The sequence below is a fragment of the Coregonus clupeaformis genome, chromosome 30, assembly GCF_020615455.1.
Source record: "Coregonus clupeaformis isolate EN_2021a chromosome 30, ASM2061545v1, whole genome shotgun sequence".
In the NCBI taxonomy this organism is placed as follows: domain Eukaryota; kingdom Metazoa; phylum Chordata; class Actinopteri; order Salmoniformes; family Salmonidae; genus Coregonus; species Coregonus clupeaformis.
In genome coordinates this window covers 54010026-54082114 of record NC_059221.1, presented here as the reverse complement: position 1 = coordinate 54082114, position 72089 = coordinate 54010026, and the positions used below count along the sequence as shown (strand labels likewise).

At 43.5% G+C, this 72089-nt stretch overlaps 1 protein-coding gene across 2 annotated transcripts; it reads left to right on the top strand.

Annotated features, from left to right (window-relative positions):
* The first annotated feature begins 22721 nt into the window (after nt 1-22721).
* Nucleotides 22722-65216, top strand: LOC123481255. 2 transcript variants are annotated; one of them, XM_045209683.1, is made up of 25 exons: nt 22722-22858; nt 33229-33337; nt 34070-34225; nt 34373-34510; nt 37390-37541; nt 38343-38446; nt 38599-38782; nt 38998-39129; nt 39218-39361; nt 39587-39722; nt 42227-42377; nt 42467-42603; nt 45229-45340; nt 45523-45586; nt 47318-47524; nt 47849-47994; nt 48167-48285; nt 50710-50834; nt 53415-53512; nt 53747-53883; nt 54331-54455; nt 54948-55093; nt 55258-55360; nt 63963-64105; nt 64482-65216. In XM_045209683.1, the coding sequence occupies exons 2-25, from the start codon at nt 33229-33231 to the stop codon at nt 64600-64602; spliced, it is 3189 nt and encodes a 1062-aa protein (XP_045065618.1). In that variant the 5' UTR covers nt 22722-22858; the 3' UTR covers nt 64603-65216. The 2 variants fall into 2 exon arrangements, with proteins under 2 accessions (XP_045065618.1, XP_045065617.1); XM_045209682.1 differs by having other exon boundaries at nt 33229-33358.
* The last annotated feature ends 6873 nt before the right edge of the window (nt 65217-72089 follow it).

The window sequence follows — 72089 nt, the reverse complement described above, 5'->3', positions numbered from 1 at the left end:
TTGGTTCCAACCACCGTGTCTTTGTGAGACGCATGTGATCTCCGCATGTGTAGTTCCCACCGTAAAGCATGGAGGAGGAGGCGTTATGGTGTGGGGGTGCTTTGCTGGTGACACTGTCTGTGATTTATTTAGAATTCAAGGTACACTTAACCAGCATGGCTACCACAGCATTCTGCAGCGATACGCCATCCCATCTGGTTTGGGCTTAGTGGGACTATCATTTGTTTTTCAACAGGACAATGACCCAACACACCTCCAGGCTGTGTAAGGGCTATTTTACCAAGAAGGAGAGTAATGGAGTGCCGCATCAGATGACCTGACCTCAATCAGATGACCTGACCTCAACCCAATTGAGATGGTTTGGGATGAGTCGGACCGCAGAGTGAAAGAAAAGCAGGCAACAAGTGCTCAGCATATGTGGGAACTCCTTCAAGACTGTTGGAAAAGCATTCCAGGTGAAGCTGGTTGAGAGAATGCCAAGAGTGTGCAAAGCTGTCATCAAGGCAATGGGTGGATATTTGAAGACTCTCAAATATAAAATATATTTTGATTTGTTTAACACTTTTTGGGTTACTACATGATTCCATATGTGTTATTTCATAGTTTTGATGTCTTCACTATTATACTACAGTGTAGAAAATAGTAAAAATAAAGGAAAACCCTTGAATGAGTAGGTGTGTCCAAACTTTTGACTGGTACTGTATATACAGTGCCTTGCAAAAGTATTCATACCCCTTGGATTTCTTCACATTTTCTTGTGTTACAACGTGGGATTAAAATGGATTTAATTGTACTTTTTTTGTCAACAATCTACACACATTTTCTATATTTAAAAAAAAGATTGATAGAAATTAAATAACTAAAATATAGTAATTGCATAAGTATTCAGCTCCCTGAGTCAATATATGTACAGTGAGGGAAAGAAGTATTTGATCCCCTGCTGATTTTGTACGTTTGCCCACTGACAAAGACATTATCTGTCTATAATTTTATTGGTAGGTTTATTTGAACAGTGAGAGACAGAATAACAACAAAAAAATCCAAAAAAACGCATGTCAAAAAAGTTATAAATTGATTTGCATTTTAATGAGGGAAATAAGTATTTGACCCCCTCTCAATCAGAAAGACTTCTGGCTCCCAGGTGTCTTTTATACAGGTAACGAGCTGAGATTAGGAGCTCAGATTAGGGAGTGCTCCTAATCTCAGTTTGTTACCTGTATAAAAGACACCTGTCCACAGAAGCAATCAATCAGTCCGATTCCAAACTCTCCACCATGGCCAAGACCAAAGAGCTCTCCAAGGATATCAGGGACAATATTGTAGACCTACACAAGGCTGGAATGGGCTACAAGACCATCGCCAAGCAGCTTGGTGAGAAGGTGACAACAGTTGGTGCGATTATTTGCAAATGGAAGAAACACAAAAGAACTGTCAATCTCCCTCGGCCTGGGGCTCCATGCAAGATCTCACCTCGTAGAGTTGCAATGATCATGAGAACGGTGAGGAATCAGCCCAGAACTACACGGTAGGATCTTGTCAATGATCTCAAGGCAGCTGGGACCATAGTCAAACAATTGGTAACACACTACGCCGTGAAGGACTGAAATCCTGCAGCGCCCGCAAGGTCCCCCTGCTCAAGAAAGCACATATACAGGCCCGTCTGAAGTTTGCCAATGAACATCTGAATGATTCAGAGGAGAACTGGGTGAAAGTGTTGTGGTCAGATGAGACCGGAATCGAGCTCTTTGGCATCAACTCAACTCGCCGTGTTTGGAGGAGGAGGAATGCTGCCTATGACCCCAAGAACACCATCCCCACCGTCAAACATGGAGGTGGAAACATTATGCTTTGGGGGTGTTTTTCTGCTAAGGGGACAGGACAACTTCACCGCATCAAAGGGACGATGGATGGTGTCATGTACCATAAAATCTTGAGTGAGAACCTCCTTCCCTCAGCCAGGGTATTGAAAATGGGTCGTGGATGGGTATTTCAGCATGACAATGACCCAAAACACACGGCCAAGGCAACAAAGGAGTGGCTCAAGAAGAGGCACATTAAGGTCCTGGAGTGGCCTCGCCAGGGACAAAATCCCTCCTGAGATGTGTGCAAACCTGGTGGCCAACTACAAGAAACGTCTGACCTCTGTGATTGCCAACAAGGGTTTTGCTACCAAGTACTAAGTCATGTTTTGCAGAGGGGTCAAATACTTATTTCCCTCATTAAAATGCAAATCAATTTATAACATTTTTGACATGTGTTTTTCTGGATTTTTGTTGTTGTTATTCTGTCTCTCACTGTTCAAATAAACCTACCATTAAAATTATAGATTGATCATGTCTTTGTCAGTGGGCAAACGTACAAAATCAGCAGGGGATCAAATACTTTTTTCCCTCACTGTCTATATATGAAACATTTACATTTTTACATTTTAGTCATTGAGCATACATTTTTCATACTGTTCCCCCGTGGGAAACAAACCCACAACTCTTGTGTTGCAAGCGCCATGCTCTACCAACTGAGCTACAGGAGGGCCAATACACCTTTGGAAGCGATTACAGCTTTTTTCTTCTCACAATACCCCATAATGACAAAGTGAAACATGCTTTGATTTTGCTGTGCAACTGTATTGAAAATGAAATACAGAAATATCTCATCTACATAAGCATTCACACCCCTGAGTCAATACTTTGTAGAAGCACCTTTGGCAGTGATTACAGCTGTGAGTCTTTTTGGGTAAGTCTCTATGAGCTTTACACACCTGGATTGTGCAATATTATCCCATTATTCTTTTCCTAATTCTTCTTCAAGCTATCAAGATGTTGGGGATCATGGCTAGACAGCAATTTTCAAGTCTTGCCATAGATTTTCAAGCAGATTTAAGTCAAAACTGTAACTTGGCCACTCAGGAACATTCACTGTCTTCTTGGTAAGCAACTCCAGTGTAGATTTGGCCCTGTGAAATTCCTCTCCCAGTGTCTGGTGTAAAGCAGACTGAAGCAGGTTTTCCTGTAGGATTTTGCCTGTGCTTAGCTCCATCCCGTTTCTTTTTATCCTGAAAAACATCCCAGTATTTGCTGATGACACGTATACCCATACCATGATGCAGCCACCACCATGCTTGAAAATAAGGAGGCAGTGATGTGTTGTGTTGGATTTGCCCCAAACATAAAGCTTTGCATTTAAGCCAAAAAGTGTATTCCTTTGCCTTGTTTTTTTTTTTGCAGTATTACTTTAGTGCCTTGTTGAATACAAGATGCACGTTTTTGAGTATTTTTATTCTGTATACTTATATTCTTCTTTTCACTCTGTCATTTAGGTCATTATTGTGGAGTCACTACAATGTTGTTGATTCATCCTCAGTTTTCTCCCATCACAGCCATTGAACTCTGTAACTGTTTTAAAATCACCAATTGCATCATGGTAACAGCCCTGAGCAGTTCCATTCCTATCCTGCAGCTCAGTTTAGAAGGACGACTGTATCTTTGATGTGTCTGGGTGGTTTAATACATAACCCACAGCATAATTATTAACTTGACCATGCTTAAAGAGATATCTAATGTCTGATTTGTTATTGTCACCCATCTACCAATCACTGCCCTTCTTTATGAGGTTTTCTAAAAGATCTTTGTAGTTGAATCTGTGCTCCAAATGTAATACTTGATTTAGGGACCTTACAGAGGTTGAACGTATGGGGGACAGAGGAAGGGTTGGTCATTCAGAAATCATGTCAACCCCTATTATTTCACACAGAGTGAGTCCATGTAACTTATGATGTGATATGTGAAGCCAAATTCGACTCCTGAATGAATTTAGGCTTGCCTTCCACTACATTACAGAGTATTTTGAGTAGATTGTTGACCAAAAAAATGCAATTAAATACATTTTAATCCCACTTTGTAACACAATAAAATGTAAAGAAATCCAAGGGGTCTGAATACTTTTGCAAGGCACTGTATATATAAATATATATATTACTCAAACCCCCCGTGGGCCGGATGTTTGACACACCTGGTCCAACAGCTGTTTGAAGAAATGCTAAGTTTAATGAATTTAAACACTGCACATTACCTTTATTGAACTGTGTATTTGTATTTCATTTATTGCAAATGTACCATATGGAAAATTCCTATTATTTGTCCATATACCTTTAGACATTTACACCAAACCCTGACTGACAGTGTGGCCCAATGACATCATACTGTGTCATTACAGAAAAGTGGTAGTGATATAAAAAGGAAAGAACGTTGGTGCTATAAACGTCAACATCTGACACCACTATAGCTACCTGTCTGCCTCCAGCCAGCTCCAAGGCTATAATCAACATCCATCAGGTGATCCAGCCTCTCTGGCCCTAGTGGGCATTGCCTATATTTACCTAGGGTACATCCCAAATGGCATCCTATTCCCTATATAGCGCACTACTCTTGCACAGGCCCTGGTCAGAAGTAGTGCACTACATAGGGAATAGGGTGCCATTTGGGACAAACATTATACACCTAGCCATTACTGGCAGAGGTAGAGGAGGAGATCGAAGTGAAGGTCACACCGGTTCTCTCTGACGAGTGCCTCGGCTCCTTGGCCTCACTGCCGCTAATCACAAACAAAGCCAGAATTCTTTCAAACATGGGAGAGTTGGAGGGATGTATGGATCTGGCCTGGTGACGAGAGAGAGAGGGGAATTGTTAACACTTTTATGCCTGGCGGAGTGTGTGTGTGTTTGTGTGTGTGTGTGTGTGTGTGTTTGTGTGTGTGTGTCTGTAGGCCAACTCAAGCTGAGAGACAGATGCCTCTTACTCACCCCCCCCCTCTCTCTCCCTCACTCTCCATTCCTCTCTCTCACGCTCCCTCTTTCTCTCTCTGGCTGCGATCGATAGCTCTCACTCAGGGTTTTAATTAGGTAATCAGTAGAACATGGGCTTTTAAGCGTGGCGAAAAAGCTCCCCTTAAAACCTGACGCGTCAATACCAATTAAAATGGCCATCTGAGCTGGGGCTAGGGGAGAGGCCATAGTCTTTTATGGCTTTCTAAGCAGCCTAATGTTGTAAGGAAACTCAATGAATAGCTATTGAAATGATGAGTTAAACAAGAGGAGCGCGGGACTGGCATTAACCCCCTGCAGGGTGTATGATGGACAGATAGGTAGGCTAGGCAGGCAGACAGACAAACAGACAAACAAATAGACAGGCAGACAGACAGACAGACAGACTGGCCACACAGAGAGAGTATCAAGGCTGTGCCACCCTCAGAAATACATGTAAAGTTGGGCATATACTTTTTGTATGGTTTACTCCTACCTGTTATAAATACTGGTGCCATAACAAGCTAGACAGTGACAAGTAGACATAGACAGCTTAGGTATTCAGCATATAATTTGCCATGTTTTTACAGTATGCTTACGTATGTTTTTATCGGGGGAGTGGGTGCGTTTGCTTTGTGTCCTCATGCATATTTACTTACTCGTGTTTGTGTGTGTGCGTGTGTGTGGGTGTGTTTTTCTGTGCGTGTGTTTACCTTGAGCTATAACTGGAAAAGGTGCTTTGGTGGTGACAGTATACAGTTGAAGTCGGAAGTTTACACACACCTTAGTCAAATACATTTAAACTCAGTTTTTCACAATTCCTGACATTTAATCCTAGTAAAAATTCCCTGTCTTAGGTCAGTTAGGATCACCACTTTATTTTAAGAATGTAAAATGTCAGAATAATAGTAGAGAGAATTATTTATTTCAGCTTTTATTTCTTTCATCACATTCCCAGTGCGTCAGAAGTGTACATACACTCAATTAGTATTTGGTAGTATTGCCTTTAAATTGTTTAACTTGGGTCAAATGTTTCCTGTACCATTCCACAAGCTTCCCACAATAAGTTAGGTGAATTTTGGCCCATTCCTCCTGACAGAGCTGGTGTAACTGAGACAGGTTTGTAGGCCTCCTTGATCGCACACGCTTTTTCAGTTCTGCCCACAAACTTTCTATAGGATTGAGGTCAGGGCTTTGTGATGGCCACTCCAATACCTTGACTTTGTTGTCCTTAAGCCATTTTGCCACAACTTTGGAAGTACGCTTGGGGTCATTGTCCATTTGGAAGACCCATTTGCGACCAAGCTTTAACTTCCTGACTGATGTCTCGAGATGTTGCTTCAATATATCCACATAATTTTCCTTTCTCATGATGCCATCTATTTTGTGAAGTGCACTAGTCCATCCTGCAGCAAAGCACCCCCACAGCATGATGCCGCCACTCCCGTGCTTCACGGTTGGGATGGTGTTCTTCGGCTTGCAAGCGCCCCTTTTTCCTCCAAAAATAACAATGGTCATTATGGCCAAACAGTTCTATTTTTGTTTCATCAGACCAGAGGACATTTCTCCAAAAAGTAAGATCTTTGTCCCCATGTGCAGTTGCAAACCGTAGTCTGGCTTTTTTATGGCGGTTTTGGAACAGTGGCTTCTTCCTTGCTGAGCGGCCTTTCAGGTTATGTCGATATAGGACTCGTTTTACTGTGGATATAGATACTTTTGTACCTGTTTCCTCCAGCATCTTCACAAGGTCCTTTGCTGTTGTTCTGGGATTGATTTGCACTTTTTGCACCAAAGTACGTTCATCTCTAGGGGACAGAACGCGTCTCCTTCCTGAGCGGTATGACGGATGCGTGGTCCCATGGTGTTTATACTTGTGTACTATTGATGTACAGATGAACGTGGTACCTTCAGGCTTTGGAAATTGCTCCCAAGGATGAACCAGACTTGTGGAGGTCTACAATTTCTTTTCTAAGGTCTTGGCTGATTTATTTTGATTTTCCCATGATGTCAAGCAAAGAGGCACTGTGTATGTAAACTTCTGACCCACTGGAATTGTGATACAGTGAATTTTAAGTGAAATAATCTGCCTGTAAACAATTGTTGGAAAAATTACTTGTCATGCACAAAGTAGATGTCCTAACCAACTTGCCAAAACTATAGTTTGTTAACAAGAAATTTGTGGAGTGGTTGAAAAACGAGTTTTAATGACTCCAACCTATGTAAACTTCCGACTTCAACTGTAAGTGGTTCCCGGTATTGCATCAGTGTAGTCAACAGTTTACCTCCACGCCAGGGGCCTCTGGATGAAATCTAGCCCCCTCTCCAAGCACTGTGGTGGGGATACAGATGCAGACCATGCTTCTATTGCTGGGTCATGTGAAAGTAGGCCAGAGTCCATTGCAGCCTATATACCTGACAGACGGGAAAAGACAGAAAGAAAAATAAACATTGTAATGTCATACTTCCTTTCTTTTTTTCATGGTCTGACAAACTTTAGGCCAATATGAATAACTATCAACTGACTTAATTAAAGTAAGTGATACAGAACAGTATGACGTAAGGTAAGGTAAACAAGCTTTATAGGACAAGCTGTGAAACACAGGACGTTCTTCCACCACGGACCAAGACTAAACATTGCCTGAACATACAGTATAAAGTCATGGCCTCATGCAAGTTCAAAGCTGCCATGTTGTTTGAAACATGAAATGAACACCTTCAAAAAGTATATTTAAAGCAGCAACATTTTATGAGTTTGTATCAACCATTTGACAAAGCGCCAGAGATGGGCAAAGATACATAAAAATTAATCTTGTTACAAAATACTCCCCAAACAAATTATCAAAATAAACTACAAAATACAAAAGTATTTTAAAATACAGAAAACACAAAATACAAAAGTTGATTTCACCTCCCCTTTTTGTACCAGATTTGCTATCCTCGCTCTGGAAGGCACCCGTCTTTCAACTTTCTTGTCAGCTCCTCCACTTGTTCATCAACACAACTCTTGCTGTGGCATTTGGCTTGTTACAAGTTCTCCTTGGGTGTAAATATGACATAAAACTTGTAACCGGGTGGATATTCCCTGTTACAGTTAGAGTTCGTCTGGGCGCAAGCAGTGGTGGAAAAAGTACCCAATTGTCATACTTGAGTAAAAGTATAGATCTCTTAATAGAAAATTACTCAAGTAAAAGTGAAAGTCACCAAGTAAAATACTACTTGAGTAAAAGTCTAAAAGTATTTGTTTCTAAATATACTTAAGTATCAAAAGTAATAGTAAAATGTCATATTCAGTTTTACAAATCTCCAGATAGCCAGGGGCACACTTCAACAGTCAGACATAATTTACAAACGAAGCATTTGTGTTTAGTGAATCTCCCAGATCAGAGGCAGTAGGGATGACCAGGGATGTTCTCTTGATAAGTACGTGAATTAGACAATTTTTCTGTCCTGCTAAGCATTCAACATGTAACTAGCACTTTTGGGTGTCAGGGAAAATTTATGGAGTAAAAAGTACATTAATTTCTTTAGGAATGTAGTGAAGTCAAAGTCAAAGTTGTCAAAAATATAAATAGTAAAGTAAAGTACAGATACCCCCCAAAAAACTACTTAAGTAGTACTTTAAAGTACTTTACACCACTGGGCGCAAACCAGATCAGGGAGAGGAGAGGTAGCTGCTGGACTCCAACCATGCCATTGCCGTAAGGTTGTTTTTTTGGTGTATTGTTGATGACCATCGGTAAGCTATATTCAAGTAAAATATTGTTTGTTTCTAGAAGTGGCATCTTGGAGCCCAGCGAGGTGAAGTGCAAACCTTTCATTGAACTGTTTGTATTTTAATATGTCTTGAAGGGGACTCCAAGATGGCGTAGTAGTGCGGTCGTGTTTTCTGTAGTGTCCTTGTGTAAATAGGCAGTTTTTTTGGTCTATTTTGTATATATTTCTCAATTTTACTTTTCATTCCTTAACTAAATATACTTTCATGCAACCCGCCTCAGCCAACGTGAAAAGGATTCTATTATTTATTTATAACTTTTATCAATAACCTTAAGCTGAAACTAGTCTAGCTGCAACTGAATGGCTGTGGTAGCCAGCTAGCTAGCTACTTGCTATTAGCCACCGTTAGCGGTCTAAACCATTGTCCGTGGCCTGCACTACCCACCAGCCAGCTCTAGATCTAGCCTGGACAATTTGTTGGCCAGTCTGCACAGCGTGCTATCGACCCAGAGCATATCGGATTTTCTGCCGGAATCACTGGACCCTAGCGCCGGATCATCGCAACTAGTTAGCTGCAACCGAATGGCTGTTGTAGCCAGCTAGCTAGCTACTTGCTATTAGCCACCGTTAGCGGTCTAAACCATTGTCCGTGGCCTGCACTACCCACCAGCCAGCTCTAGATCTAGCCTGGACAATTTGTTGGCCAGTCTGCACAGCGTGCTATCGACCCAGAGCATATCGGATTTTCTGCCAAAATCACTGGACCCTAGCGCCGGATCATCGCAACTAGCTAGCTGCAACCAAATGGCTGTTGTCGTTGGCTAATTACCATTGCCACTTAGCAAGCACCAGTTAGCCTTGAGCTAGCCTCGAGCCAGGCCCATCTCCCGGCTATCTACCTCTCTGTCAACCGGACGGGACCTCCTAGTGTTGACACGGAGCCCCGCCGATCCAACACGACTGGTCTACCGACAAAATCGTCTGATGTGGTTTCAACAGCTTCCCGTTACGATGTCGACCACGAAGATCCATCTGCTAGCCCCGGCCCATTAGCACACGCAAGCCGTTGCCTCTTGCTCGCCAGTGCTGTAGCAGCCCCCGAACTACCTCCGAACTCTCCTATTGCAGTTCACCGGACCTTATGATAACTCAGCTATACAGCTGATGCCTGCTGGACTGTTCCTTTATACGGTACCGCATCCTCTTTATGTTTAGCCTCAGCCCAAACTTTGTCGCCATTACCAGCTGTTGTCTTAGCTCTCTCGAATAACACCTGTGATTGCTTTATGCCTCTCTCCCATGTCAATATGCCTTGCTTATTGCTGTTTCAGTTATTTCTTATTGTACTATTTCACTGTAGATCCCACAGCCCAGCTCAACCTGCCTTAGATAGCTCCTTTGTCCCAGCCCCATACACGCGGAGACCGACTCAATCGGTGCCTCCAGTGATGCTATCTCTTTCATCGTTACCCAACGCCTAGGTTTACCTCCACTGTACTCATATCCTTCCATATCCTTGTCTGTACATAATGCCCTGAATCTATTCTACAACGCCTGGAAATCTGCCCCTTTTTTTCTCTGTACCCAACGCACTAGAAGACCAGTTCTTAAAGCCTTTAGCCATATCCTTATTCTACTCCTCCTCTGTTCCTCTGGTGATGTAGAGGTTAACCCAGGCCCTGTAGCCCCCAATATCACTCCTACTCCCCAGGTGTTATCATTTGTTGATTTCTGTAACCGTAAAAGCCTTGGTTTCTTGCACGTTAACATCCAAAGCCTCCTCCCTAAGTTTGAGTTATTCACTGCGTTAGCACACTCCGCCAACCCTGATGTTCTAGCAGTGTCTGAATCCTGGCTTAGGAAGGCCACCAAAACTTCCATACCCAACTACAACATTTTCCGTCTTGATAGAACTGCCAAAGGGGGTGGGGTTGCAATCTACTGTAGAGATAGCCTGCAGAGCTCTATCATACTATCCAGGTCTGTGCCCAAACAGTTTGAGCTTCTACTTCTAAAAATCCACCTTTCCAGAAAAAGTCTCTCACTGTTGCCGCTTGCTACCAGCCCCCCCTCAGCCCCGAGCTGTGCCCTGGACACCATATGTGAACTGATTGCCCCCATCTATCCTCAGAGTTCGTACTGCTTGGTGACCTAAACTGGGATATGCTTAACACCCCGGCCAACCTACAATCTAAACTAGATGCCCTCAATCTCACACAAATTATCAACGAACCTACCAGGTACAACCCTAAATCTGTAAACATGGGCACCCTCATAGATATCATCCTGACAAATTTACCCTCTAAATACACCTCCGCTGTCTTCAACCAGGATCTCAGCGATCACCGTCGTCCGTAATGGTCCGCGGTCAAACGACCACCCCTCATCACTGTCAAACGCTCCCTAAAACACTTTAGCGAGCAGGCCTTTCTAATTGACCTGGCCCGGGTATCCTGGATGGATATTGACCTCATTCCGTCAGTAGAGGATGCCTGGTTGTTCTTTAAAAGTGCTTTCCTCTCAATCTTAAATAAGCATGCCCCATTCAAAAAATTCAGAACTGAGAACAGATATAGCCCCTGGTTCTCCTCAGACTTGACTGCCCTTGACCAGCACAAAAACATCCTGTGGCGTACTGCATTAGCATCAAATAGCCCCCGCGATATGCAACCCCCCCCCCCCCCCCACCGCTTCTCCTTCACACAAATTCAGACAGCTGATGTTCTGAAAGAGCTGAAAAATATGGACCGCTACAAATCAGCTGGGCTAGACAATCTGGACCCTTTCTTTCTAAAATTAGCCGCCGAAATTGTCGCAACCCCTATTACTAGCCTGTTCAATCTCTCTTTCGTAACGTCTGAGATCCCCAGAGATTGGAAAGCTGCCGCGGTCATCCCCCTCCACTCTAGATCCAAACTGTAACAGATCTATATCCATCCTGCCCTGCCTTTCAAAAGTATTTGAAAGCCAAGTTAACAAACAGATCACCGACCATTTCGAATCCCACCGTACCTTCTCCGCTATGCAATCCGGTTTCCGAGCTGGTCATGGGTGCACCTCAGCCACGCTCAAGGTCCTAAACGATATTATAACCGCGATCGATAAAATACAGTACTGCACAGCCGTCTTCATCGACCTGGCCAAGGCTTTCGACTCTGTCAACCACCGCATTCTTATTTGGCAGACTAAATAGCCTTGGTTTCTCAAATGACTGCCTCGCCTGGTTCACCAACTACTTCTCAGATAGAGTTCAATGTGTCAAATCGGAGGTCCTGTTGTCTGAACCTCTGGCAGTCTCTATGGGGGTGCCACAGGGTTCAATTCTCGGGACGACTCTATTCTCTGTGTATATTAATGATGTCGCTCTTGCTGCTGGTGACGCTCGGATCCACCTCTATGCGGACGACACCATTTTGTCTACATCTGGCCCTTCATTGGACACTGTGTTAACAAACCTCCAAACAAGCTTCAACGCCATACAACACTCCTTCCGTAGCCTCCAACTGCTCTTAAAAACTAGTAAAACTAAATGCATGCTCTTCAACCGAACGCTGCTTGCACCCACCCACCCGACTAGAATCACTACTCTCGGCGTGTCTGACCTAGATTATGTGGACAACTACAAATACCTAGATGTCTGGTTAGACTGTAAACTCTCCTTCCAGACTCACATTAAGCATCTCCAATCAAAAGTTACATCTAGAATCAGCTTCCTATTTCGCAACAAAGCCTTGTTCACTCATGCTGCCAAACATGCCCTCGTAAAACTGACTATCCTACCGATCCTTGACTTCGGCGATGTCATTTACAAAATAGCCTCCAACACTACTCAGCAAATTGGATGTAGTCTATCACAGTGCCATCCGTTTTGTCACCAAAGCCCCATATACTACCCACCATTGTGACCTGTACGCTCTTGTTGGCTGGCCCTCACTACATATTCGTCGCCAAACCCACTGGCTCCAGGTCATCTATAAATCACTGCTAGGCAAATCCCTGTCTTATCTTAGCTCACTGGTCACCATAGCAACACCCACCTGTAGTCTGCGCTCCAGCAGGTATATCTCACTGGTCATCCCCAAAGCCAACACCTCCTTTGGCCGCCATTCCAGTTCTCTGCTGCTAATGACTGGAACGAACTGCAAAAATCTCTGAAGCTGGAGACTCTTATCTCCCTCACTAACTTTAAGCGTCAGTTGTCAGAGCAGCTTACCGATCACTGCACCTGTACACAGCCATTCTGAAATTAGCCCACCCAACTACCTCATCCCCATATTGTTATTTATTTTGCTAATTTGCACCCCAGTATCTCTATTTGCACATCATCTTTGGCACATCTATCATTCCAGTGTTAATACGAAATTTTAACTATTTTGCACTATGGCCTATTTATTGCCTTACCTCCATAACTTACTATATTCGCACACACTGTATATTTTCTTGTATATGTTTTTCTGTATATGTTTTCTGTATATGTTTTGTTTACCCCATATGTAACTCTGTGTTGTTTTTATCGCACTGCTTTGCTTTATCTTGGCCAGGTCGCAGTTGTAAATGAGAACTTGTTCTCAACAGGCTTACCTGGTTAAATAAAGGTGAAAAAAAGAAAAAGTTGTACATTGCTTGGAGCCTCAGTCAATGTGTAGCCTCACTTGTAGCTAGCTCTCTTATAGTAATTAACCCAGCTTTTTGTGACTCCTCACTGTTTGTTGTGCTGCGTACAAACGAACAATCTAAGTGCAGAGATATCGCACATATTTTCAAATCAAATCAAAATTGTATTTGCCACATGCGCCGAATACAACCGGGTGTAGACCTTACAGTGAAATGCTTACTTACAAGCCCTTAAACAACAATGCAGTTAAAAAAAAGTTACGTAAAAATAGGTAAGTAAAAAATACAAATAACAAATAATTAAAGAGCAGCAGTAAAATAAAATAACAGTAGGGAGGCTATATACAGGGGGTAGCGGTACAAAGTCATTGTGCGGGGACACCGGTTAGTCGAGGTAATTGAGGTAATATGTACATGTGGGTAGAGTTAAAGTGACTATGCATAGATAATAAACAGAGTAGCAGCGTAAAAGAGGGAGGGGGGGGACAATGCAAATAGTCCGGGTAGCCATGATTAGCTGTTCAGGAGTCTTATGGCTTGGGGGTAGAAGCTGTTAAGAAGCCTTTTGGACCTAGACTTGGCGCTCTGGTACCGCTTGCCGTGCGGTAGCAGAGAGAACAATCTATGACTAGGGTGGCTGGAGTCTTTGACAATTTTTAGGGCCTTCCTCTGACACCGCCTGGTATAAAGGTCCTGGATGGCAGGAAGCTTGGCCCCAGTGATGTACTGGGCCTTACGCACTACCCTCTGTAGTGCCTTGCGGTCAGAGGCCGAGCAGTTGCCATACCAGGCGGTGATGCAACCAGTCAGGATGCTCTCGAAGGTGCAGCTGTATATCTTTTTGAGGATCTGAGGACCCATGCCAAATCTTTTCAGTCTCCTGAGGGGGAATTGGCTTTGTTGTGCCCTCTTCATGACTGTCTTGGTGTGTTTGGACCATGATAGTTTGTTGGTGATGTGGACACCAAGAAACTTGAAGCTCTCAACCTGTTCCTCTACAGACCTGTCGATGAGAATGGGGGTGTGCTCAGTCCTCTTTTTTTTCATGTAGTCCACAATCATCTCCTTTGTCTTGATCACGTTGAGGGAGAGGTTGTTATCCTCGCATCACACGACCAGGTCTCTGACCTCCTCCCTATAGGCTGTCTCATCATTGTCGGTGATCAGGCCTACCACTGTTGTGTCGTTGGCAAACTTAATGATGGTGTTGGAGTCGTGCCTGGCCATGCAGTCATGGGTGAACAGGGAGTACAGGAGGGGACTGAGCACGCACCCCTGAGGGGCCCCCGTGTTGAGTATCAGCGTGGCAGATGTGATGTTACCTATCCTTACCACCTGGGGGCGGCCCATCAGGAAGTCCAGGATCAGTTGCAGAGGGAGGTGTTTAGTCCCAGGGTTCTTAGCTCAGTGATGAGCTTTGAGGGCACTATGGTATTGAACGCTGACTGTAGTCAATGAATAGCATTCTCACGTAGGTGTTCCTCTTGTCCAAGTGGGAAAGGGCAGTGTGGAGTGCAATAGAGATTGCATCATCTGTGGATCTGTTGGGGCGGTATGCAAATTGGAGTGGGTCTAGGGTTTCTGGGATAATGGTGTTGATGTGAGCCATGACCAGCCTTTCAAAGCACTTCATGGGTACAGACGTGAGTGTTACGGGTTGGTAGTCATTTAGGCAGGTTATTTTAGTGTTCTTGGGCAGAGGGACTATGGTGGTCTGCTTGAAACATGTTGGTATTACAGACTCAGTCAGGGACATGTTGAAAATGTCAGTGAAGACACTTACCAGTTGGTCAATGCATGCTCGGAGTACACATCCTGGTAATCCATCTGGTCCTGCGGCCTTTTGAATGTTGACCTGCTTAAAAGTCTTACTCACACCGGCTACGGAGAGCGTGATCACATAGTCATCCGGAACAGCTGATGCTCTCATGCATGCTTCAGTGTTGCTTGCCTCGAAGCGAGCATAGAAGTGATTTAGGTCGTCTGGTAGGCTTGTGTCACTGGGCAGCTCACGGCTGTGCTTCCCTTTGTAGTCTGTAATAGTTTGCAAGCCCTGCCACATCCGACGAGTGTCTGAGCCGGTGTAGTACGATTCAATCTTAGTCCTGTATTGACTTTTTACCTGTTTGATGGTTCGTCGGAGGGCATAGCGCGATTTCTTATAAGCGTCTGGGTTAGAGTCCCGCTCCTTGAAAGCGGAAGCTCTACCCTTTAGCTCAGTGCGGATGTTGCCTGTAATCCATGGCTTCTGGTTGGGGTATGTACATACTGTCACTGTGGGTACGACGTCATCGATGCACTTATTGATGAAGCCAGTGACTGATGTGGTGTACTCCTCAATGCCAGTCTGTGCTAGCAAAACAGTCCTGTAGCTTAGCATCTGCGTCATCTGACCACTTCCTTATTAACCGAGCCACTGGTGCTTCCTGTTTTAGTTTGTGCTTATAAGCAGGAATCAGGAGGATATAATTATGGTCAGATTTGCCAAATGGAGGGCGGGGGAGAGCTTTATACGCATCTCTGTGTGTGGAGTAAATGTGGTCTAGAGTTTTTTTTCCTCTGGTTGCACATTTAACATGCTGGTAGAAATGAGGTAGAACGGATGTAAGTTTTCCTGCATTAAAGTCCCCGGCCACTAGGAGCGCTGCCTCTGGATGTGCATTTTCCTGTTTGCTTATGGCCTTATACAGCTCATTGAGTGCAATCTTAGTGCCATTATTGGTTTGTGGTGGTAAATAGACAGCTACGAAAAATATAGAAGAAAACTCTCTTGGTAAATAGTGTGGTCTACAGCTTATCATGAGATACTCTACCTCAGGCGAGCAATACCTAGAGACTTCCTTAGTATTAGATTTCATGCACCAGTTGTTATTTACAAATATACACAGACCGCCACCCCTTGTCTTACCGGAGTCAGCCGTTCTGTCCTGCCGATGTAGCGTATATCCCGCCAGCTGTATGTAATCCAAGTCGTCGTTCAGCCATGACTCGGTGAAACATAAGATATTACAGTTTTTAATGCCCCGTTGGTAGGATATCCTTGATCTTAGGTAGTCAATTTTGTTTTCCAATGATTGTTCATTGGCTAATAGGATTGATGGAAGAGGCAGATTACTTGCTCGCCGTTCGGATCCTTACAAGGCACACCGACAAGGCAATCCTTACGTCCACGATATCTCTGTGTCAGGAATAGCTGAATGTGGATGTGGTGCAGGAATCAGGCGCAGGACACAGAAGCTTCGTCCAACACACTTTAGTAGACGATCAAGCAAATCAAACGGGTCTCAAAAGAGCCCGGAGGCGAGCGATTACACACACCGTGCGTAAACACCGAAAATACAAAATAAGTGCGCACACAAGTGCGAAACTCTCCAAAACACTGGAGCCAAACGATACAGCACCTGCTGACAGGCGGACAATTACACACAACACACGACTAACAAAACGAGAACTTATAGGACACATAATAAACACTAAACGGAAACAGGTGTACAACTAAGACAAAACCAAACAAACATCGATAACATACAACGGTGGCAGCTAGTACTCCGGGGACGACGACCGCCGAAGCCTGCCCGAACAAGGAGGAGGAGCAGCCTCGGCCGAAACCGTGACACTCTGTCTCTTTCTCATGCGAATGACAGGGATTTGGGCCTTGTCGGGTGTCTGTAGAATATCCTTTGTGTCCGACTCGTTGAAGAAAAAATCTTAGTCCAATACGAGGTGAGTAATCGCTGTCCTGATATCCAGAAGTTCTTTTTGGTCATAAGAGAGTGGCAGAAACATTATGTACAGAATAAATTACAAATAACGCGAAAAAACACACATATTAGCACAATTGGTTAGAGGGCCGTAAAACGGCAGCCATCTCCTCCGGTGCCATCATTGACTTTTGGTGCGTATTTAATCTGCAACTTCACTTCTTTAAGTAAGCTATTGTTGTAGTCAATCAAATTTCAATCAAATGTATTTATAAAGCCCTTTTTACATCAGCAGATGTCACAAAGTGCTATACAGAAACCCAGCCTAAAACCACAAACAGCAAGCAATGTAGATGTAGAAGCACGGTGGCTAGGAAAAACTCCCTAGAAAGGCAGGAACCTAGGAAGAAACCTAGAGAGGAACCAGGCTCTGAGGGGTGGACAGTCCTCTTCTGGCTGTGCCGGGTGGAGATTATAAGAGTACATGGCCATTTAAGGCCAGATTGTTCTTCAAGATGTTCAAACGTTCAAATAATAATCACAGTGGTTGTAGAGGGTGCAACAGGTCAGTACCTCAGAGTAATCTATTGAGCTGGTGCAAGAAGCAAAGATTTGCAACCATATTATTGCATGCTAATCCCCTTGTTTCATTGGAATTTTATACAACTGTGTAATAAAATATATATTTTTTAAAATTCTGTCTAGCGTGATCTGTTTCCATGGCCTTGTACCCAGGCGTAGTCCTTGTTGACTCTGCCCTATCCGCCAAGAATCTGTTTGTTACAAGCGCACTTCCATTTTCAATGTGCCTGTCTTTCATAAAGCCTAAAATGGTTGAAAAGATAAGATGCTTGTCAACACAAGGGATCTTCCATGACATTTTCCCTCAAATTATATTGTAGTAAATTACAATTGCCACTCCTTTCCAATGAACGTAACTTCTACACAGTACATATCCTGTAACAGGCAAAGATAATGTGTAGCCCTGTATTTGTATCTAAAATGTACTTTGTAACTGCATGTACCTACATAGTATAAAGGAATTGTATAATTCACAAGAATATTCATAAATGTGAATTCGTTTTTGTCATGAGCCCTCTCACTCCACCGGGTTACCACCTTAATTGGTTTCCACTATCTTCCACTCTGCTCACCTCCCTCTCTCTACTCAGCCTAACTAGCTCCACCTGTCCCTGCTCTGCTCGGCTCTAATTACTCTGCCAGCTGCGCTGCATTACCCACTAACCTCTCCCAGTATTTAAGGCCCTGTCTTTCAGCTCTCCGGTGTCAGATCGTCTGCAAAGCTCACACCCGGAACCTGTTTGCTCGCGCTTCTGGCTCACCCTGGTTTTGTGACCCCGGACCTGCCTGGTTTTTTGGATACTCTTCTGCCTCAGGAGATCCAGACCTGCTTCTGCCATTACGACTCCTGACTACTCTTCAATCCCGGACTTCTGGACCACCAACCACCGGCGTCATCGGACGCATCGCTGCCACTGGGGGAGGCACAGACCCAGCACATCGGACGGGATAACCCCTGGAGTCTTCACTCACTCCCTACATCCCTTTCCCCTTAAGTTTAAATAAACTTTCTGGTGTGACGCAATTGTGGTCCTCTTGTCGTCTGTCTGAACCGTGACAGTACGATCTGACCATTATGGACTCAGCGCACACTTCCCCGACATGGAAACCGAAGAACCTGAGCAACCCACCGCCATGCTACGCCTGGAACACACTGAGAGAGAGCTAGGCCGCATGAGCGGCGACATCACCTCTCTGCTTCAGGCCGGCCACCAACAGCATCAGCAGTTCCAGCAGCACCAGCAGCAGTCCCAGCAGCAGCAACAACAACTTCGCCATGATCATTCAACTCCTCACCAACCTGACCCCAGCCAGTCTGCCCACCAGCCCTGCCCCGGAGTTACCTGCCCCGGTCATTGCAGCCGCTGCTCCGAACCCAAGATTGGAAACCCCGAGCGGTTCAACGGCGATTCAACCCAGGTCCGCCATTCCTGACTAGCTGCCGACTTCAGTTCTCCTTGCAGCCAAGGACCTTCGCCACGGAGGGGCTAAAGTTGGGTATGCCATCACTCACCTGACGGGCCGAGCTCGACTCTGGGGAACAGCAGAGTTCGAACGTCAAACCCCCGCATGTGCAACCTTCGACCTATTTGCTGAGGGAGATGCTGAAGGTGTTTGACCTGGATTCCCCAACCGCAGAGGCGTCTCGTGAACTGTTCAGTATTCGACAAGGCAGACGTACAGTCGCAGACCATTCCATCGACTTCCGAACCCTGGCTAGACGAAGTTCTTGGAACACACCATCGTTGGTGGACGCGTTCTTCCATAGTTTGGCTGACTATATCAAGGACGAGTTGGTCTCCCATGAACTGCCTTCCCACTCTTGATGAAGCCATCGCACTGACTGTCAGGATCGACAGTAGGATACAGACCCGTCGTGGGAGGGGGGCGCCAAGGTCCACCTACTACCGGCATTCGGAGAGATCCGACTGGGCTCCTGTCATCTACTGCCACTCACCCAGGTCAGCTTGATCAGTCTGAGCCTATGGAGATTGGGCGAGCCTCTCTCACTCCTGCAGAGCGCCAGCGACAGCTCACCTCAAACCTCTGCCTCTATTGTGGAGGTGATGGACATCGTGTGGTAACCTGCCCTTTAAAGGGCCGAAGCTCACCGGGCATAGGGGGAGTCCGGGTTGAGTTCAATGACCATCCAGTCCTCCGACCGCAAACCCCTGCTGCAAGTTCACCTCCGCCTCCCTGACTCAACTCACACCCTGGCTGCTCTGGTGGATTCTGGCGCCGAAGCCAACATAATGGACATCAAGCTGGCACGCCAACTGGGACTGGAGAACCTCCGTTTGACACCTCCTATTCCTGCCCGGGCACTGGACGGACACTTACTCGGATCGGTCACTCATGTCACGGCCCCGGTCTCGATGGGTCTGTCCGGAAACCATCAAGAAACTATCCAGTTTCACCTGCTCCCCCTCTCCAGGCCAACCCCTCATCCTGGGTTACCCATGGCTCCGCCCGGCACAACCCTCAGCTCGACTGGGTGACCGGGGTGATCAGGGAGTGGGGAGAGGACTGCCACCGAACCTGCCTGCTTGCCGCCGCACTACCCCCTCGGCCAGTACCTACTAACTCCGCTCCTGACCCTCCAAGGACCCTGTGTCGATTCTGCCAAGTCCCTGCATCGTTGCAGCTCTGACCTGGGCTGTTGAGGAACAGGTGCTGGAGGCTCTCCGTAACCAGCCAGGTCCCAGCACTTGCCCAGCTGACCGCCTTTTTTGTTCCCCGAAGACCTGAGGTCCCAGGTCGTTCAGTGGGGACATGACTCCCGCCTAGCTTGTCACCCTGGCTCCACCCGCACTTACAACCTGCTCGCCCCAGAGGTTCTGGTGGCCCTCTCTGAGGAAGGATGTACGGGAATTCGTCCAAGCCTGCCCCATCTGCAACCAACACAAGTCGTCCTGCCAGCCCCCCAGCCGGATTGCTGCAGCCCCTGCCTGTGCCCAGGAGTCCGCTGGTCCCTGCTGCGCCTTGTCCTCCTCCTCCACGGCTCGTCGAAGGTGGTCTGGTTTACACCGTCCGCCGCCTGCTTCGGTCCAGACGGAGGGGTAGGGGTCTCCAGTACCTCATTGACTGGGAGGGCTATGGACCTGAGGAAAGGACCTGGGTGCCAGCTAGTCGGATTGTGGATAGGACTCTCATCACCGCTTTCCACCAACGGCATCCTGATCAACCTGCAATCCGTAGGGGCCGCCCCAGAGGGGTCCCTAACCGTCCGGCCCGCTCGGCTTCCTGTCCTGTGCCTGACCCTGTCTCGGGACCTGTCCCATCTCCCGACCACGGCCCTCCGGCTTCCTCCGAGGATGAGGACGTTCACTCGGACCGTTCGGAGGAGTTCTAGCCTCCTCCTCCGGCTCCTCCTCCCGCCCGGCGTGGTGTTGCTCTTGGGACTTCTGGGGCCGTCCCTTGGGGGGGGGGTTCTGTCATGAGCCCTCTCACTCCACCGGGTTACCACCTTAATTGGTTTCCACTATCTTCCACTCTGCTCACCTCCCTCTCTCTACTCAGCCTAACTAGCTCCACCTGTCCCTGCTCTGCTCGGCTCTAATTACTCTGCCAGCTGCGCTGCATTACCCACTAACCTCTCCCAGTATTTAAGGCCCTGTCTTTCAGCTCTCCGGTGTCAGATCGTCTGCAAAGCTCACACCCGGAACCTGTTTGCTCGCGCTTCTGGCTCACCCTGGTTTTGTGACCCCCGGACCTGCCTGGTTTTTGGATACTCTTCTGCCTCAGGAGATCCAGACCTGCTTCTGCCATTACGACTCCTGACTACTCTTCAATCCCGGACTTCTGGACCACCAACCACCGGCGCCATCGGACGCATCGCTGCCACTGGGGGAGGCACAGACCCAGCACATCGGATCGGGATAACCCCTGGAGTCTTCACTCCTCCCTACATCCCTTTCCCCTTAAGTTTAAATAAACTTTCTGGTGTGACGCAATTGTGGTCCTCTTGTCGTCTGTCTGAACCGTGACAGTTTTCATAAATGTGTAGTAAGCCCACTGACTGAGGAGTCTAACTAATGAAAGTTACTACCTAGCAACGAGGTAGCAATAAGGGCCACAAAGGTGTGAACCCAAACAATTGGTAAAACCATGTTTTGATTTTTTTCTGAAGTATCTTCTTACAAATAACATGATTTTTTTCAGGCCTTTTAAATACAAAATACTCTAAAGTAATTATATACGTGTAACAGAAATACTGCCCATCTCTGCATAATGCCACATTTGCTGAGAAATCAATATATAGGCCAACAAATACAATAGGGGTTTGATTACAAAACATTTTCACTTTCATATTACAAACATTCCTGGGTCATATTCATTAGTGCACATCGTAGCAAAACAGTTTGCAACTGAAAATGAAAACAAGTGATTCTTGTTGGACAAATGCAGGTAGTCCGTCACGGTTTTGGTCCGTTTGTTTTTGTTTGGGGTCTATTGAATACCACCCAGGAACATTGGTTTCATTTCCATCTAGATGCACCCTTTCAAAGAAATGTGCAACAGATGTAAGGGTGTAAACAGAATCTGAAAAGTCAGAGCAACTCAGCACTGCCAGTGGAGCAACATCCATCCACCAAGGTAACTTTTTCTTTTTTACATGAAGTATGAAACACACCTGTATAGCACCTGTATCACATTTGAAAGAAAAATAGAGACCGAAACGTAACATTAGAGCAGACGCACGGGCAACATGCAACGATCTTTTTTTAATTTTATAACTTTATTATTCAAAATAACTAAAAATAACTTTTAAAAAAAGTTAAGTTGTAGAACGAGAAGTAGAAGGAAGATAATCTTTCAACTGAATTCCAGTATTCCAGATTTAGGCAACAGCTGAAACATTTAACCTTTTCACGCGTGAGTTCCAAATATCTCTAACCGTCGCCCCAGCGTGAGTTTTTTCATTCACATGAATGTCCGAATGCACTCACTGTTCCAAAATGTGATTGTTATGAACAGGACAGTTAACCAGCGCTGCCTGCTAATTATCTATAGGCTATGTTTCAACTTTTCAATGTAAGTAAATTTTCTAAGAACAGTTTGAATTGAGGTGTGTTCTGCTTCCTCATTAATTCACATAGAAGTAGCTAATTTCATTGTCGCGGCTTCATAACCGCACAAAACATTTTCACTTTCACTTTCATGTTACAAAATATCCTGGGTCATATTCATTAGTGCATACCGTAGCAAAACAGTTTGCAACTGAAAATGAAAACAAGTGATTCTTATTGGACAAATTCAGTTAGTCCCTCACGGTTTTGGCCCGTTTGCTTTCGCTTAGGGTCTATTGAATACCACCCAGGAACATTGGTTTCATTTCCATCTAGATGCACCCTTTCAAAGAAATGTGCAACAGATGTAAGGGTGTAAACAGAATCTGAAAAGTCAGAGCAACTCAGCACTGCCAGTGGAGCAACATCCATCCACCAAGGTAACTTTTTCTTTTTTACATGAAGTATGAAATATACCTGAATATCACCTGTATCACATTTGAAAGAAAAATAGAGACAGAAACGTAACATTAGAGCAGACGCACGGGCAACCTGCAACGATATTTTTTAAATTTTATAACTGTTTATTATTCAAAATAACTCAACAATAACTTAAAAAATAGAATCTTTCAACTGAATTCTTGAATTCCAGACATAGGCAACAGCTGAAACATTTAACCTTTTCACGCGTTTGTTCCAAATATCTCTAATGGACGCCCCAGCGTGAGTTTTTTCATGCACATGATGTCAGAATGCACTCACTGTTCCAAAATGTGATTGTTATGAACAGGACAGTTATCCCGCGCTGCCTGCTAAATATCTATAGGTTATGTTTCAACTTTTCAATGTAAGTTTATTTTCGAACAAGTTTTATTTTCTAACAACAGTTTGAATTGAGGTGTGTTCCGCCTCATTAATTCACATAGGTAGCTTAGGGACCCGGCCACTCAGTCAGGGACTCAATTTACTGTTGAGAGTTAGATTAGTAGAATGGTGTATATTAGAAATTTGTTTGTGCATCAGCAGTTATTCTCTTGTTTTGTCAGTCACTAGCTAGGTTTCCATCCAATTGGCAACAGATTTTCATGCGAACATTCTAAAATATGCATAAAAACAATATGCACATTTTCCCACAAGAGATGTGTTTCCATCCAATTGACTTGTTGCAGATAAAAGGCTGTGCATGATGACGTAGTGCACATAAATATTACTTTTGCAGATCAATTCCCATGTACCGAATAAAAAATACAAGTTAAATGGGTTTCCATCACATTTTCAACTCTACTGATGATTTTGTCACAATAAATGTTGCGCTATGTAGTGAATGTGCCCACTCCGGTATTGGCACCTGCGCTCTAGCCAACAGCTTGCAGATTCAGTGCTACAGTAGGATACATTAGGCTAGCTACATTATGAGATTATTATGGATAAGAGCGATATAATTTGTATTTGTCAAACGGCAGCCAAGCATCGATCATAATGTCACCAGAATAAGACCCTCGATATTTATTGGAAAGGAGCTCAAGCTCATCACATTGTACTTTCACCACCCTGTGAAGTTCATCATAACTTATTTCATCTGTAGCCTAGTAAACTGCATATTTTCCTGAGTCTTAGTGGGAGGACCACACAACATGTCATCACGTGACTCCAAGTTTACTTTGATATAATGGTTATTATATCAATATTTGCTCATAAAAGCGTTTCCACCACAATTTCTCACATAAAAAGATCCCACCTTGTCTAGTGTATTTTGTCGACATTTGGAAAGTTTACAGACAAATGTGTTATTTCTATCAGGCCTGTTGTGACATTTTTTTATCCGGCATGTACTTTACTCACATAATGAAAACCTGGTTACTGACAGTCACTCAATTAGCCATGTTAGCTAACAATTTTTTGATTGGTAAGTTAGTCTAGGGGCCCTGACCTCCAGGGAGCCCCCATTGATTTTGTTAGTCACTCTCACTCAGATATCATTAACATTGCATAAGTCATGGCAAAATGTTTATTTTATTTATATCTCATCTTCTCTTTGCATTGTTGGTAAGGGTCCATAAGTAAGCCTCTGTAGCTCAGCTGGTAGAGCACGGCGCTTGTAACGCCAAGGTAGTGGGTTCGATCCCCGGGACCACACGTACACAAAAAAAATGTATGCACGCATGACTGTAAGTCGCTTTGGATAAAAGCGTCTGCTAAATGGCATATTAATATTATTATAGTCTACACCTGTTGTTTACAAAGCATGTGACAAATAACATTTGATTAGATTCTTGATGTTATTTTATTTGAAAAAATATTTAGTATTATCATATCCAACTTGCTAACCACCATCTGGTCCTAATGGCCTGGTACTCAGGGCTCTGTTGTCCCTCTAACCACTCTGACATCAATGCAAATGCAATTGAAAATCACATTAAAAATCACATCATCAAAACAGTATCATGCTTTTAAAACTCACCTCACTGTGATGATCAATTTGAAGAAAGAAGTTCAACAGCAGGTTGAAACTGAGTGTAAAATATAGTCTTGTGGATGTTGTTTCAAAGCCTAACAACGAAATGGACAGTGCTTTCTAAGGCGATGATTAATTCCAAACCACATATGCATATTAGAGCTTATGCATATGCATAGGCTTATGAGCCCCCAAAAAAAATTATGATTGTGGTGTTATACAATACATAGCCTACTGCATATTACCCATGGCAGAAAAACATACAACAAAACTGATTTAAGATGTCTTTGGTACATAATCGCCTTTGAGTGTGGACTGTATTATTATGCATGCTGGATGGGCTGGTTACCTTATGCTACGCTCCAAATTTTCTATCCAAGAGTCTGGGAGAGAACGTATAGCCCTAGGCGATGCTGTTGGTTCATTGATTGTGCAAGGGCAGCTTACAGTTAGCCTACAATTATAGTGAATTTGTATTTGATTTTGAATAGCCTAGTAATAGGGCATTTTTTATATTTTCACAATTAATTGAGTGACACATTACCTTTAGCTATACAGAATATCTCACCACCATGCATTTCCATCTCCTCTCTCTCCTTTATTCCTTTCTCATATGTGCTGTCAACAGTTTAGTGAAATATGTTTCGTTGCTCCTGAACAGATTTCACTTGGTTTCCCAAATTAAGCAATCGGTAGCTGCAGGAACAGGATTGGAGAACCCATAGCATACAGAGTTTGGGCGGAATATCACCTGTCGTGCAGCGAGAGCATGCTCCTCAAACAGTGGTTGATGCGTGGAGTGAAATAAGTGTTCTTATATTTATGTCTCGGCTGCTCATATTAAACACAGCTCCACTATCAAATCGAAGTAGCGTACCCGACATCATTGAAAAACGGACCAGCGTGCGGCCTCCATTCGCTATTTGAGTGCATGTGGATGACATTTATTTTTCCCCTGTCCCTGTACCTGCCCATTTGATAATGGGCCATTCTAAATCAAAACTAATTTAACATATTAGTAAAGACAAGATTAAACTGAGAATAGTCTGGTGGGTGAAAATATGATCTCTTGATGAGAGAACAGCTGTGCAGCCTGAGGCAAGGAACACAGCACAAGTTTTTTTTGCTACTTTCCCAAATCATCAATAGCCTATAGTTGCGTCATGCAGCCCATATATGTTTTGATTTCTAAGACATTCTAAGGTTTGTATCATTCACAATTAGTTGCCAAATAACTCAAAATCTACACTCTAAAAAATGCTGGGTTGTTTGGATGACCCAACTGCTGGGTTGCAGGCATTGGGTCACTTTTTCTTTAAAAAGAGCAAGGTTGGGTTATTTATGTTTGGTTATTGAGATATGACCCAGTGGGTGGGTTAATTCTCCCACCTAATCCAGAAGATCAAAGTGATCCGGCAAACTCGTGAATGAGGATTGTTGCAGCTGTGTAGAAAGTCTACCAGACAGTGCAGCCGTCCCTGTGTGGAATTACTTTTAGACGGACAAATGGGCAAGGTGTTGTGGCTGACTAAAAACGGTGAGTAAAAAGCTAGCTAGATAACGTTACTGTGTCGTGCATTGTTTCACATTAGGTAGCTAGCTAGATAACTTGGTTTAGCTAGCTAGCTAGCTCAAACTAGGTTTCTCACCCAGTTTGGCTAGATAGACCAGCTAGCCAGCTATATATTTTACTAAACTAGCTAGGCCTATTCCCTGTCTCTGAGTTAATTTAACATGGCTGTAGCTAGTTGTCAAGCTTAAAACTCATGCTTTTATGGTGGTTCAGTTACTGTATGTTTTTTTAGCCTAATTGTTTCTGAGTTAGCTAGCTAGCTGGCTAGCTAGTCTCAGTCTGGATGTAGACAGTTACTTTAACATTATATTGAAATGAAAGGAGTGGCTCAATTGTTCATCCAAGTTTAGGCTATCCATTTGGACTTTTCACTTAATCTGTGTTAACGTTATGTCTTTGTCCCCCACTGCCAAGATACTAAAGACTACATGGTCCTGAGAGTGTTTTTCCTATCACCAGTGTAACGATTTGGAAAGATGTCTGCCCGCCCAAGCATTGATGAGACCCGAAAGTCATAATGTAGCGTAAGTATACATGTGGAATATTGAAAGTGTAAACCAGAGGTGGGAAGTAACTAATTACAAATACTCTTATTACTGTAATTGAGTAGCTTTACCAAGTACTTGTACTTTTTATTTTATTTTTCAAATTCAGTCATTTTAATTCTTCTTGAGTAAAATGTCATTGAAGTAACAGTACTTCTCTAATCCACAGGCTGGAACCATTATGGCTGAATATACCGAACCCTTCGTTCTGACTCTCTGGGACAATCACCTCTACTCCCTGGCATTCACCATCATGAATGGGCAGGCTCTGGAGCAGAAAACATTATGTTTCGTTGTTGTTGTTTTACATTAATTCATATTGAAAATGGATACCTGGTAGGGTTTGGGGGAGTAGAGGGTAAAGTGTTTACTTTTCTTCACCCTTATTGCTCAGCTTTAATTGGTAGGGCTGCTGTGATTTAAAAATTATGGATTGTGCTTCTAAAGTTTTTGTTTATTTGTGTGTTCCATATTTGTTGTTTATCTTTTGCATGAATTCATTTTGTAGCTGAAATTAATATCTGACAATAAACATTTTGTATTTTATCTACAATTTGTCATGATTGGCTATATGTCATTAAAAAAATAATAATAGACTGTGTAGTAACATTGTAACATTGATTGTTATTGTTAGAAATATTTTTACCTATAGAAAATTAACAGATTCTGTAATAGAGAGAAGGTAGAAAAAAATAACCCAGCAATAAAGTAAGAAATAACCCACTGCTGGGTCAAAATAACCACATTTTTGGGTCATTCACTTAACCCCACAGTGCTGGGTCAAAATAACCCAGAGCTGGGTATGTACTATAGTGACCCAGCGCTGGGTTACAGAAATGACCCAAATTGGGTCATTATTGACCCAGCATTTTTTAGAGTGTAGCATATACAGTTGATGTCGGGAGTTTACATACACCTTAGCCAAATACATTTAAACTCAGTTTAATCCTAGTAAAAATTCCCTGTCTTAGGTCAGATAGGATCACCACTTTATTTTAAGAATGTGAAATGTCAGAATAATAGTAGAGAGAGATTTATTTAAGCTTTTATTTATTTCATCACATTCCCAGTGGGTCAGAAGTTTACATACACTCAATTAGTATTTGGTAGCATTGCCTTTAAATCGTTTAACTTGGGTCAAACGTTTCGGGTAACCTTCCACAAGCTTCCCACAATAAGTTGGGTGAATTTTGGCACATTCCTCCTGACAGAGCTGGTGTAACTGAGTCAGGTTTGTAGGCCTCCTTGCTCGCACACACTTTTTCAGTTCTGCCCACACATTTTCTATAGGATTGAGGTCAGGGCTTTATGATGGCTTCCTCATGATGCCATCTATTTTGTGAAGTGCACCAGTCCCTCCTGCAGCAAAGCACCCACACAGCATGTTGCTGCACCGTGCTTCACGGTTGGGATGGTGTTCTTCGGCTTGCAAGGCACCCCCTTTTTCCTCCAAACATAACGATGGTCATTATGGCCAAACAGTTCTATTTTTGTTTCATCAGACCAGAGGACATTTCTCCAAAAAGTAAGATCTTTGTCCCCATGTGCAGTTGCAAACCGTAGTCTGGCTTTTTATGGAGGTTTTGGAGCAGTGGCTTCTTCCTTGTTGAGCAGCCTTTCAGGTTATGTCGATATAGGACTTGTTTTACTGTGGATATAGATACCTTTGTACCTGTTTCCTCCAGCATCTTCACAAGGTCCTTTGCTGTTGTTCTGGGATTGATTTGTACTTTTCGCACCAAAGTACGTTCATCTCTAGGAGACAGAACGCGTCTCCTTCCTGAGCGGTATGACGGCTGCGTGGTCCCATGGTGTTTATACTTGCGTACTATTGTTTGTACAGATGAACGTGGTACCTTCAGGCGTTTGGAAATTGCTCCCAAGGATGAACCAGACTTGTGGAGGTCTACAATTATTTTTCTGAGGTCTTGGCTGATTTCCCATGATGTCAAGCAAAGAGGCACTGAGTTTGAATTTAGGCCTTGAAATACATCCACAGGTACACCTCCAATTGACTCAAATGATGTCAATTAGCCTATCAGAAGCTTCTAAAGCCATGACATCATTTTCTGGAATTTTCCAAGCTGTTTAAAGGCACAGTCAACTTAGTGTATGTAAACTTCTGACCCACTGGAATTGTGATACAGTGAATTATTAGTGAAATAATCTGTCTGTAAACAATTGTTGGAAAAATTACTTGTGTCATGCACAAAGTAGATGTCCTAACCGACTTGCCAAAACTATAGTTTGTTGAAAAGAAATTTGTGGAGTGGTTGAAAAACGAGTTTTAATGACTCCAAACTAAGTGTATGTAAACTTCCGAATTCAACTGTAGGACCTGTTTCAAATTATCTCTTTTATGCTCAACTTAGCCACTTCATATGTGCACTCGCTCCGGAATGGGAAAAATACCCTTACTATTTTATTTAGCAAAATTCTATTATATTCTTCTTACTATAAAATCATATCATATAAAATAATGGCACGGGACTTATAAGCACATCTTGTCAGCTAAATGAACAAGCCTACAGCCTATGGCATGGAGCATAGCCAGATAACAAACAGCAGGCCAACTAATATTCTGTTCTTCTGAAATACATTTTCTTCATATCATAATGTTTCTTTAGACCTGACTAAAATAAATAATGTATTTATTGTGATGGTGCATATTAAATTGATTTATTATACTTTTTTAAATGTAGATGTTCCAAAGGCGGCATCAGTGGCTCGTATGCAGCTTGTATGCGTGGAGGCCTGGAGATGCTAAACTTGTTTATGTTAATTAACAGTCAATTACCGTGAGACCGGCATTCTTTTGCATGACCATAACCGGCTGACAAAATTTTATGACCGCCGCAGCCCTACCTGAGACCCAGCAATTCATTTTTGTCCTGTCTAGTGGACATCAGTTCTTGGTCGATATCTCTGAGGCCATACAAGCCACTGGATTATGTCCTGTTGTCTGTTTGAGAGGACATTCTGGGCTTTTCAATGATATCACATGTGTGTGGGGTGTGACCTTGACAACTTAATCTTCCTGGTTCTTAGAAAAATGGCTGCCATCAAAACACATTTTATGGAAATTTGAAAAGAAGTGTGTGTAATTATTAATTATCATTGTGTAAAAATGATTTCACATTAAATAAAAGCTAAATAAGAGGTTACCAAGAAATGTCCTCTGTAGTGGACACCCGGATGCCGAAACGATGTGTTTTACCTACAGTACCCATCGACTGTAATGTAAATGTTTTCATATTTACTTCCTAATGACCACTACAGAGGACACTTTTGTACTTACAATAAAAGATAAATAACAATATTTTTTTTTTTTAACATGTTTATTTTTATTTTTTCATACACTTAATGGTTTTTTTTTCCGGATCAGAAAGATAATAAACAATATCTTTCTGTCCTTCCCCCCAATTGAAACTGAAAATATGTATCTCTGCCCAATGGCAAAATGAGTAGAATTGCATGAAAAGTGTTATAACATTTCAACATTTGCTCTCTGCCCCATGCCAAAATGTGTAGAACAGCAGAAAACTTGTTTTAAAACTGCAAAAATATATACAGTGGGGAAAAAAAGTATTTAGTCAGCCACCAATTGTGCAAGTTCTTCCACTTAAAAAGATGAGAGAGGCCTGTAATTTTCATCATAATTTTCATCATAGGTACAGGTCAACTATGACAGACAAAATGAGATTTTTTTTCTCCAGAAAATCACATTGTAGGATTTTTAATGAATATATTTGCAAATTATGGTGGAAAATAAGTATTTGGTCAATAACAAAAGTTTCTCAATACTTTGTTATATACCCTTTGTTGGCAATGACACAGGTCAAACGTTTTCTGTAAGTCTTCACAAGGTTTTCACACACTGTTGCTGGTATTTTGGTCCATTCCTCCATGCAGATCTCCTCTAGAGCAGTGATGTTTTGGGGCTGTCGCTAGGCAACATGGACTTTCAACTCCCTCCAAAGATTTTCTATGGGGTTGAGATCTGGAGACTGGCTAGGCCACTCCAGGACCTTGAAATGCTTCTTACGAAGCCACTCCTTCGTTGCCCGGGCAGTGTGTTTGGGATCATTGTCATGCTGAAAGACCCAGCCACGTTTCATCTTCAATGCCCTTGCTGATGGAAGGAGGTTTTCACTCAAAATCTCACGATACATGGCCCCATTCATTCTTTCCTTTACATGGATCAGTCGTCCTGGTCCCTTTGCAGAAAAACAGCCCCAAAGCATTATGTTTCCACCCCCATGATTCACAGTAGGTATGGTGTTCTTTGGATGCAACTCAGCATTCTTTGTCCTCCAAACACGACGAGTTGAGTTTTTACCAAAAAGTTCTATTTTGGTTTCATCTGACCATATGACATTCTCCCAATCATCTTCTGGATCATCCAAATGCACTCTAGCAAACTTCAGACGGGCCTGGACATGTACTGGCTTAAGCAGGGGGACACGTCTGGCACTGCAGGATTTGAGTCCCTGGCGGCGTAGTGTGTTACTGATGGTAGGCTTTGTTACTTTGGTCCCAGCTCTCTGCAGGTCATTCACTAGGTCCCCCTGTGTGGTTCTGGGATTTTTGCTCACCGTTCTTGTGATCATTTTGACCCCCACGGGGTGAGATCTTGCGTGGAGCCCCAGATCGAGGGAGATTATCAGTGGTCTTGTATGTCTTCCATTTCCGAATAATTGCTCCCACAGTTGATTTCTTCAAACCAAGCTGCTTACCTATTGCATATTCAGTCTTCCCAGCCTGGTGCAGGTCTACAATTTTGTTTCTGGTGTCCTTTGACAGCTCTTTGGTCTTGGCCATAGTGGAGTTTGGAGTGTGACTGTTTGAGGTTGTGGACAGGTGTCTTTTATACTGATAACAAGTTCAAACAGGTGCCATTAATACAGGTAACGAGTGGAGGACAGAGGAGCCTCTTAAAGAAGAAGTTACAGGTCTGTGAGAGCCAGAAATATTGCTTGTTTGTAGGTGACCAAATACTTATTTTCCACCATAGTTTGCAAATAAATTCATAAAAAATCCTACAATGTGATTTTCTTGAATTTTTTTCTCAATTTGTCTGTCATAGTTGACGTGTACCTATGATCAAAATTACAGGCCTCTCATCTTTTTAAGTGGGAGAACTTGCACAATTGGTGGCTGACTAAATACTTTTTTCCCCCACTGTATACACCCCATGGCAAAAATGTGGAGAATTGCAGGAAACTAACTTTAAAGGGGCAATCAGCAGTTGCTACATCCATTTTTGGACTTATATATTTATTATATGTACCCCATTTATTCTTGAAGAATATAACTTATACATTCCTCATGAGCTTAGTTCAACTGTGGTACCCTATCAGAACCCAACATATTAGCTTGTTTTCTGCAATGTTTGTATCCTCAAAACATGGTTAAAACTATAATTTTGATATCATGGATGGTTAGTCCTTGTATCCATAGCTCTTTCTATGAATAAATTTCTCCAGCCACATCCCTCAGCTTTTAACTGAACCAGGGGCGGGGAGCCCACTTTGTTATTGTTTCTACTGCTGACTGCCGCTTTAAAACGTACATTTTCCTCTCCGCCATCAAGAAGGGGGCCCCCCCAACCAAATCTCGCATAGGGCCCCCAAAAGGTTAGAGCTGGCCCTGCCCTTATGTAAGAAGATACAGGATATACAATGTAAGAGTACAGGACAGAATGTAAATAAACTATCCCTCTTATTACTAAGAACAGCTACACCACAGGCCTAACCTAACCTACCCATCAGCAAGCAGTTAAAGATCAAATCCACATTTGGGGAAACAGCGCCACTGTTCTCCCCAGCGCCTTTGTTATCGTTTTTGTGTTGTTGATGAAACGGATGAGAGGAGCGTCCTGCAGCGTGGCAAACAAAATGTGCAGTACATATTCTGCTGTTCTATCGCACGTGCCATGATGTCTAAGGGGGAAAAAACAGTGTTCGTTGTTTGCAGTAACTTTTTTGTTGTAATATCCCAAACGGACGTGGCAGTTTCACCAATTAAGGATTCTTTAAGTATGCTATAAAGTTGAGAGCCTGTGAGAGGGTTTTGTGTTTACAAAAACAGTCATGTAGGCTTTTTTACATAATAGTGTAGGTTAAGAGCAAGGATAAACTGATATTAAGATATGCTTTACTCATATTGATATCAAATCGAATTATCGATGTTGGTGCCCACCATTAATAATAATGTTTTACGTGTATTTTGTTCTAGATGGATAAGATATTCAACGTTCTCGCGCAGCACAGACTGGAGTCCTACTACAATCAATTCCTCACTTTGGGTGTCCAAGATGAGAGAGATTTCATTGATGGCGTAAATGGTGAAGATTTAGACAAAATGAGTAAGGTCACAGACATGTAACTGACTCAATGACACCATATTGACACTGTGTAGTTCTTAGCTAGACGAGCCTTGAATCAGGTTCCATTTAACATCATAGCCAAGAGTGATTTATTCTTATACCAACCCATGTCGTTATAGACAAAAATGCTAACACACAATCAGTCTCAACCTGTTTTTATTGCATGTCTGATGTAGTTGGCCTACAATTGCTAGTTGCTATCAAGCTGACTAACCTACTGGTGAAAATCAGATTAATCACAGTTTTGGTTTCATTGTGAATGTATCGCTGCAACAGAATGAATGAATTATATAATAATAAATTAATAAGATATTAATATATAATATACTAAAGACTGGCAGTAAAGGGTGCATCACAAAGTACAAGATGAATAGGGGGTCAATGGATATTTCTCTTTAAAGTCCTAGTTTTTATGGCCTCAATCCGAATAATAAGATCTAGGTTTGACATTGTGACAATGTTTCATTTAGTCATAACATGTAAAAAATTGTTCTTGTACTATTGGGCCCCATTCATTTTGCACTTGTTTGGTTGAACTTATTTGCCATTGTGGGGCACACATCAGCATACAATGGGATTATTAGCAAACTGCATGGCTGGTCCAAAAGGGACTGTGGTTACAGTATTTATGTTTTTGCTATTTTGTGTCGGTTTCATAACCTTATTGCCAAGTAATTTTTGTTATAACAGATTTCAGTCAAGTAGAAAAGAATCGCTTTGAAAAAATGAAAGATTTCATCCAACGACTCAGAGCGCCACAACAAGCGATGCCTGTACAGAAATCAATGGAGTCTTTCCATCTGCGGTACACATACCCCCACTGTCCTGAGCCAAAAGACATCAGAGGTGAGACATAGCAGTAGGTCTTATAGGAAAGAGGAGAGCATTTTATTCAAAGGGATTCTAAAACTCATATCAAAACCATAAAATCACTAATAGTCATTATGCCCCTCTTTGTGGCATGCCTCATGTTTGACTATATTTTGAATGCAGACATGGATCCTGCCCAAAACACAGTTGAAGATCTGATGCTAAGGATTTGTCACCAAGAGGCCATTGGGAATTCCAAAGCCGTGTGCCTCTACACCATTGAGGGAATGCCTTTAACTGATGATCCTTTCTTCAACACATGTAAGTATGCCAGATATAGTATGCTTTTTTAAATACCCCATCATGAAAACACATTCACATTCATGACTAAATAGGGTATTCTTTCATAAAGAAAAAAAAATGTTGTGACTTGCTTCAGCTGTCCATAAGTATTTTATGTTAGTTTAAGTAGTTTAGAAGTTTAAATTGTTAGAGGCTAGTGTTGAAAATGTGAGGCTAGTATAATAGTGACTGTGTTATAAATGTTAATTACGTTTATTTGAACAGGGACAAAAAAAACATACATCTCAGTAAGACCTCCTGTAGCTCAGTTGGTAGAGCATGGCGCATGCAACGCCAGGGTTGTGGGTTCGATTCCCATGGGGGGCCAGTATGAAAAGAAAAATGAATTCACTCTGGATAAGAGCCTCTGCTAAAATGACCACCCCCCCAAAAAAAAAAAAGTGAAATTGTGTTTTAACGGATTTAGATAACAGCTAATTCCATCTGCAATGGGATCGTAGCCTTCAGTGACTGTAACCCAGAAGTAGTACCTACATTTTTCAAACCCACGGTGGTCCTCTGTAGCTCAGCTGGTAGAGCACGGCGCTTGTAACGCCAAGGTAGTGGGTTCGATCCCCGGGACCACCCATACACAAAAATGTATGCACGCATGACTGTAAGTCGCTTTGGATAAAAGCGTCTGCTAAATGGCATATTATTATATTATTATAACCCTGCCGTTGCAAGTACCATGCTCTACCAACTGAGCCACACGGGACCTTAGTACTAGTAGTAGTAGGAGTGACTGTGTTAGAAGTAGGTCTTACAGTAGTGCCAGTTACTGTTGAGTAGGGCAGCTGGGTAAAGTTCATGATGCCGTTGACCTTAACAAGGGCCCCAGGACCAGTGGAAGCTAAATAGCCCCATAACATCAAAGATCCACCACCATATTTTACAGCAGGTATGTATTTTTTTTCTGCTCATGCATTCTCATTTCGATCCCAAACCCACCACTGGTGTGTGTGGCAAAATAGCTCTATTTTCATGTCATCCAACAAATGTAAACACCTGGAGTTTGCTAAACAGCACTAGCACTTGGATTGGAACCTGTGCCTTGGTCAGATGACATGAAAATATAGCTCTTTCGCCACACACACCAGTGGTGGGTTTGGCGTTGATATGAGAATGCATGAGCAGAAAATAACCCCATACCTACTGTAAAATATGGTGGTGGATCTCTGATGTTATGGGGCTATTTAGATTCCACTGTTGAGCAGACACGTTTTTAGCAGGGGTTGGATTTTGTTTTGCCATTTATGAGCGTATTTCATGCAATTCTATGTCATTTACATAATATAAGTAAAATGGGGCTATGCCTTAGCTTCCTTTATATTGTGTTAATATTAATATCATACAGTGGACGCCTAAGCCTAAAGGCCTATGCATGCAATGCCCTGATGCGTTTCAGCTAAACTCTCTGACAGCTGAACCATGAGCTGGACAATTATTATTTTAGGAAAGTAAAAACCAATAAAACAATAGGCTATAAAGTTTTGTATATGCAACATATTGAAACATAAGGAATAGAGTTTTTGTAATTTGTTATAGGCTGTTTTTAAGGGTAGGTAAATGTGGCTCATTTGGCTAATATCCTTCGTTTATTGATGGTGCTGGCTGTGTGGGGTGGACGCCCTAATTGGTTACACACCCAAAGCAAATGAATGAGGGTACATTTCTCAAATGTCCGATAAATTTATATCTTCCCAGTCACTTGTCCAGCGCCAAATTTCCTAACGGAAACCCTGCTATATAGTCTATATACAGTTGAAGTCGGAAGTTTACATACACTTAGGTTGGAGTCATTAAAACTCGTTTTTCAACCACTCCACAAATTTCTTGTTAACAAACTATAGTTTTGGCAAGTCGGTTAGGACATCTACTTTGTGCATGACACAAGTAATTTTTCCAACAATTGTTTACAGACAGATTATTTCACTTATAATTCACTGTATCACAATTCCAGTGGGTCAGAAGTTTACATACACTAAGTTGACTGTGCCTTTAAACAGCTTGGAAAATTCCAGAAAATGATGTCATGGCTTTAGAAGCTTCTGATAGGCTAATTGACATAATTTGAGTCAATTGGAGGTGTACCTGTGGATGTATTTCAAGGCCTACCTTCAAACTCAGTGCCTCTTTGCTTGACATCATGGGAAAATCAAAATAAATTAAATTTTAGTCATTTAGCAGACGCTCTTATCCAGAGCGACTTACAGTTAGTGAATACATTTTATTAATTTTTTTATACTGGCCCCACGTGGGAATTGAACCCACAACCCTGGCGTTGCAAACGCCATGCTCTATCAACTGAGCTACATCCCTGCCGGCCATTCCCTCCCCTACCCTGGACGACTTGTGCGCCGCCCATGAGTCTCCCGGTCGCGGCCGGCTGCGACAGAGCCTGGATTCGAACCAGGATCTCTAGTGGCACAGTTAGCACTGCGATGCAGTGCCTTAGACCACTGCGCCACTCAGGAGGAATCAGCCAAGACCTCAGAAAAGCAATTTCTTTGTCCATTAAAATGATCAGAAATACAGTGTAGACATTGTCAATGGCTATTGTAGCTGGAAACGGCTGATTTTTTAAGCATTACTATTTAGCACACGCTCTTATCCAGAGCAATTAGTGTTAAGTGCCTTGCTCAAGGGCACATCGGCAGATTTTTCACCTAGTCTGCTCAGGGATTAGAACCAGTGACCTTTTGGTTACTGGCACAACGCTCTTAACCACTAAGCTACCTGCCGCCCCCAAGCGACCCCAAACTTTTGAAAGGTAGTGTATATATAATATAATTTGAGGTAAAATGACATGGAAGATCTCTTGTGTTGACAAGCATCTTATATTACAACCATTTTAGGGTCTTTGAAAGACAGGCACATTGAAAATGGAAGTGAGCTTTACGCCATATTTACACCCAAGGAGAACTTGAAACAAGCTCCCCAAATGCCACAACGAGAGATGACTGACATCTCAGGAGAGGAGAATGTTCGATGCCACATTATGCTCAAGGTGAATTCATCACATTATTGAAAAATACAAAGCTCAAAGTGGCAGGACTCATTTTATGTAGTTATTTATAGCTGTTTAGCTGTATCTAAAACTGTGATTATAACTCCTTACTTTTCAAAACCTGTATGTATTATGAAAGGGTGTAATACCAGAGGGGTATACTACAGCACTGGCTAGATCTATTCTGGATGTTCTAAAGCTAGCTAGCTTCAGTTAGCTTCACATTCCAATTTATGCTTCATGGATATCACAAAGGTGGATATTGATCTAACACCTGCTGCTAACACAAACCAGGCTTGGAACTGCATGTGCATGTTGCGTGTGCATTGCTTGCTGTTTGGGGTTTTAGGCTGGGTTTCTGTATAGCACTTTGTGACATCTGCTGATGTAAAAAGGGCTTTATAAATACATTTGATTGATTGATTGATGTGGATAGCCCAGCGAGTCGAACGCCCATAACTTCATACAATGCTCAAACAGAAACCCATTGTCGAGCCAATGCCACCTTTTTTTTGTTGTTGGTAGAAATCAAAATGAAAGAAAGGCTGTCCTATAAAGGATAAAGTGGAGTTAGCTTGCCACGGAGCAGGTTAGAGCTGAAATATTTGTTGCCATAGAAATGTACCTAGCCAAAAGGTGAGCCTGCTTTGTGTCAATGGTTATCCAGAGTTTAAGAGTTCACCAAAGTTAGCTCGCTAACTCCTCTATCCCGCTACGTGGTATAGCCCTCTGGTAGCAACTAAGGTGTCTCTGTAAATAATGTCTGTCAATTATTGAATATACTGTACTTTTCATCAACAGGGAGACTATGAGGTCAAGGTGGACTTGGAAAGTGACACAATTAGAGTCTTGAGACAAAAGCTCTCTAATGAAAGTGGAATCCCAGCACATGTCCTCCTTTATAAGTAATGTCGTGCATATATAATTATGATTTAATCATTAATGAATACATTTAATAACAGAAAAAATGATGTCAATTAATAAACCACAGCGCATCTTATAATTTGACCATCTATAGTTTCAATACAACTTTTTTCTAATATTGACCTTTTTGCAGAGGTGAACACGGTGAAACTTTGCAAGATTGTGGAATCAATGAGGAGACAACTGTTCACTTCTCTTTGTCCTCCTTCCCCGATGAAAAGCCAGACAACATGGAATTCTACTTGAATGATGTTGTACCCTCAGTGCAACAAACCCAGAAAGGACTCAGTGCTTTCTTTTCTTCACTATATACCATTGTGAGATATTCAGATATTTACATCGTCTTGTTACAGTCATTTTGACCATGACGTGGTAATCATTTATTAACACTTCAGATGTTTGTATTACCATGTTCAGGTAAAGAGTGCTACAGTGTTCCTTTGCTTGTGTTATTGGATTTTCAATGTACAGTACCTTGCCCCATCCAGCCAACCCATCATGCATTAAATGATCTTCCCTAATATCCTTACAGAGTGTTAAACATTCTGGAGAGGGATTCAAGAAAGTGAATGCATACATTCGAAAGCTCAGTGGATGTAATCCCCTGGCGCAAAGTTTGCATCAGCTGTTGGGCAGAAATGAAAGTGGAAGTAGGACCCAGAAGGTGATGCATATTTTGTCACACAAATGTACTGTACACATACGATATCATGTAAGTCCACAAATAGATTCATAACATGTATTTGTTTTAGATTGCCATTGTTGAAGGATTGTACACTCTCTTCAGAGAGCTGTTGCCAAGCCTCAATAAAAAAAGAGGTGACAAGATCATTGAAGACCCTGACGTTTTTGAGAATGCACCAGTTTGCTGGGCCTACCTGATGTCTAAAGCAGAGGTATACCCATTGTTTTTTGAGATACCATTGATAACACATTATGGATCTTATTGTATTACACGTTATAAAATGTTTTTAATGGGGAACTGAGATACTGCACCTCTATTTGTTTGGCATTTAACATATAATTCAGACCAGGTACATGACTTCACAGGTCAGAATTAAACATTACTCAAACAAATTACCCTAATATGTATCTGTTTTCTATCTCTCTGTCTACCCTAGAAAGAGAGTTCACAACATGAGGTCTTTGCACCGATAAATTTGACCTCTCAACAAGGAGTACGCTTTTGCGACCCAGTTCATGTACCTGGATTACCAGATGTCTTTGAAAGAGAGTATGTCATACAGACAATTAAAGGTAAAACATCAGTAGTTGTGGGTATTTATAATATGCACAGCTCTGTGGGCACAATATAATTTCAGTAACATCTACATGTGGCACAATGACCAATAGTACTGGCCTGAAATCCAAAACCTGTTTTGTGCTTACATGCCACAACCAGTACTTTATCCTATCCCAGGTATTCCTTAAAGAGGTGGGGTTTCAAATGTCTCCGGAAGGTGGTGAGTGACTCCGCTGTCCTGGCGTCGTGAGGGAGCTTGTTCCACCATTGGGGTGCCAGAGCAGCGAACAGTTTTGACTGAGCTGAGTGGGAACTGTGCTTCCGCAGAGGTAGGGGAGCCAGCAGGCCAGAGGTGGATGAACGCAATGCCCTCGTTTGGGTGTAGGGACTGATCAGAGCCTGAAGGTACGGAGGTGCCGTTCCCCTCACAGCTCCGTAGGCAAGCACCATGGTCTTGTAGCAGATGCGAGCTTCAACTGGAAGCCAGTGGAGTGTGCGGAGGAGCGGGGTGACGTGAGAGAACTTGGGAAGGTTGAACACCAGACGGGCTGCGGCATTCTGGATGAGTTGTAGGGGTTTAATGGCACAGGCAGGGAGCCCAGCCAACAGCGAGTTGCAGTAATCCAGACGGGAGATGACAAGTGCCTGCATTAGGACCTGTGCCGCTTCCTGTGTAAGGCAGGGTCGTACTCTCCGAATGTTGTAGAGCATGAACCTACAGGATCGGGTCACCGCCTTGATGTTAGCGGAGAACGACAGGGTTGTTGTCCAGGGTCACGCCAAGGCTCTTCGCACTCTGGGAGGAGGACACAACAGAGTTGTCAACCGTGATGGCGAGATCATGGAACGGGCAGTCCTTCCCCGGGAGGAAGAGCAGCTCCGTCTTGCCAAGGTTCAGCTTGAGGTGGTGATCCGTCATCCTCACTGATATGTCTGCCAGACATGCAGAGATGCGATTCGCCACCTGGTTATCAGAAGGGGGAAAGGAGAAGATTAGTTGTGTGTCGTCTGCGTAGCAATGATAGGAGAGGCCATGTGAGGATATGACAGAGCCAAGTGACTTGGTGTATAGCGAGAATAGGAGAGGGCCTAGAACTGAGCCCTGGGGGACACCAGTGGTGAGAGCATGTGGTGCGGAGACAGCTTCTCGCCACGCCACTTGGTAGGAGCGACCGGTCAGGTAGGACGCAATCCAAGAGTGAGCCGCGCCGGAGATGCCCAGCTCGGAGAGGGTGGAGAGGAGGATCTGATGGTTCACAGTATCAAAGGCAGCAGACAGGTCTAGAAGGACAAGAGCATGGGAGAGAGAGTTAGCTTTAGCAGTGCGGAGAGCCTCCGTGACACAGAGAAGAGCAGTCTCAGTTGAATGACCAGTCTTGAAACCTGACTGGTTTGGATCAAGAAGGTCATTCTGAGAGAGATAGCAAGAGAGTTGGCTAAAGACGGCACGCTCAAGAGTTTTGGAGAGAAAAGAACGAAGGGATACTGGTCTGTAGTTGTTGACATCAGAGGGATCGAGTGTTGGTTTTTTGAGAAGGGGTGCAACTCTCGCTCTCTTGAAGACGGAAGGGACACAGCCAGCGGTCAAGGATGAGTTGATCAGCGAGGTGAGGTAAGGGAGAAGGTCACCGGAGATGGTCTGGAGAAGAGAGGAGGGGATAAGGTCAAGCGGGCAGGTTGTTGGGCGGCCGGCCGTCACAAGTCGCAAGATTTTATCTGGAGAGAGAGGGGAAAAGAAGTCAAAGCATAGGGTAGGGCAGTGTGAGCAGGACCAGCAGTGTCATTTGACTTAACAAACGAGGATCGGATGTCGTCAACCTTCTTTTCAAAATGGTTGACAAAGTCATCCACAGAGAGGAGGAGGATTCAGCAGGGAGGAGAAGGTGGCAAAGACCTTCCTAGGGTTAGAGGCAGATGCTTGGAATTTAGAGTGGTAGAAAGTGGCCTTAGCGGCAGAAACAGATGAAGAAAATGTAGAGAGGAGGGAGTGAAAAGATGCCAGGTCCGCAGGGAGTCTAGTTTTCCTCCATTTCCGCCCGGCAAGGAGTGAAAGGATAGCTAAACAGACTGGTACTCAGGCTACAATAGTACCCTACTAATGGGAAACTGCTCTGCACTACTTGATTCTACAGTACATCAAAAGTGTCAAATGCCATCATATCATGTACCAAATTCCATAACGCAAGATCAATTGGCTGTAGAGTTTAAGCATTGGTTTTGAATCAATTGCTGTGACATGATTGGCTCACTGCAGCCATAATGTTAAACGTAGAAACGTGTTTGCTAAAACTTTGGCATGTTCCTTCAGTATTAAGAATTACAGGCCTTTCTATAGAGCGTGTATTTTAATTATTAGTCAAACCCAGAACTAATAGCAGGTAATAATATCTTGCTTTTTGTAAACAGAAAAAAGTATCACTTTTGATATGTGAATTCAACTTTGACGTATACAGTAGTTTCATGATCAAATGTTGTAATTGCATGATGTGTTTGCATTATGTGTTTTACCATTGCTAAGATGGAGAAAGAATCCCAAACTGCTCTGCTGAGATCTTGAGAGAAACTTCAATGTGGAGAGCTACCGATGTTGAAAAGATTTTACTCAGTCTGCCTCCATCCATCAAAACATTCCCTGTTTGGGTTTCATATGGACTTGTGACTGGTCAAAAGTAAGATTCGTTCATTGTATCATTGAATACTGTATCTGCATTGATAGTGTAATTGGTAATTCATGTTTTATTGTTTAATCAAATTAAAGCTTTCAGATCAAACTAGATGAGACATTTGCCAAGATGACTGAAGAAGTGAAAGCATACCCTCACCTGACAGTCACTCCACCACTGCAGTTGAAGAGTATAGGAGTGGATGGGCCACGTCTCGTTCTTTTGAAAGAAGGTAGGCTACTGGGCTTTGTGCCTACTAGTTAATGTCTTGGTACGATGTATCATTCATGTTTGAGATTATTATGTTCATGGAAAGTCCTATAACGTGGTGTTCGCTCATTGTTGCTTAGGCCTATGCAAATTAATGTGCACAATTCATTCACATTGCAGCAGAATCATCGACGTCTTTGGTTCATCAGACAGCAAAATATGATACACTGCATTTACAGCTAGCACTTTCACATACTGCATGAGTCAGTTTATGACATGCTGGTTATTGAAGCGTGTATTTTATTTATTTTATGGGAATATAAACTTTTTGTAGCATTTTAGTTTATAGTGCTGAAATAAGGGAAAGGAAAGGGGGATACCTAGTCAGTTGCACAACTGCATGCATTCAATTGAAATGTGTCTTCTGCATTTAACCCAACCCCTCTGAATCAGAGAGGTGCGGGGGGTTGCCTTAATCGACGTCCACGTCATCGGCGCCCAGGGAGTAGGCTCGTAATTTACATAATAATGAGTTAAGTATAGTCAATAACAACACGGTAAGGACTGGATAACTATGCACAACAAGCAAAGACCCAAAAGGTACATTCTGAGGTTGGCCCACATACATTGTAAGTATGATGTAGTTCCTCAAACGATTCTGTTCAATAACCAGTCTTTCTACGAAAGTTCCAAGTACATTCTTAATAAGTACGGTGCTGCTGAGAAGAGGTGAAATGGCCATAAATATTTATTACATACAGTGAGGGAAAAAAGTATTTGATCCCATGCTGATTTTGTACGTTTGCCCACTGACAAAGAAATTATCCGTCTATAATTTTAATGGTAGGTTTATTTAAACAGTGAGAGACAGAATAACAACAAAAAAATCCAGAAAAACGCATGTCAAAAATGTTATAAATTGATTTTCATTTTAATGAGGGAAATAAGTATTTGACCCCATCTCAATCAGAAAGATTTCTGGCTCCCAGGTGTCTTTTATACAGGTAACGAGCTGAGATTAGGAGCACACTCTTAAAGGGAGTGCTGCTAATCTCAGCTTGTTACGTGTATAAAAGACACCTGTCCACAGAAGCAATCAATCAGATTCCAAACTCTCCACCATGGCCAAGACCAAAGAGCTCTCCAAGGATGTAAGGGACAAGATTGTAGACCTATTCAAGGCTGGAATGGGCTACAAGATCATCGCCAAGCACCTTGGTGAGAAGGTGACAACAGTTGGTGCGATTATTCGCAAATGGAAGAAACACAAAATAACTGTCAATCTCCCTCGGCCTGGGGCTCCATGCAAGATCTCACCTCGTGGAGTTGCAATGATCATGAGAACAGTGAGGAACCAGCCCAGAACTACACGGGAGGATCTTGTCAATGATCTCAAGGCAGCTGGGACCATAGTCACCAAGAAAACAATTGGTAACACACTACGCCGTGAAGGACTGAAATCCTGCAGCGCCCGCAGGGTCCCCCTGCTCAAGAAAGCTCATATACATGCCCGTCTGAAGTTTGGTCAGATGAGTCCAAAATCGAGCTCTTTGGCATCAACTCAACTCGCCATGTTTGGAGGAGGAGGAATGCTGCCTATGACCCCAAGAACACCATCCCCACCGTCAAACATGGAGGTGGAAACATTATGCTTTGGGGGTGTTTTTCTGCTAAGGGGACAGGACAACTCAAAGGGATGATGGACGGGGCCATGTACCGTCAAATCTTGGGTGAGAACCTCCTTCCCTCAGCCAGGGAATTGAAAATGGGTCGTGGATGGGTATTCCAGCATGACAATGACCCAAAACACACGGCCAAGGCAACAAAGTAGTGGCTCAAGAAGAAGCACATTAAGGTCCTGGAGTGGCCTAGCCAGTCTCCAGACCTTAATCCCATAGAAAATCTGTGGAGGGAGCTGAAGGTTCGAGTTACTAAACGTCAGCCTTGAAACCTTAATGACTTGGAGAAGATCTGCAAAGAGGAGTGGAACAAAATCCCTCCTGAGATGTGTGCAAACCTGGTGGCCAACTATAAGAAACGTCTGACCTCTGTGATTGCCAACAAGGGTTTTGCCACCAAGTACTAAGTCATGTTTTGCAGAGGGGTCAAATACTTATTTCCCTCATTAAAATGCTAATCAATTTATAAAAATTTTGACATGCGTTTTTCTGGATTTTTTTGTTGTTATTCTGTCTCTCACTGTTCAAATAAACCTACCATTAAAATGATAGACTGATAATGTCTTTGTCAGTGGGCAAACATACAAAATCAGCAGGGGATCAAATACTTTTTTCCCTCACTGTAACTTGTACTTATTAGCCTCTATTATTTATAGTTTTTAAGTAACCAATCATTATTTCTACATAACAACCAGGAAAATGCATCACACTTTATATCTGTACTTAGCAGCTAAATACTAACTATGAATGGGTTATTACCACATTGTTACCTTGTTGTTGCCATCTTATTTCCCTGTTGTTTCCTCTTACTTCCCAGTCATTGCCCTATTATTTCAGCACTGTAAACTAAAGTGCTAACAAATGTTTTTATGGGAATCATTGCGTTTGGTGTTTTGCTATTTTAAATGCTGGCCTATTGTTGTCCTTTGAGTGGTTAGCAGGATAATTAATTGTTAGTGGTTTTACAGATAACCTGGGTGTTTACATCGAAAAAGCCAAAGCATCTCCTCAGGATTTCGTTGTTTTTGATTGCTTAGCTGGGAAACTCAAAACGTTGAATGTGGACGAATTGGCACATGAGTAAGTACTTATAATATGAAAACGAGTCAAACATTCTGTTTGAAACGATATGAAGCTTCACAATTACAGGTGGGCAGTTTATGAACATGGATCATATTGATAATGAGTTCAATTAATGGACGTAACTATAATCTCCATCATACCCCTTCATGGCTTATTGTATGTTTTTCATTTCTCTGTAGAATGAGAGACACCAGAAGTGACCAGACCTTCATGACCACCAGGACTCCTAAAGAGGCAATATTGGTAATTTATGATAGATTATATTTGAATATGCAGTACATTTGGAAAGTATTCAGACCCCCCCTTCCACATTTTGTTATGTTACAGTCTTATTCTAAAATGGATAAAATAATTTTCCCCCTCATCAATCTACACACAATACCACATAATGACAAAGCGAAAACAGGTTCTTCGAAATTTTAGCAAATTTTTTAAACACAAAAAACAGAAATACCTTATATAAATAAGCATTCAGACCCTTTGCTATGATACTCAAAATTGAGCTCAGGCGCTTCCTGTTTCCATTGATCATCCTTGAGATTTTTCTACAACTTGATTGGAGTCCACCTGTGGTCAATTCAATTGATTGGACATGATTTGGAAAGGCACACACCTGTCTATATAAGGTCCCACAGTTGGCAGTGCATGTCAGAGCAAAAATCAAGCCATTAAGTCGAAGGAATTGTCCATAGAGCTCCGAGATAGGATTGTGTTGAGGCACAGATCTGGGGAACGGTAGCCAAAAATGTCTGCAGCATTGAAGGTCCCCAAGAACACAGTGGCCTCCATCATTCTTAAATGGAAGAAGTTTGGAACCACCAAGACTCTTCCTAGAGCTGGCCACCCGGCCAAACTGAGCAATCGGGGGAGAAGAGCCTTGGTCAGGGAGGTGACCAAGAACCTGATGGTCACTCTGACAGAGCTCCAGAATTCCCCTGTGGAGATGGGAGAACCTTCCAGAAGGACAACCATCTCTGCAGCACTCCACCAATCAAGCCTTTTTGGTAGAGTGGCCAGACGGAAGCCACTCCTCAGTAAAAGGCACATGACAGCCCACTTGGAGTTTGCCAAAAGGTACCTAAAGGACTCTCAGACCATGAGAAACAAGATTCTCTGGTCTGATGAAACCAAGCATCATGCTGTGGAGATGTTTTTCTGCGGCAGGTACTGGGAGACTAGTCAGGATCGAGGGAAAGATGAACAGAGCAAAGTACAGAGAGATCCTTGATGAAAACCTGCTCCAGAGCGCTCAGGACCTCAGACTAGGGCGAAGGTTCACCTTCCAACAGGACAACGACCCTAAGCACACAGCCAAGACAATGCAGGCGTGGCTTCGGGACAAGTCTCTGAATGTCCTTGAGTGGCCCAGCCAGAGCCCGGACTTGAACCCGATCAATATCTCCGGAGAGATCTAAGAATAGCTGTGCAGCGACGCTCCCCATCCAACCTGACAGAGCTTGAGAGGATCTGCAGAGAAGAATGGGCGAAACTCCCCAAATACAGGTGTACCAAGCTTGTAGCGTCATACCTAAGAAGACTCGAGGCTGTAATCGCTGCCAAAGGTGCTTCAACAAACTACTGAGTAAAGGGTCTGAATTCTTATGTAAATGTGATATTTGCAAACATTTCTAAAAACTTGTTTTTGATTTGTCATTATGGGGTATTGTGTTTAGATTAATCAGGAAAAAACCCAATTTAATCAATTTTAGAATAATGCTGTAACATAACAAAATCAAAGGATCTAAATACTTTCCGAATGCACTGTATCTATTTATATTTCTGTATCTAAGGTCAGTTTTGACACTGCAAGTATGAGCCACTACTATGGCTGAAATGATGAGATGTTGGCAAAGACCAAGGAACAGCCCAAGGTATTCACCTTAGAATGATAAGTATGTTGGTGTAACAACATTATACATTATAACAGTTAAGTTAGCTCCTCCTTTACTGTTTTCTCCATCCAACTATCTTTAGGTACTAGTGGATTCAAGCTCCTCCATGAACGAGACATGCTATGATTCAGATGACAAAATGACACGGTTGGATGCAGTCAAACAGCTGTTTGATAACTTCACAACTAGAAGCATGGCTTACGATTTTCATCATGTCATTGGCTTGGTGAAGTTTGACTCATCAGTTAAAAATCTCCACACATTTACAGAGACTCTGGAGACCTTTAAAGTAAATATATTTTTCTCATTAAGTATATTTTCTGAATGCAAAATAGTAAAGCAATGCCATAAAATACAGACCTTGGTGTGCTGAGATCATATACTCGTACTCCCCTCAAATGTGATTTGGTGGGATTCATGGAATCATTCTTTACCCTTTTTCAAGTGAGGTAAAATCTAATCTGGTATGTTATATCAGCTAACGTGACATCATATTACATGTAAAACAAAGAACGTTGGTTATCCCCATTAGATGTTTGGGAGTATACAGAGTGTGCGTCTTTCTTATTCATTTTTTTATCTAATTGTATGTGAACAATTTTGGCACTTACAGGACCACATACACAATCTTAAGGCAAATGGACGCACTGTGCTGTATGATGCCTTGAATCATGGCATTTCCGAACTGGAAAAAGTTGGAAAGCAATTTCCAGACTGCAGACTTCGCATCATATGTCTCACAGATGGGAATGATGTGGGGTAAAACATTGTTATTTATCTTGAGACTTTATCAGTGTGCAAAACAGTGATTACAATCTGTTTGTGCATGGGATATCTATATTTGATATATTTTGTTGTTTTACATGCAATGCAAAAACATAAAGGATAGTGTTCCATTTGGGATTGTATTTATTAATCATTGTATTCATAGGTCAAAGACAAAACCACATGATGTCACAACCAAATTGATGCACTCTAACATTATTGTTGATGCCATCGTTGTCGGAAAGGTTGATAACCACGTGCTCCATGGAATCAGCAATGCAACAGGTATGATGTCTAAGGTGATTCTTGTTTATATCCCATCCCAGTGGGCATACATCATCATAATGATGTCTTCTTTGTGGTAAAAATGTGGATGAAAGGTCAGAATGAATGGATTTTTTTGTGCTAATACTTTCTCATTGTCATAGTTTTTGCATGACTCAAAAGTTTACTAAAGAAGGCCTAAGCAAGTGGAAGAGAGGCATCATTCCAAATGTTTCAACTTGGCATTTATAAAATATTTGTGTCAGTGTTCGGTGTCAGTATTCAATATTACAGTCAGTGGCGAAATGTGACAGAAATCATTACACATGCAATGTTTATCAGAAACTAGTCAAGTTGCAGGCTGTGATAATATTTACAAGTAGGTACATTTCATCATAATTCTTGACACAAATCCTAACCAAAAATGTGCCCCTCAACTCGAACTAACTTGCATTCTGCTAATAAACTACCTAACTGCCTATTCCAATAATACTCCCTATTACTACACAAGCCACAGTAGTTTTTCCCTTGACACATTCAGACCGCATTCAGCAACCTTTCGCCCCCAATTTCATTGTAATATTACAGTATAATGTATAGTAACACATTAAGTATACTTTATAAAGGGATTATACAACGGGTGGGTCTAAGCCTGAATGCTGATTTGGCTAAAACCGCATTCCACAATTTACCACCGGCTAAATCTATGACATTAAAATGCATATTTACTCTGTTCCATCTGACTGCGCAATCCACTGTCTCATCAGCCCAGCCAGGCAATTTATTAACTTGATCCCTACTATAAAAAGCATCTAGACATTATCTCACATTTCTTTTAGACTAACATTTAGTTTTCAACAGCAGAGATTTGTATAAACCTTGCTGTCTGTGTCTCCGACATTTGCAACATTGTTTCAATATTCAAATTTGATCTCCAGCTGTTCCATAGTAATGAACATCTCGGGACGAGACAGAAAGGCAAGCAGCGTTTCTCAGCACACTGTTGTTCAGAGGAGCTAGCCAACAACACAGCTAACACAGTCACTTCAAAGTGAAGCTGGAAAGACTGCAAACTAGCTGCACTAAGTTTAGTTTTACCTTTTTTTCAATTGACATTTCTTTGTATATATCCATCAAAATTATGCTGAGAGGAGCCTCCCAAGTGGCACAGCGGTCTAAGGCACTGCATCGCAGTGCTTGAGGTGGTACTACAGACCCGAGTTCGATCCCAGGCTGTGTCACAACCGGCCATGGCCCAGCGTCGTCCGGGTTAGGGGATGGTTTGGCCGGGGGGGGGGCTTTACTTGGCTCATCGTGCTCTAGCGACTCCTTGTGGTGGGCAGGGCGTCTACAGGCTGACTTCAGTCGTCAGTTTAACAGTGTTTCCTCGACACATTGGTGCGGCTAGCTTCTGATTTAAGTGGACGGGTGCTAAGCAACGCGGTTTGGCGGGTCATGTTTCGGGGGACACATGACTCGACCTTCGCCTCTCCCGAGCCTGTTGGGGAGTTGCAGCGATGAGACAAGATTGTAATTGAAATTGGGAGAAAAAGGGGGTAAAAAAATTTAATCTAACAAATCTGCTGAGTCTGTCTCATCCCGACTCCTGACAAGTTCATTACTACGGGCCAGCAGGAGATCAAATTTCAATGTTGCAAATGTCAGAGAGACAGACAGCAAGGTTTATACAAATCTCTGCTATTGAAAATTAAATGTTAGTCTAAAAGAAATGTGAGATAATGTCTAGATGCTTTTTATAGTGGGGATCAAGTTGATAGATTGCCTGGCTGGGCTGATGAGACAGTGTATTGTGCAGCCAGATGTAACAGAGTAAATACGCATTTTAACGTCATAGATCAACCGGAGGTAAATTGTGGAATAGACACCGGCTGGAATGTGGTTTTAACCAATCAGCATTCAGGATTAGACCCACCCGTTTTATAATCACTATTTGATTATGTTGGTAACTCATTGTATAAAAGTGATAATGCCCTCGAAGCCAGTGTTTGGAGGTTATATTGGTATTATTGGCACGGTTTACCGGCCCTCGACTTCGTCACGGGACGAACAACACCCGTGCCAATATATCCTCCAAACACCAGCTTCTCTGGCATTATCACTTAATTGTAAAGGGTTTAGAATTAGTTTGTTTTTAAACTATGACTTAGTTTATAGACAGCTTCTAAATCACTTGTTAAATATTCTGGTATAAATGATGTGATTGTCATTAGGATGCATCCTTTTACAACCAGTGTTAATCTTTTTGAAAGCTTAAATTGCATTTGGATCAATTCAGAGGACACATCAGACTAGACTAGTCTATTGAAATTTGTTGTAGCCAACTGGTGTGTTTTTGGGACTCAACAGATGTCCTTTTTTTTCCTTCATAATTGCATCAAGTAATAACATTGAGGCAACTAATTCTCCTTGGTCCATGTCTTGTAGGAGGGTGCTGTTTCAAACCAGAGACAGGTACAGCTGGTCTGAAGCTCTTTGAAATGGAAACAGTTCTATCTTTGGAGATGAGGAAGCCTAAGGAAAAGATCGACCCATCCTCCATTACGAGCGAGGTAGGACCTACAAAGTAAAATCTATTCAAACAGTATACTAATGTTTGTTTCCATGTATTTTATATGAAATAAGTTAAAGGGACACTTTACCACTTTTTTACCCCAGCATCATACCAGTGTCTACATACAGTTGAAGTCGGATGTTTACACACACTTAGGTTGGAGTCATTAAAACTCGTTTTTCAACCACTCCACAAATTTCTTGTTAACAAACTATAGTTTTAGCAAGTCGGTTAGGACATCTACTTTGTGCATGACACAAGTAATTTTTCCAACAATTGTTTACAGACAGATTATTTCACTTATAATTCACTGTATCACAATTCCAGTGGGTCAGAAGTTTACATACACTAAGTTGACTGTGTAATTAAACAGCTTGGAAAATTCCAGAAAATGATGTGATGGCTTTAGAAGCTTCTGATAGGCTAATTACCATCATTTGAGTCAATTGGAGGTGTACCTGTGGATGTATTTCAAGGCCTACCTTCAAATTCAGTGCCTCTTTGCTTGACATCATGGGAAAATCAAAAGAAATCAGCCAAGACCTCAGAAAAAAATGTAGACCTCCACAAGTCTGGTTCATCCTTGGGAGCAATTTCTAAACACCTGAAGGTACCATGTTCATCTGTACGAACAATAGTACGCAAGTATAAACACCATGGGACCACGCAGCCGTCATACCGCTCAGGAAGGAGACGTGGTCTGTCTCCTAGAGATGAACATACTTTGGTGCGAAAAGTGCAAATAAATCCCAGAACAACAGCAAAGGACCTTGTGAAGATGCTGAAGGAAACAGGTACAAAAGTATATATATCCACAGTAAAACAAGTCCTATATCGACACAACCTGAAAGGCCGCTCAGCAAGGAAGAAGCCACTGTTCCAAAACCGCCATAAAAAAGCCAGACTACGGTTTGCAACTGCACATGGGGACAAAGATCTTACTTTTTGGAGAATTGTCCTCTGGTCTGATTAAACAAAAATAGAACTGTTTGGCTATAATGACCATCGTTATGTTTGGAGGAAAAAGGGGGTGGCTTGCAAGCCGAAGAACACCATCCCAACCGTGAAGCACGGGGGTGGCAGCATCATGCTGTGGGGGTGCTTTGCTGCAGGATGGACTAGTGCACTTCACAAAATAGATGGCATCATGAGGAAGGAAAATTATGTGGATATATTGAAGCAACATCTCAAGACATCAGTCAGGAAGTTAAAGCTTGGTCGCAAATGGGTCTTCCAAATGGACAATGACCCCAAGCGTACTTCCAAAGTTGTGGCAAAATGGCTTAAGGACAACAAAGTCAAGGTTTTGGAGTGGCCATCACAAAGCCCTGACCTCAACCCTATAGAAAAGTTGTGGGCAGAACTGAAAAAGCGTGTGCGAGCAAGGAGGCCTACAAACCTGACTCAGTTACACCAGCTGTGTCAGGAGGAATGGGCCAAAATTCACCCAACTTATTGTAGGAAGCTTGTGGAAGGCTACCAGAAACGTTTGACCTAAGTTAAACAATTTAAAGGCAATACTACCAAATACTAATTGAGTGTATGTAAACTTCTGACCCACTGGGAATGTGATGAAAGAAATAAAAGCTGAAATAAATAATTCTCTCTACTATTATTCTGACATTTCACATTCTTAAAATAAAGTGGTGATCCTAACTGACCTAAGACAGGGAATTTTTACTAGGATTAAATGTCAGGAATTGTGAAAAACTGAGTTAAAATTTATTTGGCTAAGGTGTATGTAAACTTCCGACTTCAACTGTATGTGAAAATGCCATGTTTTTATGTTCTGTATAGATAAGAAGAAAAGGTCCTAATAAAATTACTCCAGAGGATTTTCAAAGACTACAAGTTTATCGGTGGCACAGAGAGCATGCAAACACCCTGCCTTTGGCTGGAAACTTATTGTCGTTTTTTGAAATCACAGTTAGTTTTTTCACAGGAACTTTTCTTCTTATCTTTTTGACTACAGAAAGTAGAAACGTGCCATACAAAGGTATGGTGCAGGACATAATGATATATAAGGGGGAAAAAAACTGGTGAAGTGTCCATTTATAAGTGAAATTATGAACACTGATATTAAACGGATCGTAACGAATGATGTTAATGTCAAGAGTTGCTGTAGGTAGGTGTGGTGTGGAATCAGGCGCAGGACGCAGAAGTAAAGTCCAACAAAATACTTTAGTAGATCATACAAAAATAATCCAAAACCAGCCCGGAGGCGAGAAAAGCGCGCACAGGCGTACACAAACGGGCGCACTAAACAAGTGCGTAATCTTCTCCTAAATACAAACAAGGAGGTAAGCTACAAAATAGCGCACCAAATACAGGTAGCGCAGCAACACGACAAGGAACAATTACACACAACACCTAACTAACAACAAGGAACTAAATAGGGTGCTTAATGAGACATAACACAAAACAGGTGTGACAAACAGACAAAACCAATCAAACAAGAAACATAGAACGGTGGCAGCTAGTACTCCGGAGACGACGACCGCCGAAACCTGCCCGAACAAGGAGGAGGGGCCGCCTCGGCCGAAACCGTGACAGTTAATTTGTTATTCTTTCTTTACAGAGTGTTTTAACTACTCTCTTCGCCAAAAATGGCTATGATGAGCAGCCAGAGGTCTCTCTACCAAGTGAATTAAACAATAAAGTCACTGTGACAGAGATGTAAGTGATGTTCCATTACCAAAATGTCATATTGCATTCTGGGGTGATTTCTGCATGCACAGTATCAGTACCTGTTCAAGCCCATAGTTTTTTGGCAGTGGCTTTAGTAAAAGTCCCAAAGTATGGATTGTGGTCTCTCAATCACAAAAGGTCACGAAGCAAGTACTATATATAACTTTGCAATTTAGGTAAACTACTGTATTTCTTTAACAAAATAAACATCTCCCAAAATAGTTCATTGAAAAAGAACATCAAGGAATCCAAGAGCAGTCGCTTTTTGGAGAAGGACAAACGCATTCTGGAAGAGCTGAAGAGCCTGCATTGTGACCCACATCCATTCTGCACAGTTTTGCCATTAGAGTCAGACTTCAGTAAGTAAGCAGTATTGGGGTATTGTTTTTAGTGTTATTGATTTGATAACACTTGCTATGAATACACTTTTGCTTTATAATTACATTCTTAATGCTTTATATGCTTAGCATAATGCCTTATAATTCACGGCACAGATGTTTATAGACATAACTGCCTATACATATATAACTGAATTAATAAAGCATTATGAGCAGGTATAATCATTCTTTATGAAACAAAGTGGTGGTTCAGTGGCACAGCAAATAAAGTGTTACAAGTATGCCTATAATGCATAATGATGCGAATTCCTAGGAAATGTTCCTAAGTATTCATAACCCCAAGATATGGTTATGCTTACTTCACTCTAAAGTGGTAGGAACCCTGTTAGCATGCTCTCACAAACAATAATATTGTCGTTATAATGTCTCAAACATTTAATCCCTGTATCTCATTACATACCTTTTCAGCATTTTGGAAGATTCTCATGCAAGGCCCCCCTGATACACCTTATGAGAATGGAGCCTTTGAGCTGTACTGTCAGTTTGGTGCTGAGTACCCTGTCAAACCTCCACTTGTGCGCTTTGTCACACCTGTATCCTTTTACACAATTAATACATGAAGACAGTGTAATTTGTATACTGTGACTGCTTACTGCTGTTACAATGTATTTATTCTCATTACCCAGGACTTCTAGATTTTCAAAGGCGATGGCATTTACCTGCATGTGAAAGTAATTGTTTTGCTTCCACAACATCATAATTATCCCAACATTTACAACATTTACACTTCCTGATTTGCAAAACAACCTATATTTACATGCAAGTGCAAGAGGTTAAATTGAGGCAGGCTAGGGAGTGGTTAGGGTTAGGGTAAGGGATAAATTGAGGCATGCTAGCGAGTGATTAAGGGTTAGGGTAAGGTTTGAAAACTAAAAAAACCTGGACACGCCTGGATTTGAAATGCCGCCACTCTTGGAAGATCAGACTAAAATGGATCACAAATATATCTCTATTGTTATGTTTACTGTTTGTTAAATGCTTTCATATTAACTATTATGAAATTATCCTTAATAATGTGGACAAAGGTGTACCACTGCAACGTAAACAGTGTGGGCCGTATCTGCCACAACATATTTGACCGCAACTACTCGGCTCACATAACCATGAGAGAGATCTTGGATGCTGTGTATGGACTGCTCATTGTCCCTGAACCTGAAGATCCACTGGACAGGTTGACTTGAACAATTATTTGACACTATACAACAGTCATTCTAATTATTTCTATGTAATTTTAAATCCATCTTAGTTTCCAAATGGTATATTCTAAATATTATATTGAATATGTTGAATTCATGCCTACATTTATATTATCTAAATGAAAATGTTTTGTAAAAGTATTTTGGCAGAGGAATTCCTGACCAGCAGAGAAAAATATGAACAAGAGGCCAAGAAAAACACGGAGGAAACTGCAGGCAATTCAATGGATGAAATGGAACAGGTGAATGCACATAGCTCAGCGATTTTACATATTTAGATATGTTTCCTGACCTTAAAAGCAGTCTAGGGACAAAGAGTGTGATGTCGAAGGAGTCTGGCGCAGGAGGGTAATTCACAGAATAACAGGCTTTATTCCGCAACCACAAAGTTACGCAGTAACGCGTCAAAACAATCCAGTGCCTCCACACGGTCAGAGCTCTGACAACAGCCAACAGCTCCCGATCACCAACGTCGTAGTTCTGCTCCGCTTGGGTGGCGTGCCCGAGCGTTGAGATAGGACAGCACCTATCCCTATCTCGGACGCATCCACCTCCACTACGAACGGTAGTGATGGATCGGGATGGGCCAGTACCGGGGCTGAGGTGAACAGACCCCTCAGGTTACTGAAGGCCCTGTCAGCCTCAGCAGACCAGCGGAGTCGGGACGGCCCACCCTTCAACAGAGATGTGATGGGAGCTGCGACCTTGCCAAAGTCCAGGATAAACCTCCAATAATAGTTGGCAAAGCCAATAAAGCGGTGCACCTCCTTCACCCTGGTTGGAGTCTGCCAATTACGCATGGCTGAAATGCGATCTCCCTCCATCTCCACACCTGAGGTGGTAATGCGGTATCTGAGGAAGGAGACGGACTGCTGGAAAAACAGACACTTTTCTGCCTTGGCATAAAGGTAATGTTCCAACAGTCGGGCCAGCACTTTGCGAACCAGGGACAAATGATCGGCGTGCGTAGCGGAATACACCAGAATGTCATCGATGTAGACCACTACACCGAGACCCAGCATGTCCCGAAACACCTCGTTCACAAAAGACTGGAAGACAGGTGGAGCATTCATCAAACCGTACGGCATCACCAGGAATTCGTAATGCCCCGTGGTTGTGCTGAATGCTGTCTTCCACTCGTCCCCCTCTCGGACACACACCAGGTTGTACGCACTCCGGAGATAACTTTTTGTGAAGAAGCGCGCCCCATGCATTGACTCGATCACAGATGGAATGAGGGGTAGAGGATAACTATAATGTATTGTCCCCTTGTTCAGTGCTCGGTAATCAATGCAAGGGCGCAGACCTCCGTCTTTCTTCTTCACAAAAAAGAAACTCGAGGAGGCGGGCGAAGTGGAGGGACGTATGAACCTCTGGCGCAGGGATTCGTAGACATATATGGTCCTCTGTAGCTCAGCTGGTAGAGCACAGCGTTTGTGATGCCAAGGTAGTGGGTTCGATCCCTGGGACCACCCATACACAAAAAATGTATGCACGCATAACTGTAAGTCGCTTTGGATAAAAGCGTCTGCTAAATGGCATATTATAGTATATGTCTCCATCGCCTCCGTTTCAGCCTGCAACAGGGGATACACATGACTCCTGGGAGGCACAGCGTCTACCCTGAGGTTTATCGCGCAATCCCCCACCCGATGAGGTGGTAATTTGGTCGGTGGAGGTAGTGTCTGGACTTTCCATCGTATTTGCACCAACGGAAACACCTAGACAGCTACCCTGACACTGTCGCAACCACCCCGTGAGAACCCTCTGCGGCCATGAAAAGGCGGGGTTGTGTAGTGCTAACCAGGGAAGACCTAACACAACAGGGAAATCAGGAGCCTCAATAATAAAAAAGGTGACTTGCTCTCTATGGGTGCTGTAACTTCCCTAACGAACCTGGACCCTAATGGTCGACTGTCAAGTGCTCTGATGGGGAGTGGAATGGATAGGGGAACCAATGTAATGCCTATACTATGTGCAAATGACCTGTCCATAAAGTTCCCAGCTGCGCCTGAATCGACCAGCGCCTTACACTGGGGAACTACCGTGTAATCAGGAAAGTGGATGGGTAGGGTACAGTGCGCAGCAGAGGGCTCTGAACAAGTGTGGGTGTTTGATACCTGGGGTAATAATATAATAGTGGCGCGAGAGTGCCCTGCCTGCCGCCTCCAGACCCAAAAGAACGCAGACGACAGTGTGCAGGAGAATGTCCTCTCGTGCCACCAGAGTGACACTGGCGCTGTTGTTCTCCGCTCTCCCGGATCGCCACTCGACCCAGCTCCATCATCTCGTGATGCGGGTTGGGGTGGGGGGTGGAATGGGCAGGTCCCTTCCAGGACGTCCTCTAGAAGCCAGCAGGTTGTCCAACCGGATGGCCATGTCCACCAGTTGATTGAAGGACAAAATGGTGTCCCGGCAGGCTAGGTCCCTTCGGACGTCCTCTCGTAGGTGGCACCGGAAGTGGTCGATGAGGACCCGCTCGTTCCACCCGGGCCCAGCTGCTATAGTACAAACTCCAGGGCGATGTCCTCCGCGGTCCTCGTCCCCTGCCTCTAGTGGACCAGCCGCTTCGCCCGCCTCTCTACCCTCGGGCGGGTGATCGAAGACGGCCCGAAAGAGGCGAGCGAACTCCCCGTAGTTGTCCAACGTGGCTCCTCCTTCACTCCAGACCGCGTTGGCCCACTCCAGGGCTTTCCCCAAGAGGCAGAAGATGAGGGCGGACACCATCTCCCGCTCCGATGGAGCCGGGCTGATGTTCGATAGGTATAACTCCAGTTGTAGGAGGAATCCCTGGCAGAGGGCAGCTGTCAGGTCGAAATCCCGCGGTCGGGATATATGGATCCCTCTGGATCCTGGGGTGTGGGTGGCTGGATCCGGTCGCTCAGCTGGTCCCAAAAGATTGGGTCCTCTCCTCTCCATGCGTTGGACGACCTGGAGAATCCGATTCATCGCTTATCCCAAGCTGGCTAGCATCGTCGAATGCTCCCGGACCCGTGCCACGACTCCGGGCATTTGCTCCTCTCCTACTGACTCCATGTCTTGGTGTGTGATTCTGTGATGAGGTGATGTCGAAGGAGTCAGGAGCAGGAGGGTAATTCACAGAATAACAGGCTATATTCCGCAACCACAGAGTTACGCAGTAACGCGTCAAAACATTCCAGTGCGCAAAACAGGCGCACTGGAAAATACAAGGCACACAGGGAAATATCCCGGCGATACAAAATACAAGGAGCTCCACCGAGCTTCACTATACTCCACAATAAACAATCACACACAAAGACAAGGGGGCAGAGGGACCACTTATACAGGTACTGATGAGGGGATATGAACCAGGTGTGTGTAATAAACAAGGCAAAACAAATGGAATGATGAGATGAGGAGCGGCAGTGGCTAGAAGGCCGGTGACGACGTATGTCGAAGCCTGCCTGAACAAGGAGAGGAGGCAGCTTCGGAGGAAGCCGTGACAGTGACCGCAATCCACACTTTGGTTTACAATTGCTAGTATATCAAAACCAATCTCCCCTGTTAAGAATGTTATCAAATGTAATGCCCAAATCACCTCTTAAATGTATTGTGTCACATGAAATTTGAAATGTAAACATTTAAAACTTTTAAACCATCCCGAGACACACACAGGCACACGCATGCACACACACACACAAACACACACACGCAAGGCGTCAGACTAATCCTCATTATCAATAAGAATACAAACAGTGTAATTATTCCCTCGGTAAGCCAATCAAACAGGCAAAACGTCAGTACAGGGACAAAGTGGAGTCGCAATTCAACGGCTCAGACACGAGACGTATGTGGCAGGGTCTACAGACAATCACGGATTACAAAGGGAAAACCAGCCATGTCGCAGACACCGACATCTTGCTCCCGGACAAGCTAAACACCTTCTTCGCCCACTTTGAGGATAACACAGTGCCACCGACGCGGTCCGCTCCCAAGGTCTGTGGGCTCTCGTTTGTCATGGCCAACGTGAGTAAGACATTTAAGCGTGTTAACCTTCGCAAGGCTGCCGGTCCAGACAGTATCCCTAGCCGCGTCTTCAGAGCATGCGCAGACCAGCTGGCTGGAGTGTTTACAGACATATTCAATCTCTACCGATCCCAGTTTGCTGTCCCCACTTGCTTCAAGATGTCCACCATTGTTCCTGTACCCAAGAAAGCAAAGGTAACTGAACTAAATGACAATAGCCCATTGGCACTCACTTCTGTCATCATGAAGAGCTTTGAGAGGCTAGTTAAGGATCATATAACCTTCACCTTACCTGACACCCTAGACCCACTTGAATTTGCATACCACCCCAACAGATCCACAGATGATGAAATCGCCATTGCACTGCACACTGCCCTATGCCATCTGGACAAGAGGAATAGCTTTGTAAGAATGCTGTTCATTGACTATAGCTCAACCTTCAACACCGTAGTACCCTCCAAGCTGATCATTAAGCTCAGGGCCCTGGGTCGAAACCCCGCTCTGTGCAACTGGGTCCTGGACTTCCTAACGGGCCGCCCCACAGAAGGTGAAGGTAGGAAACAACACCTCCATTACGCTGATCCTCAACACTGGGGCCCCACAAGGATGCGTTCTCAGCCCACTCCTGTACTCCCTGTTCACCCATGACTGCGTGGCCACGCACACCTCCAACTCAATCATCAAGTTTGCAGACGACACAACAGTAGTAGGAAAGCTTCAAGTTCCTTGGCGTACACATCACTGACAATCTGAAATGGTCCACCCACACAGACAGTGTGGTGAAGAAGGCGCAACAGAGCCTCTTCAACCTCAGGAGGCTGAAGAAATTTGGCTTGGCCCCTAAGACCCTCACAAACTTTTACAGATGCACAATTGAGAGCATCCTGACGGGCTGTATCACCGCCTGGTACAGCAACTGCACCGCCCGCAACCGCAGGGTTCTCCGGAGTGTCACGCCCTGGCTCTGGGATTCTGTTATGTTGAGCCAGGGTGTGTGGTTTCTATGTGTTTTGTGTGCTAGGGTGTTTATCTAGTTCATTTGTTTCTATGTTGGCCGGTGTGGTTCTCAATCAGAGGCAACGTGAATCAGCTGTTGCTAGTTGTCTCTGATTGGGTACCATACTTAGGTAGCCTGTTTTGCCACAGTGTTTGTGGGATCTTGTTCCGTGTTTGGTTAGTGTCTATTGCCAAGGACGTCACGTATCGTTTTGTTGTTTTGTTCGTGTGATCATTAAAAATAAAAGTATGTTCGCATTCCATGCTGCGCCTTGGTCCTCTGTGTTCGACGATCGTGACAGAAGATCCCACCATAACTGGACCAAGCAGCGTGTCCAGGAGCCAATGCCAGAGAGGGCTCTAAAGCATATCAACCTCGACTGGGTCAAGCCGCGGGAGGAGGAGAGAGGCTGGACTTGGGAGCAGAGGAGCGAGAGTCTGGCGAGAGCCATGGAGGCCTGGCCCACGGAGAGGAGGGACGCCCAGATTTTTTTTTGGGGGGGGCTCACGCCGTGGACGACGGGGCAGCAGGAGGCCGGGATAGAGTGGTTCAGCGGGTTGGCAAAGGAGGCCGCCAGGTTACGGGAGTCACTGGTCACCAGGGGGAAGGAGAATGTAGAGGCACGGTGAGAGGTACTTGGGTGTGTTGCCTGTCCGGTCCGGCCCGTTCCTGATCCCCGCGTAGGGCCAGTGGTGTGTGTCCCCAGTACGGTCCGGCTTGTTCTTGTCCCTCGCACCGAGCCTGTGGTGCGCGTCGCCAGCCCGGTCCGGCATGTTCCTGCCCCTCGCACCAAGCCTGTGGTGCGCGTCGTCAGCCCGGTCCGGCCTGTTCCTGCTCCCCGCACCAAGCCAGTGGTGCGCTTCGTCAGCCCGGTTCGGCCCGTCCCTGCTCCCCGCACCAACCCTGTGGTGCGCGTCGTCAGCCCGGTCCGGCCTGTTCCTGCTCCCCGCACCAAGCCAGTGGTGCGCTTCGTCAGCCCGGTTCGGCCTGTCCCTGCTCCCCGCACCAAGCCTGTGGTGCGCGTCGTCAGCCCGGTTCGGCCCGTCCCTGCTCCCCGCACCAAGCCAGTGGTGCACTTCGTCAGCCCCAGCAGGGCCAGACCGGACCAGGGGCGCTTTGGGGGGTTTGTTGGAGGGTGGGGGTCAAGCCCGGAGCCGGAACCGCCTCCGAGGAGGAATGCCCACCCGGCCATCCCCTGTTCGGTTTATGTTTGGCGCGGTCGCAGTCCGCACCTTTGGGGGGGGGGGTACTGTCACGCCCTGGCTCTGGGACTCTGTTATGTTGAGCCAGGGTGTGTGGTTTCTATGTGTTTTGTGTGCTAGGGTGTTTATCTAGTTCATTTGTTTCTATGTTGGCCGGTGTGGTTCTCAATCAGAGGCAACGTGAATCAGCTGTTGCTTAGGTAGCCTGTTTTGCCACACTGTTTGTGGGATCTTGTTCCGTGTTTGGTTAGTGTCTATTGCCAAGGACGTCACGTATCGTTTTGTTGTTTTGTTCGTGTGATCATTAAAAATAAAAGTATGTTCGCATTCCACGCTGCGCCTTGGTCCTCTGTGTTCGACGATCGTGACACAGAGGGTGGTGCGGTCTGCCCAACGCATCACCGGGGACACACTGCCTGCCCTCTAGGACACCTACAGCACCCGATGTCACAGGAAGGCCAAACAGATCATCAAGGACATCAACTACCCAAGCCACAGCCTGTTCACCCCACTATCATCCAGAAGGTGAGGTCAGTACAGGTGCATCAAAGCTGGGACTGAGAGACTGAAAAACAGCTTCTATCTCAAGGCCATCAGACTGTTAAATAGCCACCCGGTTACGCAACCCTGCACCTTAGGGAATCACTGGTCACTTTAAATGGAACACTAGTCACTTTAATAATGTTTACATACTGTTTACTAATTTCCTATGTACAGTCGTGGTCAAAAGTTTTGAGAATGACACAAATACTAATTTTCACAAAATCTGCTGCCTCAGTTTTGATGATGGCAATTTGCATATACTCCAGAATGTCATGAAGAGTGATCAGATGAATTGCAATTAATTGCAAAGTCCCTCTTTGCCATGAAAATGAACTTAATCGCCCAAAAATATTTCCACTGCATTTCAGCCCTGCCACAAAAGAACCAGCTGCCATCATGTCAGTGATTCTCTCGTTAACACAGGTGAGAGTGTTGACGAGGACAAGGCTGGAGATCACTCTGTCATGCTGATTGAGTTAGAATAACAGACTGTAAGCTTTAAAAGGAGGGTGGTGCTTGAAATCATTGTTCTTCCTCTGTTAACCATGGTTACCTGCAAGGAAACACGTGCCGTCATCATTGCTCAAAAATAGCTTCACAGGCAAGGATATTGCTGCTAGTAAGATTGGACCTAAATCAACCATTTATCGGATCATCAAGAACTTCAAGCAGAGAGGTTCAATTCTTGTGAAGAAGGCATCAGGGCGCCCAAGAAAGTCCAGCAAGCACCAGGACCGTCTCATAAAGTTGATTCACCTGCGGGATCGGGGCACCACCAGTGCAGAGCTTGCTCAGGAATGGCAGCAGGCAGGTGTGAGTGCATCTGCACGCACAGTGAGGCGAATACTTTTGGAGGATGGCCTGGTATCAAGAAGGGCAGCAAAGAAGCCACTTCTCTCCAGGAAAAACATCAGGGACAGACTGATGTTCTGCAAAAGGTACAGGGATTAGACTGCTGAGGATTGGGGTAAAGTCATTTTCTCTGATGAATCCCCTTTCCGATTGTTTGGGGCATCCGGAAAACACCTTGTCCGGAGAAGACAAGGTGAGCGCTACCATCAGTCCTGTGTCATGCCAACAGTAAAGCATCCTGAGACCATTCATGTGTGGGGTTGCTTCTCAGCCAAGGGAGTGGGCTCACTCACAATTTTGCCTAAGAACACATCCATGAATAAAGAATGGTACCAACACATCCTCCGAGAGCAACTTCTCCCAACCATCCAAGAACAGATTGGTGACGACCAATGCCTTTTCCAGCATGATGGAGCACCTTGCCATACGGCAAAAATGATAACTAAGTGGCTCGGGGAACAAAACATCGACATTTTGGGTCCATGGCCAGGAAACTCCCCAGACCTTAATCCCATTGAGAACTTGTGTTCGATCCTCAAGAGGCGGGTGGACAAACAAAAACCCACAAATTCTGACAAACTCCAAGCATTGATTATGCAAGAATGGGCTGCCATCAGTCAGGATGTGGCCCAGAAGTTAATTGACAGCATGCCAGGGCAGATTGCAGAGGTCTTGAAAAAGAAGGGTCAACACTGCAAATATTGATTATTTGCATAAACTTAATGTAATTGTCAATAAAAGCCTTTGACACTTATGGAATGCTTGTAATTATACCATAGTAACATCTGACAAAAATATATCATAACACTGAAGCAACAAACTTTGTGAAGACCAATACTTGTGTCATTCTCAAAACCTTTGACCACGACTGTATATACCGTATTCTACTGTACTATAGCCACTCAGACATGGCTCGTCCTAATATTGATATATTTCTTAATTCCATTATTTTACTTTTTAATGTGTATGTATTGTTTTGAATTGTTACATACTACTGCACTGTTGGTGCTAGGAACACAAGCATTTCGCTACACCCGCAATAACATCTGCTAAATATGTGTATGTGACAAATAAAATGTGATTTGATTGGAATAAAATGCTTAAACACCATACCACTGTTGTATGTAGTATACTACTGTGTATAAATTATAAATAGCACAATTCCTTGGTTTCTATGTTTGTCCGATTCTACATTTGTTTGAACACAAATACTTTTGTTTAACAGCATACATGGTAAGATAATCCTTTATTTTTTACTTACAGAAATTGGTGGGTGAAGAGTTGAGTAAGAAGTTCACACCCTCACATCTAGTTTGTTCACTAACCAAGAAGATGTTCATTGATCCAGTGAAAAACAAGGATGGAACAGTTTATGAGCGAAAGGCCATTGAGAAACATCTACAAATGTAAGTGTGTTGCTGGATTCTGAATATTGGTTTGAATTATACATTAATGTACTACTACTAATAGTGCACTCAAATTATTACAACAACTAAATCTATGGTCATTCAGTAGTGACATAATCAATTGTTTGTCATTCCTTACGTGCAGAACTGTAGAACTGAAGCAACACATTGACAGCAACAATGCAATAATTGATTGCCTGATTGAGTTTTTTCTCTAAAAATTCTCCAAACAAGAAGTGTAAACAAGTATAAACAGTCCTTTGCTGGAATCTTGTGTGGTCCATTATGTCTGTAAACATTACAATGAAATAGCTAAATTAATGAATTAATTGACCCCATTTTTATGAGAATGGTCTACACTCTTACCCTTTTACAGGCAAAGGACTGATCCAAAAACAAAGAAACTTCTAAGACGAACTGACCTCAAGTCAGACAGAACCATGCAGAGAATGGTGAGGGAGCATCGCAAAAAGGAATATCTGGAGACAAGTGTTTGAAAACACAACATGGCAGACAAAATGTATGTCTTCCTGTCATATGCATTTTTGAGAGAAACATGATGATGGTGAGGGAAGTGTTACCCATTGGGTTACTGAATGGTATGAGATTTTCTAGAGGGCCTTCATCTTTGCGGGGGTTGTATCTACGCACTTCATGGGCAACTAGCTAAGATGTATATTATGGTAATTTCCCGTTAAACTTGGTTATTAATCAGTAGCATTTTTTAAATGTTAAAATGAGTTGTGTATCACAGTTGTCATTAGACTATTGTGATAATCAGATATCTAGGAGATTCCCAATATCTTGATATAGTGATGTGGGTTACTTTGAAATATGCTGTTATGCAAATTCAATGATGTGTGAGATAAGTCGATTAGTCTATTTTGGACCACCAGGCTGCTAATGTCATGCAGCCTGTAGTTTTTGTGTTTATACTTTTTCATAACACAACAACAAGTTTGATGTCGGACGACAATAGAATGTTCATGATGTCATTGCGACAACTCCCAATAGACGTAGTGTAAACCAGCCTTCAGTCTTGAAATCTTTGGTTGTTTAGGACATGGCCTCATGTGAATCCTTAAAGAGATTTGTGGGGCTAAGGCTTAAGAGGGTGTGAATGATGCTGAATGGGTGTAGACAAAGAAGAGCTCTCCAGTAGGTTTACCAAAACATTCAAGGGCCATTTTCTCAAAAGTGAGGTTACAAGTTTATAGACTTTCAAAGCAGAATTACTTTCCTATTGTTCCTCAACTATAGTGTATGATATACCATTTTCTAGCTGAGTCTCTACTTTTATCCAATGTAAAAAACACAATTTAACATTTTGCTACATAAGACCGAATTGAGCTGGTCGGTCAGATATAGTAATGCATTTAAAAGTAAAAAAATTTATGTAAGCAATTGCAGATTGCCCTTTTAAAGAATTATATGATATCAATTTTAAAAAGATAAGAATAAACATTGGTTATGATCCTATTGTTGAAGTATTTCTTGACTTTTTTCACACCATTTGTTGTATCTATTTTGAATATTCATTTATAATTAGCCTTAGTGTTTTTCTTTCGTGATGAATCCACCCTTGTCGGGTCAACACCACCTACACACAACTCACCAGGCCAGAGCCAGGACTCCCAAAGGGGGTGGGACTCCCAAACTGATGCAAGTCTACGCAACTGTTTAGTATGTGTAATGATGGTGAGAATGTTTTTGTTCCCAGTGCTAAAACATGTACACAAGCGCACGCACACACACTGGCAGAAATAACTGTCATTCTCAAATAGAGTAAAGCAAATACATTAGTAGTAAATATAGCAATTATATTGTCTTTCATTTTTTCAAACAAGGTCAAACTAGAATGTTCTTGTCTCTTCAATTGAATTGAAACGACAAAATATGAAATATCATATCCATCACATTCTGATGAACTGATCTGCATAACCGTAATACAAATAGGCGGTTAGCGCACAGTGTTTGCTCTCTGATATAATCTACTGCACGTGCTGTGGGTTCAGGCTACGGTTATTGTTATACAAATTCATTAGGCTTTTTAGAGCTCTGCTGCAAACCTCGGTCGTGGTGCAGATCTGTCAATATAGTATTTCCCTGAATAAATAATATAACATAGCTTTTTCATAACAGCGCACTTCTATTGAGAACGAAACATTAGCGAAATAAAATCCATTACAATTTTTGGAAGCATCGTGATCACCAGTATGCTGGGGGTTTTCTTTCAATTAAATAACAGCCAACCATTCATTCTTGTCGGAGAGGTGGAGCAGGTGGGTCAGAGAGAGAAAGGAAGGGAAGGTGAGAAACAGAGAGAGATAGAGTGGAAGGAGTGTGCATTTCAGAGCTGAGAGCTTTAATATGATGACTAGTCTAGCTGGCTGCTAGGCCATTAACAGAGAGAGAGCTAGAAAGTGAGAGAGAGGGGATGAGAGGGAGAAGAAGAGAGAGAGAGCAGCATCTCTGTGTTAATAAAGAAGGCCTTTGCAGGAGACTGATTAGAAATATAATTTCCTGACTCTAGCTTTTTTTTTCTCATTAAATTGGGCGATGTAGGCCTGGGATATATATAATAACCTGGAGAGGGGTATACAATAACAGAGGGGTGATAGACAGAGAGTGAATTCTCACTCACTCACACACACAGGCGCATCCATGTACATGCACACGCACGGAGTTCCTTGCATGCACACACATACACACACACACACACACACACACTGAGTGCAGTGACAAACGCTAGCTAAAACCTGATGGCGGGCGTGTGGCGCAGGCGCTTTAATCAAATTCTACCCTCGCCGCTGTGATTTGTTTCCACGGTAGTTTAATCTCGCCTGTCTCTTCTGTCCCTCAAATAAAACCCAGGCATAAATAAACCAGCAGCTTTACTGTGGGACCAGCCAGGCACACGAACACGCACTCTATTTTCTAACGCCATGGCCGTGACCTACTTACTGTACAGTCAGTTAATACATGATTATTGTTATCTACCATTACTATTACTAGAAGGATCATTACTATTAGCAGGACTAATTAACTGTTATGTTACATAATTATTGGCATTACTAATTACTATTTTTAACAGTCCACATAATTATAATTATTAATTTGTCTTAATAGCATTTGGTAATAATATTAATATTACTGCTAGCTACCACTACTACAAATGTCCTACTAAAAATATTGTTGTATGTAGAGTTTCTCATATACTGTAAATGTATGCATATATTCTAAATACACATTTATCTTGATGGCATTATTATCATGAGTTAGCAAGGCCATTCTGGGATGAAGCAGGCAGTATTTCCCTGCAGAGTGAGAGATGGCCTGATAAGTAGAAGTAATAAATAGCCCAATCCAGCCATGAACAGTATTTTTTTTCTCTCTCTCTCTCTCTCTCTCTCTCTCTCTCTCTCTCTCTCTCTCTGCAGCCCCTGTGGCCAAAAAGGCATCTGCTGCTCATGCTGATGTCATCTGGAGATAATAACCAGGCCCAGCGTGGCACCAGACCACAGCCAGCTCTACGCCTCCCTCCTCTCTGCCATGCGTCGGCTTACTGGGAGAAGATCTGGCAACGCGATGCTGAGGAGGATAGCAACTCATGCACTACTGCAGTCAGCCCCATAGCCGCAGGGTTGTGGGAGCAGCAGTGAGGGACCGCAATGAGGGGTTACTGGGATCTGGCAACCTTCGGATGGAGAGTTTCAAGGATCTGGCAACCTCGGGGGTCTGCGGTAGAGATTGCACCCCCTGCAGGAAGCCCCATAGCTGAAGGGGGTTAGGACCCAGCGAGGGCGGATCTGCAGCGCACTGCTGGGATCTGGCAACCCGCAGCTATGGTGAAATACAAGTGCAACAACTCAACAGTCGCCACACTTCTGTCTGAAATACTAAAATAATTGGAGAACCTTGTCTCCAGTGTGTGTGCGTGTGTGTGGGAGGTATTTGGTTGGCATGGCTAATCGAGGCTAACAATTTTACTCCCCTTATCCTTGTCCTAGAAGGCTTCATCCAGCCCTACTACCACCTGCCTTACCAAAGCTTTTCTCCCACAACCCACCAGGGACTCCAACCCCCACCCTCCAAACCCCCACCACATTACCACAGAGTGGCCACTCTCACCCTAATCCACCTCCCCTGCCTCCTCCTCAGTGGTTTGTAGGAAATCTATGGCTGTGTCCCAAATGTTTCGCTGTTTAGTGCACTACTTTTGACCAGAACCCTATGGGCTCTGGTCAAAGCTAGTGCACTATATAGGGAGTAGGGTGCCATTTGGGACGCACAGGCAATGTGTTCACTTTCCTAGAGTGGTTAAGAGCACCAGCAACATGGAATTGGAAGGTAACTAACTCGACACTCCTGCCATTTCCTAAAGGGTTTCTAAAATGGGTGTGAGTGGGAGAATTGAGTTACTTTGGGTGGGTAAGATGGTTCAGGCCTGGTCTCGCCGCCCACCTGCGCTGCGATCCATTACAATGGCTATTAAAGCTCCTGCTAACACGTGTCAATCTCTCCATTTGGACACTGAGTGGGAGGACTATTAAATGGCTGGATGGGCTCCTGCTTTCTACCTCTCAGTCTGTCTGTTTCTCTCTCTTTCTGTGTGTCTGTCTCCTCCTCCTCTCTGCCAGTCTCTCTCTCTCTCTCAGTAACTGTCTCCTGTCTGCGAGCATCAACTCCTCGGCTGACACTGATGCCTGCCTGCCTGCCTCTCTCTCGCACTCCATCTCAGTGAAGAGGAAAGAACGAAGCAGGGTAGACGGAGAAATCAAATTGTCTTCCGGCTAATTCCCTCTGACATCCAATTCGGCCTGCTTTTCTTTCTCCCCATCCTGGAGGGATGAGAGAGGGAGGAGGAGGGAAGAGGAGGAGGGGGTGGGCTGTGGTGGTAACCTGAGGAGGAGGGGGTGGGCTGTGGTGGTAACCTGAGGAGGAGGGATGTGTGTGTGTGTCTGGGTGTGTCTGTGGGTGCGTGTGCCTGTGTGTTTGTGTGTGTGTGGTGGGAGGGGGGTCAGTTGGCTGTGGGCAGATATTCAGAATCCCAACTGTCAGATGGAGCGCAGATCAACCAAGGGCTGAAGGCTCTCCTCAAGTCAACACACACACTTCTTCAAGGATAGACTGACCAATACACTTTCTTTCAAAATAACGTTTTCTTTCATGTAACAACCACGCATGAAATAAATACCATTGAAAGCAAATTAAGGGGGCAATTTAGATTCATTTGAATAATCTACATACATTTACATAAATTGCAATCAATTGCCTTAACCAAATATCCCAAACACTGTGACCGACCTAAGTAATACCCACCAAAAGAAACAGTATCAAGAGACCGAAGCTCATCGCTATCCAGGGATTGCTTGAGAGGAAATGATGTCATAATTAAAAGGTATTGATATTTTCTTTCAGGGTCTCAGCAGTGCTCAGCAGGTCAGCTAATAAATGGTCATCATAGAGCCACAAGGACTGTGCTGGTTAGAGTATCTATCTCCATGGTGACTGGGACCTGTCCACTCCTATACCATTTTCACACTATCGTGCCGACCCCAACCATAGATTACTAGCTCTGATATATTATTTTCACACTGTCCTTTCCAGCATGGTTCCAACAGCTTTATAGGGCGGCAGGTAGCCTAGTGCTTAGAGTGTTGGGCTAGTAACCGAAAGGTCGCTAGTTTGAATCCCCTAGCCGACAAGGTGAGAAATCTGTCAATGTGCCCTTGAGCATGGCACTTAACCCTAATTGCTCCAGGGTCTCCCATTAATAATGGGAGACCCTGGCTGTGACCCCACTCTCCGAGGGTGTCTCAGGGAGAGTGGGATAAACACATTTCCAATTCACATGTGTATTGATACACACTTGTACATGTGTGAAATAGGACAAATATTAGCATGCACCAAATTATTATAACTAAAGTGGATGCGTAACCAGGCAAGACCGGCTCAGCAGTGAGAAAAGGATAATAGTGAGACTGACTGCCTGGGCCTTACTAGTCCACCTGGTCATCTCTGCTGACTAAGCTGGTCATCTCTGCTGACTAACTCCTTCTCTTTGTCATCCGTCTGTTTCTGTTATCACAGTGCCTTTCAGTCCTCCTACACAGCCTATGGAAGCCCCTAAATCCCCCTTTCTTTCTTTCTTTCTTTCTTTCTCTCTCATTCTTTCTGTCTCTCTCTACCCTATTCTATCTATCCCTCCTCTTTCTTTTCCCCATTTGCTCTCTTCCTGTTACTTCACTTCACTTCCCCCTCTCTCTCTCTCTCTCTCTCTCTCTCTCTCTCTCTCTCTCTCTCTCTCTCTCTCTCTCTCTCTCTCTCTCTCTCTCTCTCTCTCTCTCTCTCTCTCTCTCTCTCTCTCTCTCTCTCTCTCTCTCTCTCTCTCTCTCTCTCTCTCTCTCTCTCTCTCTCTCTCTATCCCTCTCTGTGTTGGCTGTGTTGGCTGACTGCTCTGTGGATGGCCGCTCCGTCCCGTCAGTGCTCTGACCCTGGCATTGTCTGGCCCCTGACTCTCCTCGACCCCTCACACAATGGTGCCTCACACACTGCCACCAGCCTCACTGCACCCCTGGTATTCACTGGGAGAAACACAGGGAGAGGGTGAGATACAGAGAGAGAGGTAGGGACAGAGAGAGAGAGAGAGAGAGAGAGAGAGAGAGAGAGAGAGAGAGAGAGAGAGAGAGAGAGAGAGAGAGACAGACAGACAGACATACAGACAGACAGAGAGAGAGACAGAGAGAGACAGACAGACAGACATACAGACACAGAGAGAGAGAGCGAGAGAGAGAGAGAGTGAGTGAGAGTGAGAGAGAGAGTGAGAGAGGGCCTACAGTAGCACCTAGATCTTCTGCACAGATTTTGTCAGACCTGGGCCCTGACAGTAAATCTCAGTAAGACAAAAATAATGGTGTTCCAAAAAAGGTCCAGTTGCCAGGACCACGAATACAAATTCCATCTAGACACCGTTGCCCTAGAGCACACAAAAAACAATACATACCTCGGCCTAAACATCAGCGCCACAGGTAACTTCCACAAAGCTGTGAACGATCTGAGTGGCAAGAAGGGCCTTCTATGCCATCAAAAGGAACATAAAATTCAACATACCAATTAGGATCTGGCTAAAAGATACTTGAATCAGTTATAGAACCCATTGCCCTTCATGGTTGTGAGGTCTGGGGTCCGCTCACCAACCAAGAATTCACAAAATGGGACAAACACCAAATTGAGACTCTGCATGCAGAATTCTGCAAAAATATCCTCCGTGTACAACTTAAACCCCAAATAATGCATGCAGAGCATAATTAGGCCGATACCTGCTAATGATCAAAATCCAGAAAAGAGCTGTTAAATTCTACAACCACCTAAAAGGAAGCGATTCCCAAACCTTCCATAACAAAGCCATCACCTACAGAGAGATTAACCCGGAGAAGAGTCCCCTAAGCAAGCTGGTCCTGGGGCTCTGTTCACAAACAGACCCTACAGAGTCTCAGGACAGCAACACAATTAGACCCAACCAATACATGAGAAAGAAAAAAGATAATTACTTGACACATTGGAAAGAATTAACAAAAAAAACAGAGTAAACTAGAATGCTATTTGGCCCTAAACAGAGAGTACACAGTGGCAGAATACCTGACCACTGTGACTGACCCAAAATTAAGGAAATCTTTCACTATGTACAGACTCAGTGAGCATAGCCTTGCTATTGAGAAAGGATGCTGTAGGCAGACCTGGCTCTCAAGAGAAGACAGGCTATGTGCACACTGTCCACAAAATGAGGTGGAAACTGAGCTGCACTCCCTGCCAAATGTATGACCATATTAGAGACACATATTTCCCTCAGATTACACAGATCCACAAAGAATTCTAAAACAAATCCAATTTGGATAAACTCCCATATCTATTTGGTGAAATACCACAGTGTGCAATCACAGAAGCAAGATTTGTGACCTGTTGCCACAAGAAAAGGACAACC

Bases quoted from the DNA above. Each gene is read 5' to 3' on its own strand.
- LOC123481255 (XM_045209682.1), top strand. From the start codon at position 33,229: ATGGATAAGATATTCAACGTTCTCGCGCAGCACAGACTGGAGTCCTAC. The intron at 42,604-45,228 runs GTAGGCTACTGG...GTGGTTTTACAG, and splicing joins TCTCGTTCTTTTGAAAGAAG to ATAACCTGGGTGTTTACATC. The intron at 64,106-64,481 runs GTAAGTGTGTTG...ACCCTTTTACAG, and splicing joins ATTGAGAAACATCTACAAAT to GCAAAGGACTGATCCAAAAA.